The 72,089-nt window shown below is 40.0% G+C and overlaps 1 protein-coding gene across 2 annotated transcripts; it reads left to right on the plus strand.

Moving 5' to 3' along the window:
- The first annotated feature begins 397 nt into the window (after positions 1-397).
- Positions 398-55,475, plus strand: LOC121509108 (vasorin-like). 2 transcript variants are annotated; one of them, XM_041786341.1, is made up of 3 exons: positions 398-638; positions 13,937-14,199; positions 51,929-55,475. In XM_041786341.1, the coding sequence occupies exon 3, from the start codon at positions 51,950-51,952 to the stop codon at positions 54,068-54,070; it is 2,121 nt and encodes a 706-aa protein (XP_041642275.1). In that variant the 5' UTR covers positions 398-638; positions 13,937-14,199; positions 51,929-51,949; the 3' UTR covers positions 54,071-55,475. The 2 variants fall into 2 exon arrangements, with proteins under 2 accessions (XP_041642275.1, XP_041642274.1); XM_041786340.1 differs by lacking the exon at positions 13,937-14,199.
- Positions 55,476-72,089: the final 16,614 nt, after the last annotated feature.

The following is a 72,089-nucleotide window of genomic DNA, read 5'->3' on the forward strand; positions in this document are numbered from 1 at the left end:
TTAATTGCCCAGCCTTGACAAAAAGGCATAAAATTAATAAAACTACACTGATATTTTTTAGTGAGATGTGGAGAATCTGGGATAAAAGTGATGAGAAAGTACTGCTGTTATACAGTTTTGTGTCTTTGTTTAGTGAAAAAGAAACTAAATATTAAAATAGTTGCTGCTGTCAGGTAAATTAGAGAGGGGTCTCACACTGCTCCTCAGCAGGGGTCCTCCAAACTTCTACACCCGCCCCTGGAAGCATCTTTCTGTCTTGAATGCATTTTACAGGTGCATGCTGCCTCGGGGACGCGCACAGCCGCGCGCTCCGGCTCCACACAGTCCCTCCCACTTCCCTCAGCTTGTTTAACTACTCGCCTCCTTCTCTTGAATGAGCGCTATTGTTGCAGAGTCTGTGCGCTCCTGAACCTCGGCCGGAGCCCGGTGTCCACCTCTGACAGACGCAGCGGACTGACTGAGGCTGCACTGATCCACATTCAGGTCTGAACTCTGTGAGGACTGGAAACCTGCCGCTGAGGAAGACAGGACGTTTATTTCTCTCGGTTTGCATTTGGAGACACGCCGATAAAGTGGATAAAAAGTTTGGGTAAAGCTGCTCGGGCGCATTCCGGCGGACTTTGGATTACTGTACCAAGGTAAGGTTCTCCTGCGAGTTTTAGACCTGAGTTCAGCGCAGACATGCTTTTCTCCTCACTCTGCACACATCTGAGTAGACCTGTAGCCATGCACGCTCCTCTGCACACATGAGAGGGTTTTAAAGCCTTTTCCACGAACCCCTCTCCTCCTCGTGCTTGCAGACTCCAGATGCTGTGTTATCGATTCCAGCCTCACAGTTAATCGGTTACTCTGCAACAGTGACACAGTGAGAGGCTCTGATAATTGATCCAGCCTCCAGCTTCTCCGGGGGCTTTAAAAACTTACCCAGCGTGCTTCGCATGTGAAAGCCTTCCCTTGTGGAACGTCTCCTCGCATTCCTGTACCCGGCGCACGGGTCACTATCTCGGGTCAGGATCAGCCGCGAGACGCGCTCAGAGGGAGGCTCCGGACAGAGACACAGTGAGTGGAGTGTTTCCTGTGGAGAAATGTGGAAACAGGATTAAATCTTATCGGGCTCGTTGTCTCGGACCGTGTTTGTGTCCCATGTATCTGATTAGAGGTCGTTATCCGCCTCTGCGTGGGCTCTGTCACCCGTGGCTGTTTGCTTTCACCTCAGATTAGAGACTTAAATCCGTGTGTGATTGGCTGCTGATCTCTGGAGACTCATCATCATACTCCCACTGGGATGTGGAGGCTGATAGTGGATTTAAAAGTTTGACTTTAAGGTGTCTGGATGTAAGGTTTCCCTGTCAGGATGCGCCTCAGTGCGCGTAAGTGTTGCGCATTGGTGCAGTACAGGTGGTTTCATGCAGTCTTTGATGATAACATCTTTATTATCTTCATAAAAGCTCTATAATTAGCGGTTTAATTCCTCTATCAGTCATGTAAAGGAAGAGAGAACCTCTCTGAGCCAAAAATGTTCTGGTTTCAGACTAAAACTTGTGGAAATGGCATCATTCTGTCTGCAAAAGTTGTGCACAGTATAGCTGAACGATTTGCAAAAATAATCTAATTGCATTTTTTTCCCTGCAATATTGCGATTTAAAATGCGATTATTTAGGTTCCTCATTTTTCTGTTGTTCAACAAACATAAGCAGGAAATCATTCTATATTATAACAAGATCAATATTAGATAAGTTAAACTAGGGCTAAATTTAGAAAACAACAATCTTACTGTGATTTTGGCTCACATAGCGAATTGATATCAGTTGCTTTATTGAAGGGGATGATTATTTCTCAGATTATTCTAATTTTGATGAAGAAAAATAAATGCATGAGCAAGAAAAGAAAGACTTTTCTAAATAAATAAATGAATAGATACTTGAAGGTTTGAATAATGTATAAAGAAGTGATACTCAATGTTATGATTTTGACTTTTCATTTCATGCTTTGTCCTTTTCAACTCCTAATTTTAGATTTTTAATCCCATATTTTGAACTTTCAGACTCACAATTTAAAATTTTAAGTCATATTTTGACTTTTAAACTCATGATTTCAAATTTGATCTCATATTTTGACCTTTCAAACTTATGATTTAAACTTTCTCCTCATATATTTGCTCTTTAAAAACATTATTTTTCTATTTTCAATATTGTATTCTGATCCTTTAAACTAATAAATTGGAATTTTTACCTCAGATTTGAGCCTTTAAACTTATCTTTCTAATTTATTGAAATTCCAAATGATTTCTCATCAGTGCTGCTTTTTTTCCCTGTATTTCATCACTGATGAAAATGAGGTTGACAGTTTAAGGTTGTGTTGACCCTGACCCTCTCGACTGCTTTTTGCCCATTTTAGTCACTTTTCACTCATTTTTTGCCATGGTTTTGCCACTTTTGGACCATTTTATGCCAACTGTAACTTGTTGTGATGTCACTTCTCACCCATTTTTTTCTACTTTCTGACCCTTTTTACCCTTTTCCTCCCCATTTTCACCCCTTTTCACCCATTTTTTTTTGCTTTTTGACCATTTTTGCCACCTTTAACTTGTTGTTATTGCTACTTCAAACTGTTTTTGCCACTTTCAACACTTAGATTGTTGCTCTTGCAGATGTATTTTTCAATAATTTGGCTCTTTGGTTGAGCAGGGTTGAGTAACACTGGTATAAAGCATAAAAAAAGAAAAAAGATTGCATCAAACTGGTATTTTGACACGTTTCAGGTTAGAGAAATATTGCACAGTCTGCTATTTGAAAATTGCAGCATGCCATATTGCGATTTAATCTAATTTGTGATTAATTGCCCAGCTCTAGTGCATAGCAGGTATGGTTGGATAATATGTAAAGTTTCAAAAATAAATGGATCCTTTCACATTGGATGAGACAATATCATCCATACTTTTGATCTGAAATGACGTTATCTGTGTGCTCCCCATTGGTGGCTGTAGAGGCTGTTTTAGTAATCTGGAGGCCCCAGGCAAAGACTAAATGTGATCAGTGGAAGTGGAGAAATATGTCTAAGTTTCTCTTGCCTGCTGCCAAAGCCAGAGAACTACTGGACATACCCAAATATAAATTTTACTCAGCAGCACTCACTCATCAGCTTGAGCATTGTAACTTTATCTCAATACAGTTAAATGTTTTAGCATGTTTCAGTACATGGTGCACATCTCACCTCACAGTATGCATCAATTTATTATTCCAATATGCTTATATGGATCTGCTTAAGTCTAATTGCTTGATCTGAAGACATTTTTGGTCCTTTTGAGGTGCTTGCACCTTTCTGTATCTGTCCAGAGCTCCTCCCTAGAGACTTTATAGATGATGGTAATCTATTCTGATGCTTTTTGAAATTAATCCTGGCCTTTTAACAGTCATTTGAGACATGTATGTCATTATCTGATGCACATTAGGATTATATGCTGAGGACCCTAAGAGCACGAGTCTGCAGGCAACTGCCTAAAGATAAATCTGCCTGTGGTTATCACCTGTAGGGGGGTGATAATCTTAACCTCTTATTCTTTTACTCACACCTCCATAATCAGACCTCTGATCTAACAGGCACTCACATAAGTAAGAGGAAGCCTGCCTTTGTGATGCATCAAGTCATTTTCTGCAAAATTATCAAAAATGTTCTGAAAATTTGACCTTTTTTTTTTGCTTGTGTGTTTCCAAAACTTGTGCATTGACAGTGATGTTTTTGCACGGAAGAAAAAGCATGTCATCTTCTCTGGGAAACAGGCATTTTTCTGTTTTATTAGTTTTTATTTACATGAATTCAAACTAAAAACGGAATGAAATCGAATAGTCTTTGGTGCTGAAATAACTTTGATACATGATAAATAAAACACATGATTATTCACCTGCACAGTGATTTAGTAGAAACAATTTGATTCTGCATAAATAGTGAACTCGTGCCACTTTAAGGAAGACAAATGTAAGGGGGTTGCTGCCTTTTTTTGTTATTTCAAGAAAAAAATGTTTTTTTTTCCAACAAAAAAGGAATCTGCAGAAGCCATTGTGCTCTGGGAGGATTTTTTTTAACATCTCTTTGATGCACGACTCCTGGATTATTCCTGTTCATGGAAAAAACTGGAATCTGCAGCTTTAACTGAATTATTTGCATGTACACATCACCCTGCAGAAAGATGAATTTCTTAGTAGAGGGATTGATAAATTGTGCAGTAACAGAATAAAAGGGTTGTTTAGAAGTAAGAAAAGAAGCTCAAAAGTGTAGTTTGAAAATTCAACCACCAGGGGGCTCACTATCAAAACAATAACAAAAGATAAGCAGGAATTAGGGAATGATTACCTGCCTCACCCTGCCGTGGAAGTGAAACTGAACTGACACACGTAAGGCCTCGCTTTCAATCAAAGAATCAATATTATCTTACAGCCAGCATGTGCTGTCATCATATTACTGTTACTGTCAATGCTGAGACTGAGTAATGTTCACTCTTAGTGTCAGCAATCAGTGTCAGTGCATGCACATAAGTCCTGGTGTTGCAGTTTAACTCATGTTGGATTAACTGGTGACAGTCCAGGCAGGTGTGTTTTGCTATTGAGGGCTCTTGTCTTCCTTTAAAATAATGTTAAATGTGCAGCCATGTCGTTTGTTTGCCCATTATGAGTGTCTGCAGAGACAGTAACACCACAGTTAGTGTCTGCAGAGTCACAAAGTTTTGAGTGATCAGTGTTTCATAAGAATAAATTATTAGGCCAATGTCTGATATGCTTATAGGTGCAGATTCATTTAGTCACTACAGATATTTATATATGTAGATCTGACCTAAAATTTTATTTCTTAGTGCCTATGTCCATAGCTGGCGTTTTAGCTCTAGCAGCGCTTATTTTCTATTCAAAACCAGTGTAGTAAAAAAACAAAACTGGTTTTGTTGCTGCACTCAAAGCAGTCACAGTTGAAAACCTTTCAACTGATTGAGCAGCGCTGCACTCATCATAGTCTCTTCTCCCTTACTTGCCAATCAAAATCAAGAAGGGGCGGGACTTCTGACAATAGCTAAAGAGAAACTGGCTCGTCTTTTTTTAAGGGTAAGGTTTTTAGGTCTGCAGAAGGGCTGGGCAGTTAACCGTAAATTAGATTAAATTGCAATATGGCATGCTGTAATTTTCAAACCAAAAAAGGTATATTTCTTTTTATTATTATTGTATTTCTTCACCTGAAATTTATGTTAAAATACCAGTTTTAATTTTTTTTTTTTTTTTGCTGCTGAGATGTTATGCATGCCCTTTCTTTTTTAAAATAGTCCACAAAAATCCTACCTTCTTGATTTTTGTACTTTCTTCTTATTAAATATATGAATGACAAAAACCCTTCAACGTACCAATTCATATCCAGTCTGCAATACGGGTCAAAATCATCAGAATTAGATACTTTTAAAGAATTGTTCGGCCCTTGTTAAGGAATAAAAGAAAGTTGAGGAATAATTGCATATTAAATTGCAATTGCAAAATCGGGGGAAAAAAATCGAAATTAGATTATTTTCCAAAATCATTCAGGCCTAGTCTGCAGCTGCAGCCTGTGTCAAGACAGGATTCCTTTACATTGTCTGCATGCCTTCTGTGTGATATTTCCTTGGAATAAAGAAATGTGAAGCACATAGAGCCACTTTAAAACAACATTTTTCTACCGAGGAAAGCAGGAGTCATTTTTTGTAACGTAGCAACAAAGAATATTGGTGTGAAGTACGGCTATGGAACAAGGCCCTTCATATGCTCTTTAAGCCATAAGGATCAACAGGTTACAAAAATCAGCGCATAAAACAGTCTTTAAAGTTGAAGGAATGAGGAAACATAAAACTCCACAAACTTATTTGAACATATAGATGATAATCAAAGCTAACGTAGGCTGATATTTTGGCAGAAATTTTAATGTCTGCTAATATCTTTTCATACCAAGAACACATGCATTAGTATATGTGACTGTGCAGATGTGTCTTCTTGTTGCAGCCAGAAACAGACACATGTCTGACTGTTGTGCTCAAACACACGCAGGAAGTAGATTGCATGGACATGCTTGGTTTGTAAGATCTGTGTGTGCTCATGTTTGGCTAAAGGCAACACTTACACATGTCTTTCAGTCTATATGGCATCACTTTGTGGAGTTTTGATAAGTTTTGACTGCATGTTTCGTCATGGCAGCTGCCTCAATTAGACATGTTCTATTGCAACAGGCAATGGTGTGACATAGGCACATTCATTTTTTTATTGTGCAGAAATTCCACCCACTGTCCCTTTGAAAACACCTCTCATATCTCTGTACACCTTGGTACTTTATGTAAATCTGCACATGGTGTTCAGACCTCAGAGCAGTACATCGGGGAGAGTTTGTATTGCACAGCTTCAGAGAAATCTAATAACTCTGAGCAGTGATATGCAGACCATGAGCCGCTGTCTTCACCTCACATTGCACCCTGCTTCCTTCACTGTCTGTGTGCTCTGTGGGGAGTTTTCAGTACAATAAGAGCTCTCCAAATTAATATCAGTTGGTGAGCAGGGAGAAAAACAAACGCAGCATGGAGTTGGAGTTTGGGAAAAGCAAAGAGAGGTGGAGAAGGAGCGATGGGCCGAGGTGCGTACGGCCGAGCGGGAGAGCAAAGCAAACATTCCTGACTCGGTGTCTCAGCAATTTAATTAAGGTTTTTGTGAGATGCTGCAGCAAGCACCTCGAGGTGAAGGCTTAACCCCACTCCCTCCCCTCCCTTTTTTTTTTTTTTTTTTTTTTGGCTTGGACTAATCCCAAGGGTCAGCTAATAAGTGCTCAGGTCATGCCACCATGACAACTAAATAGGGGTGAGCCCAGAGGAAAGCTCTCCAATCAGGGAGTTAATAACTCCATGAAGGAAGTTAAGAGGTACAAGGTGACGAGGATGGACTGAGTCCTTGTGTCCGTGTGTGGAGAGATGAGGGTTCACTTGTTATCAGCCTCACCAGCTCAAAGCTCCTCCTATAGGGCTGGGCAATATATCACATTTTTACAGGCCTAATGCTCAGGGAAAAGACAGGAGGAAAAACTACTAGCCATCGATCATTAAAGGATCTATTGAAATGCTTAGTCTGAATTTGTAATTATCATTTTAATTTTTGAGTATTTGTATAGTAAGTACAACATTATATTGACAGGATTAGTGTTGGGTCACTTGTTGTTATTAATCGTCAAAAATGGCAAGCTTAGAACAGCCTATCACAGTTTTCTATTTATAATTAACAGAACAAAAAGCCAATCATTTTTAAGGATGTCAGGGTGGCCAATCAGATTTCAGGGGTGCCCTGGTCAGAGCAAACTACCAATGGATCCTACTAGGGCTAGTAGTTTAATTCAAGGCACAATGTGGCACATGTTTCAACTCAGTCTTCTTCAGCATTCAGAAGACTGAGTAGAAGAAGAAGTTGATGTGACTGCAAACCTGTAAACAACGGCAGCCGGTAAAAAGATTTGCATGGATTTAGCTAATGATAATTTTATCACAACTGGACATTTCTTTATTAAAATAAGAGCAATAAACCACAGTGAAAAGTGAGCATAAGATCATAGAAAAATTACCGTACAAGTCTCTCTGTGTTCTCTTCTTTGTAACTGCACCTGCACTTTAAAGTTTCATTTCTCTCCTGCTGCATTAATTTAGCTTAGCTTTAGCAGCTACAGAGTGTACAGCTGCTTCTCTGACCTCTTTTAATGCTAAAGCTTTCTTGTTTGACTCATTGCGGCCCTAAAACAAGTGGACTGAAATAATGTTTAAGTTGTTACAAGATGAATCGCTGCAGTGCTGGACTCATTCAAACTGAGTTGATCCAATGCAGCACATTGTGTGAGATGCCCTGAAAAGCAAGCGGACTAAAGCCCCAACAGATTCTGCATTTTTAGTAATCTTGTAAGTTTCACGGTGCGACATGGATCTCACATGACATCAAGTTTGATGTGTGCAGACTGTACGATGACAAGTCGTCCATTTTTGCCACCAGTGCTGTGATAAATAATGAAGCAAAGCAACAGTAAAGCTGCTTAATGGGCTTAGAAAACATCTGGGATCAAGCAGCAGTCACACTGTGAGACTGACGTCCTAAATTTCTAACACTGTCAGAAATTTGTCCCAGGCCATTTTTAGTTGGAAGACAACAATGCGGCGTAGGGCGACCTTTTTAGAGCCACAACCACCATTGGTCATCTTCTGTCTGGGACGGCTCAAAATTGCTCAGTGTCTACCAGGCTTTAGACTGACTTGCTGACTGCTTTGCTAATGTTGGCATCAGTTATGCATTATGTTTGCACCACAACACAATGCATGCATTTAAACCAGTGAAGATCGCTAAAAACTATTTTGTGTTTGTTTATTGCTCACCACTAATCACTGTCCAGATTTGGCAAATGCAGCAATGGGAGCAACATGGGGTTAAGTGTCTTGCATTGCAGGGTTGAACTTTGACCTTCCAGTTCAGAGATGACCCACTCTCCAGCTAAGTCACAGTTGCCCCAAAGACGATGTGAGCAATCTGTCTGATGAGTCAGATTAAACAAATCCACCTACTTTTCTAAATGTTGCCAATTTAATGGTGCAATTTATATAATTTTCTCTCTCTATTGGTAGAAAATGTATAAAGATGGTAAAGGTTTTTGTACTTTTTCATACTACTAATCATTAAATTAATGAAGATTCAATCATTTTGAGAAATGTGGCATTTAAGAGTTTAGAAGACTTCAATATATAAAAATGCTTTGCATGCATGTTTTTGTGCAACTAAAACAGTGTGTAGGAGATTATCTGCATTTTTTGAAAATAAAAAACTTTCCACTATTGGATGTTTGGAACTCCTATTTTCTTACCAAAGTCTCAAACTGATTTCAGTGTTGTTTGACTTTTATTAGAATCATATCATATAAGTTTGGGTACATTCTGTACTCATCTGTAACAATATTAAGATGGTATTTTTGGTTAATATTGCCCAGCCCTACCTCCTCTCAGTGGGATTTAAGTGTGCCTCGTGGTGCTCTGAAGTTACACACACTCCCTCACTCACACACCCTCCCTCTGGGTCACATTTCGGTCACTGTACCACTGCTTGGGTACACTTTATAGGGAAATAAAATCAATGACATAACCAGCTGTTTTTATTTTCCTACACTTCTAATTGCTTCCTGAAACACACTATGAACAGAGGAGATCTTTTCTCTTTGTTTCCAGGAACAAACCAAACCATCTCCCTGCTGTTGTTGCTGTTCTGTGACTCCTCTCCGTTCCTCCACATCCAGTGTGTTTGAAACGAGCAGCTGTGACATTTTTACAGCGGCAGAGAGGCTCGCTTCAGCCTCACCCCTCTGCTCTCCTGTTCGATCTGTTTTCCATCATTTACTCTGTTTTTGCTTGTCTGCTTTCTTATTAGTGCCACATTTACTCCCCCTCAAAGTACAAGACTTCAAGAATAGTGTTTTTTAAAGACAAAGGAAATATCCCACTCAGCTTTGTGTGCTCCTCTTTGCATTTTCCAGTCTCATGTTGGCCTAAGTAGTTTTCTTGTTATTTCCTTTCAGTTAAATTTGCACATAGCCACATGTGGAGGAGGTCTGGACGTGTCCCTCCTCCTGCCGGTGTACAGATGTAGCATTGGGGTTGGGCTGGGTTGCTTGTCAGCTCATTTGGGAGCGTTTAAGGAAGCGGGGACCACGCAAATGGAGCAGACGTCCAGCGTCAGGCCTCCGACTGCTGATAAATCATCCTGCTCGGTGCAGTCATTGTGCTGCCGGCTGTTCCCCCTCCTCCTAAACAGACTGACCCGCTGCTCTGCAGGCAGACTGAAACCATTTACAGTGACATGCTCCGGTGTATACGGAGAGTTTGTTTCAGTACTGTTTTTAATGAAGAACTTTCTTTCAGAATACGGTTGCCAAAAGTTTTGTTACTTTGCATCTTTTTGGTTGCATGGGATTTTTCTGTTTCGGTTACATTGATTGTTCCAAAGACCCTACTGCAGAAAAAAAACTTGCAGAATCAGGAGTAACGAGAGGATTTGATCAACTTTTGCTTCATTAAAAGCTAATCAATTGAGTCATTTGACCAGATTTGTTGTAATGGACTCTGGCAGCTAGCCTAATAAGCTGTCTGGTTACTAATATAACTCTTAAATGCCATCGTTTTTGTGCTCCTGTTACAGCCTAACACCTAAGTCTCGCCTAAAGCAACACTAACATGAACCTGCTAAACATGCTGTTATTTAAATGACAGCAGTTAGCATACTGCTAAAAGTGGTTTCAGTTTTCAGCACATAAAAGACTCCCATTACGTCTTTACAAGTCTCCCCGACACACAAGGAACTCTACACTTAAACTCCACAACAGGCTGAGACTGAACACTCACCAGAGGGAAACTTAGACTTTCCTAGAACTCACCCCCTCCTCGCCCTCCGCTTCACCCCCGGGGAGGGTTTAGGGGTTGCGACTCCTTTACTAACCTGTGAAGCGTGTCTCTAAGCACCTTCCCCCCCTCGTCCTTGCTGTGTGTTGTATAAACACAGCGGTTCAGTAGGAAGGTAAAGAGCGTGACACATATAGACTCCTCGTAACATTCCTCTGTGGTACCAGGAGGCACCGGGGCAGACAGATACCTCAAACATGTTGGATTACACAACATACAAATACCAGACTGGGATTATAATCCTCATATCAGCAGCTTCTGATACAATGTATCCCCCCCATACAGTGTGAAAGAAGCATGCATCTGTTGTTGCATAGATTTGAGGGTGTTCTCAATACCATTTAAACGTTGACATGATGCTAGTCAAAATTAAACCATACTGATACCTCAAATGCACAAAGTCATAGTGCAATTTAGACAGTGCTTTCTATTACTGGTGGAAGTTTTGGTCTGGGAAGGTTGTATAGTTGTATAGTCTGATATCCTGTGGCATAAAAAAAAGTTTTGAAAGTATAAAGTACCATGAGCAAAAAAAATCATAATTTTAGAAAAAAATTCAACCTTACGTCCAGATTTGAGAGATGTGGTGAAAAGTTAAAACCTTTCCATATCAAACTTAATGATAACAGTTTCTGTTGTTATTTTAGGCCCTGCGACATGCAGTTAAAGGCTAAAATATGGCTAAACTGTTGTATTGTTAAAATCTTGATCTGCAAGATAGTTGTGCAAATGCGACCTGCACCATACATTAATTACATACACACTGGCAGCACACACCTAGAGCTTTAACATTAATGATCAGCATGTCTGTGCTGTCAACAGACTCTTTATTTGCTGGAAAACACTCACTGACTGGCCTTGCTGAACTGAGTGTCTGCCTGGAGCATCATGCCGGTGGATCTGTGACAGCAGTGACATCATCTGTAGCCCGACCATGTTAACATGCAAGAGATACACCAAGGCATGCACTGTGCAGAGTCTGTCTGCAGACCTTAATCGTTCATCTGAAACATCATCTCTGTCAGAACAGAATAACCTTAACAACATATTTTCAGTTTTAGATGAAAAAAAAACAACTTTATTTATAAAGAAAGATTAAAAAAACAACCACATTGCAAACATAACAGACTAAGAAACATTTCATGGATAAAATAGAGAAAAAGGTCAGAGGTCTAATCAGGGATTAAATTATGCACAGGTCCATTTAAGAAGTAGTTACATGAACGGTGGCTCGCTTTTGCTTAGCTATAAAATATATTACTTAATAAGCCAATGTAGCTGAGTTAGCTGAAGCAACATGAGCTTTAGCAAATGTAGCTAACTTAGTAAAAATGTACAAAACGTAGAGTTTAAGTGGCTGCTTTTTGAGTTTAGCTTTAGCTATGTTAGCTATGTAGCTTCACTATCTACATAGCTTAAGCAGCAAACAGGTTCATACGTTTTCTGCCGTGGAATGTTTTTATGGAGGATGAGCTTTTTTTCCTGTAAGCAGACTGTTTAGTTGGCTTTATTAAATGTTTTCCAATCAGGTTTTGCAGGTCAGGTTTTTAACTTTTAACATCCTAAGGGCTACCTTAACCCTTACTCTTGCCATAAACAAAAGTTTTATTCAGTTTTATTTGGAAAGTTTTAGTGTGTATTTCTGTTCTGAAAGGTGTCTAAGATGGCTAAAGCTAGCATAGCTATTCTAGCTACGTAATTCATTTTACTTCATAAGATAATGTAGCAAAGTTAGCTGAAGCAACATGAGTATAAGCAAATGTAGCTATCTTTGCTATGTAGAAGTTGTAGAGTTTAGGTAGCTGCTTTGTGAATGCAGCTTTAGCTATGTTAGCTACGTAGCTACACTATCTACATAGCTTAAGCAGCGTTTTCTCCATTTGAATGTTTTCATGGAAGATGGGCTTTTTTCCTGTAAGCAGACTGTTTAGTTAGCTATATTAAATGTTTGTAATCAGGTTTTGCAGGTCAGGTTTTTAACTTTTAACTTTTAGCATCCTAAGGGTTACCTTGACCCTAACTCTTACTATAAACAAAAGTTTTATTCAGTTTTATTTTGAAAGTTTTAGTGTGTATTTCTGTTCTGAAAGTTGTCTAAGATGGCTAAAGCTAACATAGCTATTCTAGCTACATAATTAATATTACTTCATAAGCCAATGTAGCTAAGATAGCTTTAGCAAAATGAGCTTTTGCAAACATAGCTTAAGATAGCTGGCAAAGTAGACAACATAAAACTTAAGTAGCTGCTTTGAGAACTTAGCTTTAGCGATGTAGCTATGCTATCTACATAGCTTAAGCAGCTAACAGAGCTATGTAAGCCATGTTTTCTACATTAGAATGTTTTCATAGGGCAAGCTTTTTTCCTGTAAGCAGACTGTTTACTTTTAACTGATAACATTTGGTTTAACCCTTACCTTAACCCTTACCCTAACCATGATCAAAGTTTAATCAGATTTTATTTTGAAAGTTTTAGCATGTACTTCCCTTCAAACAGAGATGGTTTCTCAGATGAACGCTCTGTGAGAGTGGCTGCCAGAGATGTTCAGTCTGCAGCCACACCCCTCTCCAGTCGTCTGACTTCTGATTGTATTAACAGACTTTAATGTGGTTGAATCATAGAAATTAGAAAGCCCACAGTTTTGGTTCTCCTTAAACAACACAGAAGTGGCAGCATGACATGCATCAGATGACTTGGCCAACATTGCACATCTTGCTACTCACTATTGTATGTGCACACATTTTCATCGTAACTTTGATGGTAAATCTTGATCCTCTTCTGCAGAAAGAATTGTCTGCACATTAAGTTCAGCTACACAATATTTTGATATTTTAGTCTGCTTTTAGCCTGCTGCATGGTTGTGCAGGATTACCACTGTCTCCTCACAACAACAGGGTTCTGGTTCGAACCTTTCTGTGTGGAGTTCCCATGTTCTAACCATGCTTACATGGGTTTTCTCATGGCACTCTGGCTTCAAATCACTGTTCAAAAACCTGTTTATTTGGTTAAATGATGGCTAATTGTGTGTAGGTGTTTGTGTGAGCATGCCTTGTTGATTGTCTCTGTACGTCTGTCGTGTGATTGACCAGTAATCGGTCTAGGGTGGACTCTGCCTTAGGACAAATACCAGCTGGGATTGTCCAAACACAATCAGTTTTAGCATTACATACAGTCCCTGAATTTAACAGGAAGTACTCCTAATCTAACAGGATTTAAAAGATAATTTTATGTTTTATTGGGACTCTGGGAAGCAGGGACTGTTCAGGAACAATATGTAAAGCCTGATATTTTATGTCTTGATACCTTATCTGACTAAAGTCTAAAAGATGAAGCCTCCATCCTTACAGCAGCCCTAGAGGGTGAGGGAGGTGTGCATATGAGCTGGTCTGGAGGTGTGGGTGTGGTTGATGAGAGGAATCCCACCTCTATATCCCCCCTCTTTTCCTGACTCCTTCTCTTTTTGTGTCCTGAAGGCTCAAAGTCTGGCAGTAGACCCTCTTTCATCCCATTCAACGGCCCTCATTCCTCTTGAGGTAGACAGAGGCCTGAGGGGCCTCAGCCAGCTCTTCAAAGGGTGCAGGTCCAGATCCTCCAAACAGGCCAAAGTCACAACAAGTGAAGACAGGCGCCGTTTGACACACAGGAGGAAACGGGCCGTGTTGGTTACCATGGACGCGTGCTCTGCAGTCCACGCTCTTGTCGTGTGTGTCAGGACGTGTGAGATGGTTGAGCCGAGGTAGCCTCAGGTGTGAGTTTGAGCTTCTGTGTGTCTGCACTCAGGTGAACATGTGGTGTCATGTTCCTTTTGTTATGCAGACACTGCTGTTGTGCAGCAACAGAGCTGTTTGTTTGAATCATAACTACAAATCTAGTCAGCATTTTAATGCAGATAAAGGAAAAGTTAAAAACCAGGTAGGTGATGGCAATGATGGAAACAAGAAGGTCCTTGTTTCCTTCCAAGATAAAAGCAGATTTTTATCCACACAAGAAGAAAAGTCCCCCTAACTTAAGATAGCACAAACTGCAAAGAAAAAGCACAACAATGAATATTTTTTAGACATATTTTAGGGCATTTTATGCCTTCATTCAGAGTGGACAGACTTGAAAACAGGGATGAGAGAGTGGGGATCAGACGTGGGAAAGGAGCCATGGGCTGGAACAGAACCCGAGCCGACAGCATACATGGGGCGTGGCCAGTGGTGTAGTGCAACTGTTATTAAGAGTATAACACTTCTGCACACACCACTATACAACTGGCAGGCAGTCTGTGCCCCTATAAGAAGAGTGATGTTTTTTTTATGGAAAATCTCTGAGCTTGATTGCAGCTAAATGTGGACTCCTGTAAACTGCACTCTTCACATTAAAGGGCAATCATTAGGCTTAAAGGAGTCACTTTGTACATGCACTCCTACATATTTCTTAATGTATAGCAGTGTTAAACAGTATATTTTACTGCAGAGGCACTTTGAGGCTGTCTCCTAGCTCTAAGTCATGCTTTCACACCACACTGGTGTTACTTAATTATAAATCTGAAAGTCAGCATCTTATAAAATCTAAATTATTGCAGCATTGTTTTTTGTTGTGCTGAAAAATTGGAACTAAAATAAAAGAGAACATTTTATTTTATACACAAATAATACAACAGTAAGAACTGGTTTACACTGTAGACTTAAACATTTGTGTTTGGAATGCAAAAGGGGAGAGATTTTAATATTGCTGCTTCGGGCCATAACCTTCTATCTCCAGAATCACCACTTTTTTGGGAAGAGAAAAAAATACTTCATCCATTTTCTATACCCCTTATCCCACTGGGGGTCACAGGGAGGCTGGAGCCTATCTCAGCTGTCATTGGGCGAGAGGCAGGGTACACCCTGGACTGGTCACCAGTCAATCACAGGGCTGACATATAGAGACAGACAACCAGGCACACTCACATTCACAGCTACGGCCAATTTAGAGTCACCAGTTATTCTAATGAGTATGTTTTTGGTGCTGGGATGAAGCTGGAGAGAACCCACGCCATACAGGGAGAACATCCAAACTCTGCCCTGACTGGGAATCTGACCAGGGACCTTCTTGCTGTGAGGCAACAGTGCTAACCTCTGCGTCGCCATGCAGCACTCAGCAAACATACTGTATATTTTAAAACAATTCAACAGTGAGTGTTAATTGTCAGTATTATGCTTGACACTTTTATTGGTTTTAATTGTGTAAAACCCACAGAAAGATGTAAAAGGTGATCTAAAGCAGTGGTTCCCAACCTGGGGTCTGGGACCCCCTTGGGGGAGCGCCAAAGATCTCAGGGGGGGCACGAGGCTTTGTTTGCTCGGAGGTTGTCAAAATTAGATTTGCAAATATTAAGTAAAATCACGATAAAGCACTTAATAAACAGTTTATACAGTGGTCTTTTGGTAAGGAAAACTTGTGAATAGCCATTTCCTGAAGGTTTTATCAATGAAACAATTAAAGGGATGTTAATTTTTGGCAACATATGAAGCTATAAGATTTTTTGTAAAAGGTCTTGGGGGGGGGCTCAGCTTAACTTTGAAACAACTGGGGGGGCTCCAAAGAAAACAGGTTGGGAACCACTGATCTAAAGCATTGATTCATAAGAGAAAAGAGAAATGGAGATAGAAGGTTTTGGCCTGGCACAAGTGATAAGTAATTTAGAAATTGATTAAAGGAATTTAACTATTGAAATGCAGTGATTTTAAGACATAAAAGGTCTAGTTTGATTTGGATGTCAGCAGTAATTTAAAAATAAAGTTGAGACAGTGTCATGTTTGCAACTCTGTTTCACTGCCTCATCATTAAACAACATATTGCAAATATTTTAGGAAAGTGCAGAGCTTTTGTTATTGTGAGAGTAGAATGTTTGACCTTTTTTATGTAGGATATTGGTTGTTCAACAGTTAAGGTCTCCTTTGTAAAAGTATAGGACGGCTATTTCTCCGACAGTACATGCAGTTAGACGTTTCATCACACAAAGAATGTGTGCAAAGTTCAGGCTTCTAAAAGAGGTGGGGTCTTACATTTGGATAGACTTTTATTTGAAGTTTCATGCAAGAGTGTCTTATGAATCATGGCCCCATGAAAAGATACAGACCCCTATGCCATGGCCCAAGTCACCTCTGCACAACTGCATTTTAAAACACACGGTATTTATGAGGCAGAACATTTTGCCAGCCTTAATATGCATTAATGCTACCAATATTTTTGTACAAATTAGACAGTGTTTAGGAGTTTGTCTGCAAATTTTGATAGGTAATAATGATGAACTTATCAATACTGGTCTGTGGTATCAAACAGGCTTCAGCAGGATTTGATTTCTACTGATATAATGGGAACCATTTATCATTTGTATTCAGAAGAAATATCAAGTTTTATATCATGCATCACCTTTCAGCTACAAAATATCTAGATTGGTCCATTTACAACAGCCCTAGCCAGATGTGACTTTAATCGTAATAAAAACAAGAAAAGACTGTATTTATACTAGAAAAGAGTGATGAAAGTTGTCTCTATGTTGGTAGCCTTATAGTTCAATGAGAGGAAATATTACTGTTGTACTTTTAGGCCCCTGTCAGGGCCTTTTCTCCCCCGTACAGCACCCCTGGTTTGAGAATATATGAAAATAATCACATGGTTTTAATTATTAAACTCTGAGAGAAGCTTGGATAAAAGTCTTGGGAGTGGTGATAAAAACATGTAAACGTATCAGACTGAGTGTAACTATGGAAAGAATGTGGAATGAACTAACACTGACAAACATGATGTGTATGTGAGGAGTATCGGGGTGAGCTGGTTCAATAGCTTCATTTGTTTTTTCTGGAAGTGCAGATTCTGATCGCTGACCTTTTTGCATATTTGACACGTGTTGTGGAAACCTGGCAGCAGGCTGTCAGGACCTTACAGGGCCTCTTTGTTTTTGTGATCATCCTCAGTAAGACAAATGAGTGATTAAGATTTTATTCACAGTCTTGTAACTCTTTGATTAGTAGCTACAGTAGTGGGTGAGATTACAATGAAAGGCAGCAGCTGCTTTTAAAGGATTAATGACTGATAATGAGTGTAATTAGCCTTTAATTTGAAGGTTCATCTCATACACGTCAGATGATTTATTCAAACTTACATGAGAGTTTAATCTGATGAGAGAATAACTGAACCCTAATGGTCCAAAAGTCAGAGCAAACCTCTCTCAGCAGAAGTGTGTCTGATGAAGATGAATCACAGCTTTGTCTGCAGGTGTGGCACCAAACTCGTCTCACAACAAATCAAACCGCAAATGTTATCACCCACCTGACTTGTTTTAGTCCCCAGTCAGACACTTTGTGTTTGTGAACAGTGATGATAAGTGAAGCCTTTAGTCATTATGCTGCAGTATTTATTTGTCTGTATGTCAAGTCTTTCCACAGTCACCTACAGATATTTTGTAATATCCTTAAATTGGCCAGTTTGCTCACAACAGTCACAGGGAGGGACTCTGATATTGTTTGGCATAGATCACATCCGCTAACAATGAATATGTGATATTCAAACAGAGGCAGTAATGACTCATAGCTGTTGGTAAGATATGAACTACTGTGACAGAAAGGGGAGGGATGAGGGATGCAGTCAGGGTAGAGTTAGGCTTTCAAACACTGAACTCTCCTCTAGAGTTGTCATGAAACCAAAACTTGAACTTTGATACCGATACCAAAATAAGTATCACAATACTTGCAACTGAAACAATCCTGGTTTGATATTTGATACCTAATTTATGTATTTGTTCGATGTAAAACTATGAGACTCTGACTTTACAGAGTTTATTTTCAACTATATTTGAGTAGTGTCAAATATCATGAATATCAGGGCAGCTTCTCATTTGTGCTTTGGTGTTATTAGTTGATTTAATTCTATATAAACATTTGATTTGATAACATTTAATACATTAATTATTAGGTTTTAGGCCTGCCTGTTATTGCAGTCAGATTTATAATGTCATGCTGTGCAATTAGATAATAACTAGGGCTGTCAAAGGATGAAAATCTCAATTAATCTCAGGATTCCTGTAGTTAATCGCGATTAATCGGATCCATTTTATCCTATTTTTCAAAATGACTTTGCTACCAAAACGTTTCTTGTGTCGTTTTGGATTTTTCTACTGACTTAACCTACTTCCTGTTTGGAAACAGACTAGAACTTGGCAATAAATTGAAAATTAGATTCAATTGCAGTATGGCCTGCTGCAATTTTCAAATCGCAGAAGGTGCAATATTTAATTTATCTGAAATTTGTGTCAAAATACCAGTTTAAAACTTTTTTTTTGCAGAGATGTTATACATTACATATTGTGCAGTCATGTGCCATGTTTTAAGAATAGTTTACAAAAAAATCCTACTTTACTTTTTACTTTACTTTTTTGTACATTTTTCTTATTAGATATGAGAATGACATTCATACAATAATTCATATCCAATATGCAATACAGGTCAAAATGATCACAATTAGCTATTTGTTCAAAATTGTTCAGCCCTAGTTCAACCTAACATTGTGTTTGTTATAATATAAAATGATTTATTGCTTGTTGGGAAGTAAACAAGATGAGAAACTTACTAAATAATTGCATATCAAATCGCAACTGCAATATTCCCAAATTGTTCAGCCCTGATACAGACCTGCTTTTACTGGGAGACTGAGGATTTCAACACAAAATTAACCACAGAATAAAGGACTTGATATGAATCATAAAGGAAATACAAGGTGCAGCTGACCTTTGACTTAATTTGTTGCTGCAGAGAGACACTGACATGGTCTAACTACAGTGTGCTAAAAGGGCCAATCAAGCATGACATTAATCATGATAAAAAAAAAAAAATGTAGTGCACTAGTTGAGGACCTAGATCAATCGCGATTAATCTTCACCATCCTAATGATTACATAAAAGGCTGAAGTTCTTTTTGTATGAAATGGTACTTGAGAGGTTTGCAAAAATGTCTGCATAAAGGCCTGTAAGTTTGCAATAGTGCCACTACTGCAAGTTGTAGAAGTGCCTTGATTTGCAAAGAAAGAAAACTTCCATTGTTTGGAAAATATTACATTATTTTGAAAGTTTGAGTCGTATCAATTCATAACCAAAGTTCTCACAAGACACTTAACGAATACGGCGGTCTAGACCGTTCTCCCTGATATATCATCATACAGACCTAATGTTTATCAGCATGAGCTCAGCTCTAGCAGCATTTAGCATCATAACATTGGCAAGGAAAACCTTCCCTCTAATGGGCAGAAACCTGGAGCAGAACCAGACTCATGTTGACAGACTTCTGCCAAAGCCATACTGGGGTTGTAGAAGGGTAGGGGGTGGAGGAGAAGCTGGAAGAGAGAATAGGGTGATGCAGAAAGAGGGACAAGAGAAACAACAAAACAATGGAAGACACGTTTATGACTATCATGGCTACTGAGTCATCTTCCACTTTGTAGGATATGGCTATAACATCAGGAATGATGGTAGTAATATGTGAAGAACCTCAGGTTTTGTATTCTTATCAAATACTTAATATTTTGTGTGTTTCGAGTTGAGAAAAACACAATTTAAAACTATCATTATTCTCTGCATTTCTTTGATAACCAAGTAAGTGGACTCATGATTCCAGTTATTGAATTATACCATAATCTCAATCACAAATGCTGTACTGCCCATAATAATTGCTACCACATCATGCAGCACTACTGCTCATAAATGCTCTGATTATTCTATAAATAAAATATATTCTAGAAGTCTTTGAGCAGGGCATTTCCTCTAAAACACTGCTACAGTTACATATCACGTTATTTTTATAATTTATCCTGGGCTTAATGTTTACTCTGGACACTGGCTAGCCAGCTAACTTTATGCTAACTTTTTAATTCTCCCAGCTTGCTTCATACTCTACAGGTTAGCTGCACTAGATTCACATTTGTCCTACAAACTGTACCGAACAACAGGAAATTCTAGTACTGCACTGCTTTGAATAAAAAGTACAGAAACACTTCTCTCCTCCATCGATCATGAAGAAGATTTCTCTCCTATCTGTCCCACACATTCCCCCACATATCCACATTCACACATGCATGCACACACCAACACAGAGTCTTCCTTGGAGGCCTCGCTGCAGCTGGCAGAGGATTAAGAGGTCAGCAGTCAGAGGCGGGGACCAGTCAACCCACAGACCGCGACAAGAAACTGACGAAGCAGAAGAAACACAGGCAGGGAGAGGGAGACGAGCAGGGCGAGTGCTGAATCACAGTCAAACGTAGAATCCAAACAACCAAAATAAGAGGAAATCAAACCTCTCGAAGTGAGTTAGTTCTGTGGTTCACCATGATTGGAGTTGGCCTGAAGCCGGCAGTGTGATCATGTTTGGACCACCTCTGAGAAACAAACAGATAAAACTGCACGTTCAGGCTTGTGTGAGAAATTCAACTGTTAAACATTGTTTTTGTCACAATGAGTGCAGGTAAAGGTCACGACTTCAATGGTCTTCTCTGAGAGCTCATAAGGCTTTAAAAGATGGGGTGTCATGAGGTTAGCTGCAGTGATTTAGTCCCAAGTTACACATGTTTGTGGTCTCATTCTTAGAGCATCATTAGTCAGCATTAACACATGAATCAAAATGAGGTTAAGGTGTGAAGATAACAAAAAACACTTAACTGTTCCCTTAATGAGGTTACTTTCACAAGGATAAAAACTAAAACAAAGCTCATAGGAAGTATAAACGCTGTGACGTTAGAACCTGTGTCCATAGCACATTTTTACCCTTGAAGCATAAAATGTTTATTTTTTCAGAAAAATATCACCAAGAAAACAGGAAAACAGCGTCAAAGAATGTAATCCTTAAAACCCATAAAAAAATCCATCCATAAAAAACTAGAATAGCACTTGGAGAGCACAGACCTCCGCCATTAGCCCTATCTCCCAATAGTAAAGAATCCTTTAAAAAATTTCTGGATCCAGACGGTGATCCGGATCAGTCCCAAAATCTAATCAGTTCTTCCCTATGCCATTTCGTACATTTCCTGAAAATTTCCTGAAAATCAGTCCATAACTTTTTGAGTTATGGGGCTAAAAATCTAACAAAAAACAAACAAACCCTGCCGATCACGTAACCTCCTTGGCAGAGGTAATAACAGAGCTAGGGCCTAAGACAGTAGAAAAGGTGGAACAAAACAATGGAACAGGGGAAAACACGCATGTTTTATAGAGTCTCATAGACAATTTGGTGCAATTTTTTTCCCAGGCACACATCCGCGACCCACCGAAAAGGACTTCATGACCCACTTTTGGGTCCCGATCCACCAGTTGATAACCACTGCAGTATACCATCCATAGATTTTTGTGGTTGCTTCCCATTGGTGGGAATTCTCTGAGACCGTAACTTCACTCATGGCGCCAAAGTGTCTAATGCCCAAAGGCATTAGAAAACTCTGCACATTACAGGATGATTGTCAGATAATTTGAGCACATTTACACAAAATAATACTTAGAATGATTGAGTACTGTTGACTTAGAGCTAAAAATATTTTCTATTAACTCAAAAAAAATCAAGCTGAAGAGACTATTTCTAATTTAACACAGCTCAATTATTTCTAACTACCTTCTACTTTTAGATTTTACAGTGAAAGACAAAAAAGTATGTTTGATTTAAAAAAAAAACAAAAAACAGTGCACTTCAGTTCATCTTCCTTGAAATGTGTCAGTTCGTCTCCAAAGGTAGGACTTCTCTAAAGCGGGGTACACACATTAGGATTTTCTAGATCTTAAGAGATTTTTTATCTGTTAGAGACCCCATACATGAAGATAAAAAACAATCAGGCATTGAACAGTTTTGATCATACTGTGTGTGTGTGCTCCGATAATCTGAACACATCATGATTCTGTCCCACCACCAATCTAGAATCTCGTCCTCAAAGCCAGAAACCTTGTGTGATCACACGTAATCTAACAAGAACGATAAGGAAGAAACATAGCAACAACCGGAGAACACAACACGCAGCATGGAAAAGGACATACAAGAAGAGGGAATGATGGTGTTCTTGGGACTGTTTTTAACGGAAAAATAACGAACTAAAAAAAGACCATATGATACTTCAGCAGGTCAGCCATGCTTGTTTTTATTTACGCCTGCTTCCTTGTTCCTCAGTCAGCTCGCTTCTTGATTGGCTACATTCCATTCCACGTCACAATTCCAGAGTCATGACTCAACACATGAAGATTTTTGGTCCTAAATATTGAACAAATTTAATATTTACGATTGTTGGCCCTGACCGTTTTCGGAGCCAATTATCGGGACAAATTCCCGCTTAACACATCTCAGACCACAGGATAATCTTATAGGATGATCTTATAAGACCTAAGATAATCGGGTGTTTGCCGTCCTTGGTCCGGAAGGGGGAAAATCAGGACAAAAACAGCCCGATTATCTTTTTGTGTGTACCCCGCTAAACTGAGACAGTAACTCCACTAATGGTGCAAAAGTGTTTAATGGCTAAAGGCATTCTGGGAAACTCTGCAGATTAAGGGATGATTGTCAAATAATTTGAGCACAATGACAAAAAAAAAAAAAAAAAAAAAACACTTAAAATGATTGAGTACGGTTCACTTAAAATTAAAAATATATTCTATTAACTAAAATAAATAAATAAATAAAAATAGAGCTGAAATGGCTGTTTTGGATGTTACAGTTAACCCAACTAATTTTTTAAACAACCTTTTACTTTTCAGTTTTACTGTCAGTAACTTCACTCATGGTGCAAAAGTGTCTTACCCAAAGGCATTCAAAGCTGAGATCTAAAGGTGCATGCCCTTATAGATATGTTAACTATGCGTGTATTTACTAGGGGTGCAACGATACACAAAATTCACAGTTCGGTCCGGTTTGATACGTTTTTGTCTTAAACGGATTTGGATTTGAAACATTCTAACAACACAGTATCAACCAAATACATTACTGTATTATTTGGGGGTGCTACACACTCAGGAAGGCCCATCATGAGCCATGAATATTTTCAATGAAGCCCCAAACTACTAAAACGTCCACTCACCTGCTCCTCTCTCAGCTCCACCTAAGTCAGCCTCACCTTTACACAGGAAACACTTGGTGTTCTTCACAATAAAAGAAGGTGCATATATATCAGTACTGGTATCGGCAATAGTCAGTTTGGAAATATTGGCAAGTTGGATGTTACAAAACATGAAGAGATGGGACAAATCACCCATGTAATTAAGCGTATACAAATAAAACTGCTGTGAAAGTGAGTTTTTCTTTGAATATTTTATGGCTTTGTCTGACTCCGCAGTGAAGAAAAGAGCAATGAAAGGAAAGCAGTATATTTCATTGTTGTGGCCAGCGGTAAGTTGGTGTTTTGTTGGCTGTAGAATTGGAACTCATATTGCAATATGCAGAAATGTGAGAATAATTGCACCAAGCAAACAACAGAAGACTTCAAACAGCTGTGAATGTGCTGTATGGACACATTAAAGTCATTGCTTTGAGTCGCCAAGGCAGACAATATGAACATATAGCATGTTTGTGGAGTGAACGTTGTGCGTCAGTAAACTCTTGGCCTTAATGAAACAGCTTTTAGTGCTTTAATGTTGTTAGTATTCGGGTTAAAGGTCCAAAAATTGATACATTATAAAGTAAATTGGATTTAACAGGAAAAATTAATCTTTCCCACTTATCAAAATGTCTATCTGACTTTAAATCTCTCCTCTGTGAGAGGATTTATTGTCCCAGATGAAGCATATCTGTCCAAACTGTTTCACAGTTGACTCAGCTCTTTCCACTTTCTGCCCACTGAACCCAGCATAGCGAACTGTGGCTGTGGGCGAGCCTGTGGTTTTCTTTTTAATTTGGACATGTTATTCACAGATGAGAAGTGAAAAGCCACTTCAAAGAGATGGCAAGCGGATCAAAAGTTACGCTGCAGCGGCTTTTTAATCCACACTGCCAGAGGGGAGATGGGAGATTGGAGGTTTGACAGGGCATGCTACTGTAGTATCATAGCAGAGATTAAGGTTTACATAAAAGCACATTAATATCAACACAGCTAAATTAGGGGGAGGATAAAGACCAGCAGATAGAAAGAGTGGTACTTCTACTTGTGTTTTTGTGCTAAAACTTAGCATTGTTGTTGCTAGTTTGTCCAGCTAGTTAGCAGCAAGCTAGCAGCAGTTTTTCACTGTTTAGAGTTCCTTAAGTTACTCTATCCTTTATACAAGTGTCTAAGAGTTTTACATTTCTCCTTTACAGTTAAAATGTCACTTTAAAATCTACATGCTGCCATGTTAGTGCTCCTTAGCCTCTCCATGCCTCTAGTATGCTGCTCCTTTAATGCTGGTGTTGTTGTGATTAAACATGAACCAGGACCAAGTCATGACAGAGAGCATGCTAGTACGTCTGTCAGTGCTATGTGGTGATTGTGATGCAATTAAGGTCTTCAATTAATCTGCTAAATTTTAAAAATCCCATTAACTCCTTTTAGACCCACCTTAGTTCAGCAACCATCGCAAGACAGTAGCTCGTAAATGGCCCAACTTCTTGGTTAACTTTAATTGAAGTGAGAAATATTCTTTAGGTATTAACTACCGGATACAACCAGTACATTTGAACACAGTTAGGAAAAAGTCAAATTAATGTGCTAGACTGACTAAAACTGGACTTTTAAAATGCATATCAACAGGTCTTTGAAACTGCAGCTGGAATAAATTGGATTTCTTAAAGTTTGATTAACCACCTTGAAATGTAGTTAGCTATTGATCTTCTCCTGCATGCACACAGCTCAGCAGGGCCCAAACTTACAGTGGCCGAGAAGGGTCATAACACATGCAAACGCCGCAACACTTGCATATTCTGAAAACACCTGCATCGATTTTACAACACATGCACTGCAAATGCCAAAACACCTGCAAACTCAGAAAACACCTGCAAACTCAGTAAACACCTGCAAACTTAGAAAACACCTGCGAACTCAGAAAACACCTGCAAACTCAGTAAACACCTGCAAACTCAGAAAGCACATACAAAATCAGAAAACACCTGCAAACTCAGAAAACACCTGGAAACTCAGGAAACACATGCAAACTCAGAAAACACTGGCAAACTCAGAAAACACATGCAAACTCAGAAAATGGAAATGTTTCCAGGGGACCATAATCAATGACGGACCCACATCCTGTTTACGTCAGCCAAAACAGAGTTATTTCCAAAGAGGTAAGTGTTCTTTTAAAAGACTTATCGACATCTGATACCGATGGTTTTGTGTATTACCAATTCCAACATATTAAGTCATTGTTCCCATAACGTATTCGTCCATGCAGAAAATTGTTAAACATTCTTCAAATGTTGTTAGCCTGAAGCTAGCTCGCTCCCAGCCACTAAATAGATGCATTATCGGCGTTTCTTCATTGTTGTCCCTAGCTGAGTGCGCCGAGCGCACCGCACCCTCTACACAAAACCATGTGTTTCTGGAGTTTGCAAGTGTTGTGGTGTTTGCATGTGTTGTGACCCTTCTCGGCCACCGTACAATCTGGACTAGGCAGTCGGCGCATGCTCCGTAGTTACCATGACATAAACCATGATGCCAAAAATGCATAGCATTGCAAAAGTCATGCTTTTATCTGGCTTCAGGTATCACCATAAGCTAGCAGATAGTGCCTGTTACAGCTGGTTGATATGGCCTAAAATTATTATTTTTTTGCCTTTACAGTACTGGTATTATATTATCTTTGACAGTAGTGGAGCTATACCTCCTGAGCTGGAGCTCGACTTTATGCAATTGCACTAAATATTAGGGCATAACAGAGAAAGGTGCGTGCAATAATGTAAGAGACATTCTGAGTGATTAGAGAACACCAAATATTACTCTTGTAGTTTGATACCTGCTGAACTCTATTAAAGTTTGACCATCTAGACGGTGTTTATTTGTCTCTGTCTCTTTCGTGTAATCAGTAGGCGCATTAGTGATAGCTGCTAGCTAAACCAAGACTCTCCACAAACACAGACAGACCAATGCAAGTCCAAGACAAGCAGTCAGCGGGTCAAAATGCTGCAGGAACGCTGCTCTGTACCTTTAACGAGGCCAAAACACACTAGACTGTTACTCTCGCTGGAACAGATGGGACCAATTAAACAAACTGAGGCTGCAAAGATTGATGGAGCATTTTCACAGCCTCGTAGATTAAATTAAACTTAATATATCTGTGTTGGGTTTGATAAAGTTGTTGGTTATTTCAGAGACTTCTGGCCTTCCCTGAATTTCCTCTTATTAAAGTGCGAGTGCTGCCATCATTCATGGAGGCTGGAAAGGTTTGAGAGTTTGCACATGTGAGGACTTAAACAATGTTGCAACTCCTACAGCTTTGAAAAAGTGACTGATTATCAAATGCATCATTAACTAAACTTGTTGCTTGACTCAGAATTTGGTTATATAAACGTCCGTCTCATTAGAGTGACTCACAGTCTGGCTAGGAAGGAGAAAACATATTAGATGGAGTGTGCAGTCTGTCAGCCAAAGGGCAACAACACATCAGGGATGGTGTGCCGGACAGCTGGGTAAGCAAACAACAGAGGACGTGGAGAAATAACTGCGAGTCCTCTCAGTTATGTCCCTGCAGTTGATCAAACATGCAGTATTTTCATAATTAGCTGGAGGAGCAGCTGAGCCTATAGACACATTTCTTCCGTGGCTCTCTGTGCTCTTGCTCAACACGTTTGAGTAAATGTTTGTTGTCACCATCAAAGAGGCAACACTTTATGTAAAGAGTTTAAATGAAGCAGAAACTATAAAACTCCAGCTGAAGCACTGGGAAATTCACTTTTATGTGAGTTAACAGAATCCATTACATTCATTGCTCTGGTCCTAAATTGTAGGATGATGTTTAGTGAATGTTTGAAAGCAGAAACAGTGACTGACAATGTAAGTGGATTCCTGATGTCTAAAAGTAAAGAGTAAGGGTTTGACTTGTCAACATTAACAGAATTTGCAAGAATTTGTTAAACTAAAAACATGGTCTCCAAACACATTATATGGAGTACTGCTCAGAACTTTTAGGTATGTTCCAGCCTGTGGAAAAGCAAACCAGTTCTTTTACGGTTCATAGATTGAATTTGCTGTGAAGTGGCTTTAGTTCTAACCTAGCACCAGCACTGGAACTAGGCGAAAAAAGGGGTATCAGTCAGACACGCAGGCATTGCACTCCCCCTCTGGCTCCACTGATCCTGTTGTCCCCTCTATAACCTCTCTGCTACTACCTCCAGATACAGCTGAGCCCTAACTGACAAGGGCAAACATGTATGTGACTCATGACAATGTTCTATTAACATGCATTTTTGTGTCTTTTTCCATGCATACCTTCATGCATACTGTTGTTGACAAGGCCAGTATGAAGAAATTGGTTGATATCCATCCCTTAACTGAATAACACTTTTGTTTCTCGTGCATCGATGGACTGCACATGCTCAGAAACGTTCACAGTGTTTGGAGTCTATGTTTGCTAAGTCTCATAGATCTTCCCATGATACTGAACCAACAAGATTTTATCTTCAAAGAAAAATAAAACAAGCATGACAACAATTTTGCTGGACCATTTTAGCTCCTTTACAACTCTTTAAAGTTCAAAAATACTTCAAACGTTGAAATTATATCTGATTGTTTTGATAAGATTTCAGAAAGAAGTCAGGCTACTAGATTTTCTTGATCTGCTTTTGACTATTAATGAAGCTTTCCAACAAGAAACGGCACAAAAAGAGCCAGTAGTATCCATGCTATCAGTGTGAAATCAAAAGAGGTCACTTGTGTGTATGTGTGTGTGTGTGTGTGTACTCCGTCCATCCATGCAAACACAACATCATTTTTCTCCCCATTTCCTCTCTAAACTCCCCAACAAGCCTCAGGGCTTTTTCAGAGTCGTGTGTCAGCGCCCGCTCTGCAGTGGAGCATGCGGTCGCCATTCCTTCACATCTCTCGTCTTTGGTTACTCTGCTTGTGTTTGCAGTGAGGAAAGAACGGCAGCTTTAAGACAGAAAAAGACAGACATGTTTGCAAACATAAAGAAGCAATGTGTTGGACTGTGTTGGAACAAGCTGGAGGACAAAAAATGCAGCAGTAGAACTTGTTCACTGAGGCCCAAAAACTCTTCAAATGTACTGGTTAATAGCGCTCAGAGAGTTGCCATTAAGGTTAAGGGGGTGAAGTGGTGAAATGGCAAAAATTAATCATATCATGCAAAAATGTAAGACTCGTTCTTAGATTCAAATTCATCTTTATCACTCCATTTCTTTTGAATCATATATCATCTCCACTTTTATCCATTAATTTTTGGTACTTCAACCCCTCATACAAAAGAATCAACACAAGAGAAACACATAAATCCCCTAAATCCACAAAGAAACCATCACACCTCAAAGAAAACAAACAGAAGGAGCAAGACAGAGTGTTAACATGACCTTTGAACCCGTTCATCCACATCACGTGTGGGGTAACTTGAGATGTTTTTCCGTGCATGCATGCTAGCACTACTAATACAGGACATTCAACTCAGAATCACTTCACTCAGGACTGTGAATGAGTCTTCTTATTTGAGGTGAAAGTTCACAAGTTTGTCACCGCCGATAGAGAGGCAGAGCAAACAGAGAGAGGCTCTGGTTTCTGTCCTGAAGATAAGATGTGTTCATGTTAATGAGTGATGTCATCAGCTCTCTGTAGGCAAACATCAGCCAAGGTCCCTGCATAAAATGTATGCATTTATGAAAGTTACTGGTCTTCATGAAAGGTAGCACATGCTGCACAAACTTCACACAAACAAACTTCTAACACTGACAGTGTGAAAAATGATTTTCTAGCAGTAAAATGCTGCCCAAACATCACAGGATGAACTCTCTCTGAACTGCAATTAGTTCCATATTTTCCCGTTTGAGCAGGCGCGTCTTTCAGCCACTTTAACTCTCGTTGAGATCGGGTCTGGTCTTGTAAACTTGACCGAGCAGACGTCCAGACTCTCAACAGCACCACAAAGAGTTAAAAAATCAAATGTGTCTGTTCCTGCGTAAAATGCAGCCTTTGTTTCCTGGGTCGTGAACCGGCCGAGGTCGCTGGCTTTAACCGAGCCAAACAAACACACGGGCGGTTCAGTTCGCTCTAATTGATTCTCCTCTCCAGAAAGACAACGGCTGAGTGTGTGTTTACTTTGGAGGAGCTGTCAGGAGTTTAAGTAAACAGAAAAGTGACAAAGTAAACACCAGTACCACACACACAACCAGGCTGACTCTACTTCCTCCATCAGAGTACCCACATATTAACAGTTTATGCCTCAAATGATTAGATCTCCATTTTCTTAAGGTGAACTCTGTGCCAATTATAATCCAATTAGAGGCATGTGTGTGTGGCAGCTCTTCTAGAAGTCTCTCTCAGCAGTAAATTCGTCCACACTCCCTGACTTAACACTGGGTTAATGAGGTGATCCAGCAGCAGGGGGCGGTTTGCAGAGGTCTTTGATTCAGTGCGAGTGCATGCATCTGGACTAGTGGTGGGTGTTGAACCAGTATCTGACACTGTCACCAGGATTACCTGTACCATGACATTGACTTTTTTGTGAGACCATCATCTCTGGTTTAAATGCAACTTCAATCTTTTAGCCACAGTGGCAGTAGTGGTGTATTGCAGGGAGTCTAGCCTTTTATTTTCAGTTTCCATAGAGTAGCAGGAGGGTCAGGACCCAAAAAGTGGGTCGTGGAGCCCTTTTTAGAGGCTTGCAAATGTGCTCTGGAGACAGAATTGCACCAAAACGCCCACAAAACTCTTTTAAAACATGCTTTTCTTCTGACTCTGATTTGTACTGTATGAGGTACAAGCTGTACTATATTTATTAGATAGACATGATTGGTCAAAAAATATCAGTTCAGTTAGGAACACTCTCATCATATATTTTACCTACAAACCCCCAGGTGGATGGGAACATTAATGACAATGTGTACTGAGCACAATAAAGTTAGTTCAGAAGTGACTAACACATAGTAGAAGGAATCTCAATGTGAGGATGAAACAAGTTTTGTGCTATAAAGGAGGAAGCTGGGGTGGAAGAAGTTAAGCTTTGCCTGCAGTAACAGCATGGTGCATCAGCATTAATGTATGCAGAGATTAGTGAGAAGTGTGTCATATTTAATTAAACTGCTGTGCTCAGAGAAAGAGCTGTGATTGGCTGTGGGAGTTCAGAGGTGATATTTGGGAAAAGCTGGCCATTAGCTGATCATGCCTTGGCGCATGACTTCCATGTCCTGCATGAACTAATGCGGAGCTTCATAAATCTGGGTCGCAATTTCTGAATGAGGAGTTATTAGTTGGTTCTGATCCTCAACCAAAAGAGCCAAAATATTAGCATGTTGCTTTGTAGCCTATTGCCCCAAACACTGCTGGGTAGTATAGAGTAGTTAAGTCAAAATGCATAATCATGCTGTTCTCTGTGGACTAGGGTGATTGTATCTGCTCATCTTTGGCTGTTAATTTCATAATGATCCACAGCAGAAGTGAAGACAAAATGCAAAGACTAGAGGTCCATAGGTGAACTAAAGCATGCAAGATGTTATTAGATATCTTTGTTTATAACACAGGAGGGTTGGACAGGCCTCTATAAAATGTGGGGGATAAATTTAAAGACTTCTACCTACTTTTCCAGACAGGTAAATAAGTCATTTAAGTAGTTTATGATAGACAACAGCTCAGATGGAATCCTGGTCTTCTGATTTATGTTTTTTTTTTTGCTCTGATACTTAGGACGCTCTAACACTAGGCCCAGTTGCCCAGTACCATACTGAAACATGCCTGTCCCCCTTCCCCAGTCCCCCGCTGGTCTACACTGACTTTTCTCCAAGCCCAAACAGGCCTGGACATGGAAACATCATCATGTCATAATATGATACACACAGTTTACAAGACAGATAGTCTTACAGAGTCAGCACAATGGAGAAATGCACGAACTTTATAACAGTTAACCTACTCACTTTGTGGATTGAGACAGGATCTATCAGATGCTTTCACTTCAATATTAGGTGGGATCCTATTCTTAATTCTTAGGGGGTTTCTTTTGTCCCACCTGTTGCACTTTGTATGTATATGTATACTTGTCTTATTTTAATCTTATTTTTTTCTGCACCAAAAGAACTAAAAAAAAATAATCCATACTCGTTAAACAATCTTGACTCAGGGGCTCAAGTGTGCTGGGGCACAGTATGACTTGCCCAGTGCCAGTGCGTCCTCAAAGAGCAGAGCCAGGTAGACCTTGAAATTCCTCCTCCCATCAGACTGTGTGTCAGTATTAACAATAAACTGAACTGCAGTATACCAATCTATTAAACCTGTACAGGATAAGTGTCTGTAGTTATGACTTTGAATTGAGTTTTGCAGAGTGGACAGAACAGCTCTTTTATAATGGGTTTATATAGCTGTTTAAAGGTGTGTGATTATGGATGACTCACTTGTTGAAAGCCCAAGATGATTTGAGGAAGCAGGCTGTAGCTCTGATCGTGGTCAATGGCTGTAAATACTGTCACTCATACACTAGCTGCTAATCGTAGCTCACTAAAGCTCCATTTATTCAATGATAAACATATTGTTTTCAACAACTTCTTCACAAGGAAACTCCCCAGTATTATGTTGTTTATGTGCGTTTATTTTGAACAACCATATCAGGAAATATGTTGTTTTCAGTTGCAGCTTTACAAACCCAGCAGGAAAGAAGCTAAACTTTAAATCATCCAGTCACAAACAGTGTCTTTATAATAGACTAAAAAAAAGCATCTCTGTTATTTCATGCACAGACATGGGTTGGTATGCTTTCACAGGCTTGTTTTAGGGGGAGAAAGGGGCGTTGTAGTCCTTGAACATGTCTGCTCCCCTTTAATTTTGTAACACTGCAGTAATACCATAAAAATACAGTGACATGGTCCAGACCCTCCTCTAATCTTGACAGGGATTCAAGCGTGTGCTGCAGAGGAAGCCTTCATGGTGTGAAGGTATGTTTGCATGAGACAAATACGATCTGGAGTCTGAAGATTGTAAATAACAGCTCTGATTGTAAGTAATTTTCCAGAGTGAATCTGCCCTGGCTGTAAATTTTCAGCACTAATTACCTAGTAAGTTTTGGTGATGACAGAAGTCCCATGATAACAGTGGGCTGTGAGAGTGCTCCAGCGTGTACATTGTAATGAGCTGCAGAGGCTGTGGTGGAGTCTGAAGTTTGCTTTCAGCAGCTTATTTTACATATTTAAAAACAAACGCACCACTTTTCAACACATATGTTTCATCTAAGTCATCTGTAATTGATACAATTTAATGATTTAAACAGACAAAGTTGCTTGCACATGAAGCCTGTATTCTGCACAAAAGCATGTCATAAAAGCATAAATTCAAGAAATAATCAATGCATTAGCAGTGAAATTAACCTAAAATTAAATGGCAATACAAAAAGGTAGCAGCTATTTATATGCAAGCTTCATTTCCAGATGGGGTAAAGTTAACTCTCCCTTGTCCAGACTGTGTGCAAAACTTCTGCTGCTCGCTGTGGAATAGTGCCAAGATCCCAATTGGATGAGCTCTGTCTGCATCCAACAAACTTAAAACTGGCAATAATAAGATGCATTTCTGATGTGTTACCATTAAATTTAAGCCAGCCTGGAAAAAATTACATTTTAATGCAGAAAATAGTACGCCCTGTATGCTGATGTGGAAGTAAAGGGCCTTCAGAGAGATGGAGAAGCATGTAATGCATCATGCAGAAAAGCTGAGTTTGTTTCCTGTTAAGAATCTACCTTAACCATATTATATCTGCCAGAAGCTTTAACAAGCAGCTCAGTGTGGAGAGTTCACAGAGAGCGTGCAGAGAGACGGACTAGGTGTTACTGCAGCTACAGCAGTGAGATGCTGGTGAGTTAAGCAGTATGTGATAAGAAGTAGCAGTGAATTTAGCAAAACTTGAGTCAGATAAGGATTGATTATCTAACTGGCAACTACTGATCAAAGTTAAAGATTTACTTGTTTGGAATATTTTCAAATCAGCAGAGTCTCCTATTCTGTACAATCTGGGGCCTGAAATGAGAACAAATTAATGGGTATTTGCCACATGTAGAAATTCAAAGAGTGACTAAACCCTAAGACCACTTTAGTCAGACAAAAAGCTGTGGATATTAAGCGCTGTTGTTCATCAGTTCAGGTCAAAATCTCGACACTTAATATAGGGATGAAGCTCTTTTTCCCCAAACAAATGCAAATTAGGTCCTTTTCACACCTGATAGTCCAGGGACTCGGTCCATTTTGGAACAGAAATGGCAACATTGTTGCACTTTCCTTTGGTTTGGTTTGCATTCACACTGCTCTTTTGGTCAAGGGGACCAAACCTTCTGAACACCTACAACCTCTGCCATCTACTGGCCTGGTGTGTATACTACATCGTTTTTGGTGTTTCCCACAGTCTCGTGTGAACGGAGACCATTCTGAAAACGTTGCCGTCTGAACGTGGAACTTTTTGGAAATGAAAACGGAAAACGAAGCAAAACGTTGTTGTGTAAACGAGGCCATAGTCAGCGGGAGGATTATGTGGGGGTCCTTGGAAAATTTTCTCCCCTGTAGGGGGCCCCTAGCCCCTAAAATTTGAGAACCCCTGTTTTAAAGAACCATATACAATTGTTTTACACTCAGGTAGCTTATAATAGTCCTACATTGGATAGATGGGCTAGAATGGCTAATAATTAACTCTGCAGTTTGCAGCACATAGACCGTGTGATGTAGTGGCTGATGGGGACTGTAAGGAGTGACATGAGTCCTAACTGGATGCAAAGCGAGCATTGGTTACACAGATTTCCATCCTGACAACATGTGAGAAATGCAGGCGATGCAGCCCAACATTGTTCCTTTGTTGCTCATGTTGCAACTGGCAAGGAACAAGGAAAGATGAAGATGACAGGGAACCAGGAGTATTTCCTTGATTTTCTTTCTCTTTGCTCTCTTGCAGAGATTGCTAGTTTGCTTTACAATCTGGAGGTAGGTATATATTATTAATAGCCACATCTGTGACTGAAAGTTGTGCTCTGACTTGTGCCAACATGGAGGCAAAACTATTTAACACACAGCCGCAACATTGTACAGGTACAACATTGGCAGTTTTAGGATAGGAACACCTCAGCTGAAACTCTGGGGTTAAGTTACACTTTAAGTAACTAAAAATACATGAACATCCTAGTAAAATAGTCAACTAAAGCAACAGGTCAGCAATGATACTCAAATGTATTTATTTGTCAATTATGCAAACAGACATAATTGTGTTGTAAGAGTGGTGCATTTGGTATAAAAGTAAGAGAAAACCCTCAGAACCAGAACCAGGTTTACTCTTCATAAATCACACATAAGCAGTAATGGTACAGTATCTGTCTAGACCTGCAGAAGCTGGAAGGGAATCATCCAGCACCCCCTCTCACCCCCACAGTCCAGCCCAACCTGCACCCTGCTAGAGGCCACACTTTGGTAACTGACAGCTGGGCTTAACAAGCGTGAAGGGGCCCCTTTATGGGTACGAGTCCCACAGGTGATCATCAGTCAGTAATCAGGCCTGGAGGAAGGAGGAGGAAAGAGATAAAGGAGCGATGACAAGTGGAGTTTTTACTTTAAAGCTGCAGTGTGCAACGATTAAATGATGATGGAGAGAGAGAGAGATCAGCACGGAAAACAAGGCCAATAGAAACCGTAGAGAGCCTCTGCTGAAAATATTTACTGCCTCTGTGGCTTCTGTCGGCATCTCAGCTTCAGGCTAGATGCCGTTTCCAGATGTAAACAGCTCATTAAGATGAGCGACAAGTGTTGGCAGGGCAGGAACTGGCGGATCAGAGAGGGAGGAGGACTAATAATACAGCTGAGAGCTGAAAGCATGGCATCTTTCAGGGTGTTTTCAAACCTGTGACTTATTTGCTTCGTTTCCCTTCAGATCATTAATGAAATATTGTTGCAATTTCCCCTTGGGTTGTGTTCATGTTGTTGTTAAATAGGTCAAAGCACTCACTGTCTTTCTGCCATTACAATCGTTTCAGTCTGAAGTTTTGTGGGATGGATCTGCCTGATGACAGACATGGAATCTGGACCGTCTATCCGCTTTGCAAGCTTATCTTTTTCTGGTTACCCAGATGCTTATTGGTTACACCAGAGTGCCCAAAATATCAGCTTAAGGGTCATCATGAGGTCGCCAACAGCTCAGGGATCGCTGAAAACTCTCACTGACCCGCTGGCTTTGGGAAAGAACGATGCTCCCATTGAAAATGTAATCTCACCTCCTGTTAGAGTGAAGCACGTCCAGAAGAAAACACCTGAAAGGAAAATGTGCCACCATCAGTCATCCTACAAGATTAGAATGATTTGGATAATAAAAAAGACAAAAACCATCTGTGCATGGTTCATTTTACCCTGGTTACCCATGATGCCCTCACTGCCGTTGGTGAAATGATTGTATTATTAAAATGGTTACACCAAACAGGTGGATTTCTGGCTGACAGTGACTTTGGCAGTCTTGGTGAGGCCAGAGATTTCTGCTGTGTGACTGAGGAATGGCAGAGATGTCAGCTATGCTGCTGCTATGATAGACAAGTGAAGTGGCATTAAAGTGTGCTCTCCTGCTAGTCGGACCTTATTGCTTATTAGGTTCTTATGTTGGAAATATTTATTCATGCATTTTTGACAGTTTTTGCCCGCTTTGCCTGTTTTAACCTATTTTAACAGTTTTTGTGCATTCTTACCACATTTAAAAACATTTTTGACTGATTTTCACCACATTTCCTTGCTCCCTTTTCCTCTTTCAACCTACTTTATTGCCTTTTATGATCAATTTCTGAAAATGTCAACAATTTTTTCCAAATTTAAACAACTTTTGACACTTTCTGACCCCTTTTCACCAGTTTTTTCTTCCACTTTTTGCCCCTTTTTGCTCTTCCTGACTCTCTTAACCCCCTTTTTTGCTATGTTTAACCAGTTTCTACAAATCTTTGACAATATTTACCTCTTTTAATCCATTTTTCTTCCACTTTTAACCAATTTTCTTTCTTTTGTCCCATTAGCCACATTCAAAACAATTTCTGGCTCATTTTCTCACCTTTTCCCTGCCTCATTTTTAGGGCTGGGTATTTTTAAGAACCTCCCGATTCAATTCGATTTCGATTCTTTAGGTTGCGATTTGATTCAATTTGATGTCGATTTAAATGCTTCAATGTCGATTCAGTAAGAAGTAGAAATACACAAATAACCTGTTGACAATTTTTTAATAATTATTTTCATGCCTATGTGAACATATTTGGTAAGTCACCTCACATTTTTGAGCAATAAAACATCTGAAATTAAAAAAATTGTACAATAATAACTTATTTGTGCATATGGAGTACAAAAGTAAAGACACATGACAGTTCTGTATAAACAATGAAAAAGTAAAGTGCATGGAAACTTAAATAATATTTCTGTCCTTTTGGAAACTGTGATAAACCTCACATAACATGGTTATGGCTGGTTGTTGTTGTTTGGTCGAGTGCAGCTTCCGTCCATACAACACGAATCAGATGCACAGCGACCCCCACTGGCCAGGAGGTGAATCAATTCAGAGGATTTGCTGAATCGATATTGAATTGGGGGAGGAAATATTGCGATGCATCGATTAATCGATATTTTTTCCCACCCCTACTCATTTTACCTATTTTGCATTTTAAACCACGTTTTAATCTTTTTTTTTTTTTCACTCATCTTTTGCATGCTCAGAAATTTAATTTCTATCATGTCTACCTGAACTTGCATGAATTTAGAATAAATGAAAGCCATGCAGAGTTAGAAGGAAGCAGACTGAGTCAGTCTGGCGTTTACTCGTGGCACAGTCGGGCACACGCCCTGCCTCAGGACAACTTTTTGTGACACCGGTTTTTCCACTGAGGTGATGAAAGTTTGAACGGCAGCAATGAGGCGCCACAAGCACGCTAAGTCTTCCTGCAGCAGCCTCTCAAAAACAGCCACACAAAGACAGATTGTGTATTTGTGTCTGCACACTCCAGCGGCTCCAAGCCCGTCCCGTCTGTCAGCAGCTGAAAATCAGCGCGTCACCTGTACTCGCCTTCGCACAGGTGTGCCAGCAGGCAACAACACTCTCAAACACGTCAACTCTTTTCTTTCCTTCCAGTTCTTTTGACTTTACTAATCATCTTAATCCTCCTGGGGAAATAACAGATCTCCAGGTTACTTAAACATCTATGCATTTAAAAAGTCTTCAGGAGAATCAACTGTGCGTAAACTTTCTACAGGTCTGGAGAAGTTAGGGCTCATTGCTCTGATTTGAAAAGAAAGCTAAATCTAAAGATGCACTATACCCAAAGCTGGAGTTGCTCCAGATGAAGATTTTCTTTATGGCTACTCTTACAGGTCTCTCAAGCTGATGTTTTCAATAACAGGCTGCATCCCAAATCCCTTAAATAACAGATATTCATCCCTATTTTCCTTGTATCTTAGCTCAAGTCCACACATAGGGAAGTACTTTTGAAAACAAAGGGTTTTCTCTGCGTTTTGGCCTTCTGTATAAATGCAAATGGCATTTTAGGTCACTTGTAATGCACCTTTTGGAAATCTCCTACCAGGGCAGAGTCCGTGTTAGATGGGGGGCATTAAGGCAACTGTAATAGGGCAGTAACTGACATTATTAACTCTATAATATCCACCATCTGTTTGCCATTGGCATGGTGCAAAGTTTATGTTTCATGCACACAAGACACTGTACCACAGCCTATACAAAAGCCACATCGCCACTTTTTCACGTTTCCTCGCATACTTTTCATCTGCGTGTCACATGTGCACACTGCTATGTGCTAAAGCGGATCATTATCATCATAAAAAGCATCACTAAACTTTTTCAATTATCATGAATCCCAAGAAATCAAGTTATTTAAACATATTTTCACCTTTAAAATCGCTGGAGGCAGCGGGTGTTGGTGCTGAAAATCCTCAGAACAGTGTTCTACTCTACTGGCATTTTCAGGTCAGGTCTCTATAAAACGGAGCTGTAGCAGCTTGGACTCTCGTTTGTGGAGCACTGCATGGGTGGCTCCACATGTCAAACACATCATTAATGTCTCTGAGTGAGACTCTTGAACCCCACTGTGAAGGACAGACTACTGCTGACATAGTGTGATCTTCTGTGTTTTTTTGTTTTCATCTGGACAAAGATGTATTCAAGAGTGTAACATGGAGAAGGGAAACCTAGTTAAAAAACACCTGCCTACATGTGGACAAGGTCTTAGTCCAGGGGTGTCTAAAGTTTTTCCATTTAGGGCCACGTACAGAAAATTATAAGGATGGTGGGGTCACTTTCATATACCTCACCATTATGATACTGAAGTCTGTAAAACCAGGCTAGTTCAGGTAAAGATGTGCTTTGTGATTTGACATGCTTAAATGGCTAGTTAATAACTGACAAGGCAAATTGTCCATCATTTCAAGGATTTTAAGGAGGCCAGTCAGATTTCAGAATAGCCCTGATTGGCCCTGGCTATCACTGTCCTCTCCATGTACCAGAGAATTTAGTGTTGTCTCAGTTTAATTCAGGAAAAAGCACACCAATAAATTGTCTTGTCAAAAAGTTTGTTTACAGAATTAGCACAATAATATGCTAAACTATACACTGATCCAAATAAATTCATACCGTCTTGACAAACTTAAATTTTTTCTGTGTTTTCTTATTAAGTATAGTTTTGTGTTACCTTCCCGGATGAGCCCCCAAGATAACACAAAACTATACTCATCTGTCACAGACAGACATTAGTCAAGCACAAGCTTCGTGTTTTAATGTGAGTCATTTTTACCTCCGCCAAGGAGGTTATGTAATCAGCAGGGTTTGTTACTTTGTTTGATACCATAACTCTGTTTGAGTTATGGGCGGAGTTAAATCCACCCATAACTCAAAAAGTTATGGACGGATTTTGATGAAATTTTCAGGAAATGTCAGAAATGGCATAAGGAAGAACTGATTAGATTTTGGGAGTGATCACCATCTGGATCCAGGAATTTTTTAAAGGATACTGTACTATTGGGAGATAGGGCTAATGGCAGAGGTCTGTGCTCTCTGAGTGCTTTTCTAGTTCATTTATGTTTTAGAATTTGCCGCAGGCCTATTGAAAATGGGCCAAGGACCACATCTGGCCCCCTTGACCATAGTTTGAACATCTCTGCCTTAGTCCAACCCAGGAATACATGTAGATGTGTGAGGAAACATAGGACTAGGTCTATATAGTATAGTATAGACTGGGGAGGGTTTTGCCTCCATTGTTCTCCAACTCTGCTGATTTGATGAAGTTTCACTAAAATATAAAACACTGCATTGTCCAGTCAGTAAGAAATATCAAATAAGAGAGTGTTTGTCAGCCCTTTCTCCTCCATTTTTTGGGACAGCCACTATCATGGTGGGTGAGGAACTGCTTCCAGTTTGACCAAGGATGAAACAGGCAGCATTGAAGAGATCTGAGATGCAGGGGGTCTGATAGCTAAGGATGTTTTCACATGGGTGGGGCGTTTTCTGCTAGGTCCAGTTTTTTTTTTTTTTTTTTTAAGATTTGTTTTTGGGCCTTTTCATCCCTTTATTAGATAGAGGAGGACAGTGGATAGACTCAGAAATGGGGAAGAGAGTAGAGGAGAGACATACGGCAAAGGGCCTCAGGCTGGATTTGAACCCGGGCTGCCCATGTACATGGTGCGTGCCTTAACCACTCGACTACCAGCGTGCCCCCTAGGCCCAGTTTACATGCCAGTCATATATGAACACAGAACTCTAATGCTTTATTAAACAATAAAGCAAAGCTCACTGGGCAGCCATGGTCTCGGTTTGCTTGCATGTGACACCTGGGGCGGTTACTTTGCAGGTGAGAGTCGACCAAGCAACTCGATGAAAGTAGTCATAGAGTAAAAGGGAGAGTTCTCTGAAATGCAAAACTGCATTGAGCGCATTTTGATAGTAAAATATTAAATTGTGCGATTTGGACAGTGTGTTTGTTTTCCTACAATTTTTGGCAACTTATAACAAGAAATGACCAGATGTTAGGACTTCTGTTTCTGTGTTGTATGTTGAAACAAATATTGACAGTGTTTGAATTTGACCAGAATTTTCTAGAAGTCTAAAAATTCTGTTTTGACAAGAAAACATCAAGTTGAGAGTGGACAAGTGTTGAGATTTTCTAACCTCCCTCTACCACAGTTTGAACAAGCAAACATCATATCTGTCTTTTGTCATTTACTTTGCATTTAGAGGAATCAGACGTTGTTTACTGCAGATTTAGGATGAATGGAGTCTCTATTTATGCCGCTACCGGCTCTTAAGACTCAACATTTCTCTTCTGTCCCTCTCAGTTTACCTCTCACTCCGTCTTTTAGTCCCCCCTCCTCTCTCTTTTCTCTCTACCTTCCTCTTATCACAGGGGAGGACAAAGGTTTATGTGGGCCTTTCATTCTGTCTCGCAGTGAGAGATGGCTGCAGTGGATTGTGGGTAACAGGATCCAGCTGTGTTGTAGGCTCAGTGTTTGTGTGTCTGTGTCTGCTGGTGTGAACATGTGCAGGAATGTGTGGATGTGAGTTCGTGGCAGCGTGCTGTGCAGCTCTGCAGGTCTTGGGTGCGTGTTGACCTGCTTCGTGTCATTCTGACAGCTCTGTTTCTCTTTCATCATGCGCCCTTATCTGCACTCGTACAAATAGCAGAGGATCTACTGTGTGCCGTGAAGTCTTAGCAGCAGAAGATGCTGTCATGTTTAATTACAGATCTATGAAAGAGCAAAGAGGACCTGTTGTGCAACTCCGAGCTTTGTGATTGTAGTTTAATATGACAAGAAACTGCTCTCCATACTTTTACAGCTCTGTTTCATACGCTACATGGCAGATTCTTGGCTCCTGGGCGGCGGCACCCGGTCAATATCAAACATCAGGCGAGGGTTTAAGAAAGAGAGAAATACTTGAAGTAGGCACAAACATCCCTTCTGTGTCCTCTCTCCACCACTTCACCTGTCAGTCATATTGAGCCTATTTTAAAAAATCAAAGAGTTGGATGAGAAGCAGCTGTGATCAAGGTTAAAATATGAATATTTTCCTGCATGATTCTGACCCTCAAATTCCACATACTCTGTCTCTGCAGCGAGCCATACTCAAAGTGCACCCCAGAGCAAATTGCTCCCTTCTAGTAAGCTTTTGCAATTCAACAGCATGCACTCTGGTTCATCTCCACTGTGTGCGAGAAGCCCTGGAGATGGATGAGATACATGCCGGGTATGAATCCATGTAGAGCAGACTGACAAAAATAAAAAGCATCCCATCAATGCATTTCATGGACTGCCTACAGTAATTTGCATCACCATATTAACCGTACATCTCATCCTGTGCCACAAGACACAGGTCACCAGTCAGTCAGAGGGTCACAGAGGTAACATGGCACCATGGGGAAAGAAAGTTAACTTTTGAGAGGGAAAACAACAGAATTTTCTCTGAAACCACACATCCTTTCTAGAAAACCTAAACCTTTTAACTGCCTGATACACTAACCCATGGAAGAAGTGGAACAAATCCTAGAATAATATCGAAATTAACAGCAAATCATTGGACTTGTTATGGCTGGATTTGCTATTCCAGAGATCTCCTGTGATATTGTGATCTCTCATCTCCAGCTGCTCAGGGCTGCACTCTGCTGCATGTAGCATCAGATAGGCATCAAATGGGAGAGGGTGCATGCCACTGGATGGAGCAAATCGTAGCACTCACACAGCACAGCAGACACAGATGGTGTGAAATTTGCAGCTTACAGCCTACAGTTTAAACTTCTCACATTCTGATGAAAGTCTGTTGAAGTTTAAGATCAAATGTGCTTTTTTTGCGTGAAAAAATAAGCAATTTAGACAATAACACAATAATAATAAACAATACAGTGTACAAAATAATGAATACAATTATAAAACTGGCTCTACCCCAAACCCCGCAACATGCACATCAACATACAAAAATATGTGAATGCACAACAAACACACACTCGGTCTTGATATCTGTGAACAAACTCTATTTCAGTCCTACAGCATGAAACCAGAAATTTTTATAGCAATAACAACAATCAACCCCTGATCAGATTTTTAAAGATCTGACTCTCTGAAAACAAACAATTCCCTAAGAATAAACACTAAATGAACATTTTAAAGATTTATACTCCCAGTTGCAGCTGCAACTCTCAACTGCTTTGACTTTTTTTTTTTTTTTTTTTTTTTTGGTCTTGATTTGGTTGTTTTTCTCTGTATGTCAGCCCTGATATTGACTGGCCACCAGTCCAGGGTGCACCCTGCTTCACGCCCAATGACAGTTGGGATAGACTCCTGAGACCCCAAATGGGATTAACAATGTCAAAAATGGTTGGACAGATCTGCAAGTTTTGCGTTATTCCCCAGTTGCTGCACACGTGCAGCTTGATAGCGGCTTTGTCCCGTGTTTTGTTGCTCTGATTGGCCCATAGAAATGTAACAGACAGAATGTTCATCCAATCACACTCTGAGTTTTTTTCAAAGCCTCTGCCTTTTCCCAAACGTTTCCTATTGAAACTTTCCCAGATGGATGTGTGAAACAACCGTCCACCATCTCTTAACCTCAGCTGTTTTATAAAACAGTACCAAGACCGAGGCTAACTGGCTTCTTTTTTTAGCTGAAGGCTGGTGTGTGAACCAACACTAAACTAGTTGAATGCTCTTGCCGGAGACCCACAGCCTGCTGCTCAAGTTGGGCTGTGCTGAAAGCAGGTAACCAGGCACTCTGTGGGAGTCAGACTAATGTTACTTTCCCATTTGAAAGCTATTGATTGACTTTTGAATTACTATCATAGGGCAAGAAAGTTGCGCATTGTTGCTTTAAACAGTGCTAAATTGACGTAATTAGAGGGAGATTTCACAGGTTATCAGCCTCTTTTGATAACATTACTACTGTTAAAAGAGAGACCGGTTTCACTGCAGCCCTGCTTGGCTGTGCAGGACTGTAGTCTTTAATTAAGGACGTACGTTTGCTGTCAATAAGGTTCAAACCCTTCTCACTGTGGTTTTGACGTGTTTCTACCGTACCTCTAAGCTATGTGTTGTACATGCTGTCGTTTTCACTAGATTAAACCTGCAGAGACGCTGAGGCAGACACATGCTGTCAGATGGATTTTACCTGCAGTACAAGTCCTGACACAGGCCTGTTGGAGCAGCAAAGCCACAAGACCACATACACAGTGTTTACTGAGGATCTGAAACTGCAGACACTTGGTTCACAGGAGAGTCTAACCACACTCAGAGGCAAAGCCTTCATATTTGCAGGATTAGTTTGTCTTTCCTCCTTCTTCTCTGGCTCTGAACTACAGTAATTCTCTCATTCATATTCCATTCATTCCTCTTCTTCTCTGTCATCTAATTATTCTCTGAGCCGGCAGCAGCACCCTTAAAGGAATGACAAGCTCTCATTATGGGTCTGTTACTGTTCTATAAACAGTAAGTGACTGCACACAAAGACAGATCCGGATTCTTAAAGCTCTCTTAGACAAAGGCAGATTTGTGCCATGGTGTCATTGCAGGAAAGCTTTGTCATCAGTGGGGCATGCTGGGAGATGGTGGCTTCATCATGTGCAATGAACTGTGCATTGTTGGTTTTGTTGGCTGTATGTGGCAGTGAATATGAAAGCTGATGAAAGCAGCTCGTTATCTTCAGCTGGATGTGACAGAAAGGTTTGGTGAGTTGAGGGCGTGGTGCTGAACATTTTTTATGTTGGCTGCTCTTCATTTAAACTTCAAACCATTGATCGAATACTTCCCATGCAAAAATATACAAAACGCATAATATCCAATTCTGTACATGAACTATTTCAAGTCACACTCATTATCATTTTCTTAGATTTCATGTTGAATATCATGTCTAAGGCCAGCCACACACTACAGTATTTTAAGTCTGATTTGGGGCAAGATTTTCCTCCCCCGATGATCGTGGGGGACTGTTTGTCTGAGTAGTCTGCATATGTGTGATGTCAACACGATTGTTTTACTGCTCCATATTGCGTTGTAGCCTCCAAAATCCTGAATCGTAAATATCAAACACATTTGATATTTACGATTCTAGTTTGTAGTGTCGCTGACAGAGTACCCACAACAACCAATGAGAGTGAGCAGACCAGGTAGCGTCACAGCCGGATCATACGTACTTTCACCACACACAACCATGAACACAACTTTAACTTAATTTCAGCCATGATTTCATCCTGAGTCTTTCCCTTGTATTATGATTTTTGCTTCACCTCTAACGCATGCCAGGACAGCCTGTTGTGGAGAGACATCAAGACGGTATCAACAGACATCTGTATTTTTTTTTTTTTTTCTTTTTTTTCTGAAGTCGTGATCATGCGAGGTGTGGGCCAGTGATCTGATAGTCTGGCTGAGTCGTCTAGTGTGTGTGTTCGGAGGATTAAAGATGAAAAATCTTCGGAAATTGTCCTGAAGTCTGTGGTCACCCACAGTTTAAAAATCGTTCCAGATTTAAAAAATCATCTAGTGTGTGGCTGGCCTTAGGGAAGATTTTTTGTGGTGTTTTGAGTCCAGAATGTCCAACATTCATACAATGAATACAAATTCCACACTCTGAGTCTACATCATTTGTGGTTTTGCATCTATTGACCGTGTGCACCCTCACCCCTTGGATCTGTTTACAAATGCAGCATGACAGAGTGTTGCTCAGAGCAGATCACAGGAGATCTTTGAATTCAATCAGTAATTGCAAGATCATGTTATAACAACCTAGAATTGTATGTTTACCTTGCTTATCTAAAGTTGGCATTCTGTATTATTCTGTGATGTGCACATTGGTCTTTCTGTTGCTGACTGAGTGACTACTCTCAGAGCCATACATACGAGGGCAGCACTATGGGCTGGGTTTAGTTGTACTGAAAGCCCTCGATAATGGCTACCTCCACTGTGGTGATTACCTCACATAAAGCTTTAGCTCTGCATCCATTTTACTAGAACTGGACCAGGTTTCTGTATGAAACAAAGAATAAAGACAGCCATAAAAGATTTTCATGTTGTGAAAGGTGTTTTCGCTCTACTGCCAACCTGCTTTGCCATGAGTCTTACAGGGAAAGGGTCACTTCTTGCGGGAACACTTGTATACAATGGCTACTAGTGGAGTGATTAGCTCGATTAGCCACAGCCACACTTTGGTCGGAACTGGACAGCGTTTATTTCTAAAACAAGCGCTGCAGAAAAAATGCAGAGGCAAACTTAGTGAGATATTTACTGAGGATTGTTCTCATTGAAGCTGTTAAACTATGCAGTCTTTTCATGTTACATTTTATAGTAAATATTTTATAATAAATATTTACAATAAATATTCTGTTTTTTAAAAAATCTGTTTTGAGTTGGCCTGCTTTATGATTGTACATTAATTTGCAAGTGTTTTAGGGTTTTTTAGCTTTCAAGTTTAACATGTAGGGCTGCAGTAATCGATTCTTTTTGTGATCGAGTACTCTATCAATTCTTCTGCTGATCAATCAAGTAGATATAGAGTAGATACTAGATAGAGACTACTGCATAAGACTAGCATGTTGCAGAAAACAAAAGAAAATGGGAAATGAATTTAGAACTAGTTCAATTTAAGCTATATAAACTGATCTTTGAACTAGTTCATTCTAATTGTGAATTTGCACATCACTGGCCATATACTAGGTTTTAACCTAGTCTTCTTTTGCCTCAACCATGACTGAGTACATTAAGAAATTCAAAGGTTTTTGATCTGTTCTAGGTGGATTGGTGTATTTTGGTGGCAACTTCCACTGTAAAATGGTGTCGGCATGCATCTCAACTGGACCAATTGCAGAAGCAATTTGAGCCATATTTGCGCTTCACCTGCAGATCGCTGCACAGACATAACATGAGGAATTTGAGGATAACTGGATGCATGTATGAGCTCTGACACATGGATGATGATGGAGTTTTGTAGTAAAGTTTCCTCCACTGTTGGCTCTTCTTGCATCATCCATTGATAAATATAAAGTTGTATAATCGTTTTATACAGGGATGCTGGAAGTCAGATTTGGTGAAGAGAATGATAATTTTGAAGTTGTTTGTGCTGCAGAAACTCACATTTTATTAGTTAATTTGAATGTGCCAAAATGTGGCATGCAAGCACTGATTTCCTATTGAACGTATTTCTTTTAAGGACTATTTTTGGACTTTTTCCTTTCTTCTGATTGGACAGCTGAAGAGAAACAGGAAATATGGGGACAGAAAGTGGGGGAACGCATGCACCAAACACTGCCAGGACTGCAAGCAGTGCATCAAGGGCTTTAGCCTCTGGATAGGGTGCCTGCTCCACCACCTGAGCTAAACCAGCACCCTGGATTTGATAGAAAATACAACTATTAATGACTACAGGTGAGCAGCACTCTGTTGGCTGGAAAGCTCAGTGGTTTACATGGTTGACTGTATGGGAGATTGGTGGTTCAAATCCCAGTCAGAGCACTAGTGTCCAGTGTGGGCCCTTGGGCAAGGTCCTTAACGCCAGATGCCAAGGCAGAAACATTTATTTTTCCATCACTTTTTTGGTGTAAGATTCCCCCTTCACCAACATTTTCTCTCAGAATCATAAAAACAAGTCAGAGTCTGTCCAATTAGCCACTTCCTCTGCCCAGTTAAAGTTTTTTTAATTCAATTTAGCAGCCAGATATACTGGATTCCAGTACAAAATTGATCCGACACAACAAATAAACACTGGTAACTGATATCTCCTCATCCCACTCTGTTGGCTGATGCTGTAAACGGGGCTGGTGCCAATGTTAAACTGAAGTGTTGGTGCATCCCTGGTAATGTTTGCAACATGTTGCTGCAGGACGTAAAAGTCATCACACCTGCTGCGGTGTTTTTGCATCAGCAGATTTATGTCTCCTTGAGATATTTTTTATTATGGAGTCAGTTGGAGCAGTATCAGTAAAGCCAGGAGGAAATTTAGCCCATTTGGTGTCAAACGTTCAGCCAAAACTTCAGAGCATTGTCATGAGATTTGTGCATGTTTGAGAACACAGCATTGGTTTCAGACAAGCATTCTTTCACCTAAAAGATTTTCACACAGTTATCTAGTTTTGGCCCTGATATTTCACTGACAAGTTGAAACACAGACATGTTTTGATTTGGAAGTTTAGTTCGATTAGAGCAGACATCGCTGTGGTTCATCACAAGATAGAGCAGGAAACTCATATCCACTGTTTTGTCTTCTTACAGGTCGTTTGTTTTTGCCTTTATGTTGTAGATAACGTCTATAAATGAGTTATTAGAAAGAGGTTTTGACTTGTTTGTACAGGGAAGTCATTTACACGTCTTGATTTTGGCTTAATGATGCAAGTGCTGTCAGTTTTGACAAGTCTTTATTTCACTTCTCAGCATAAACAGACTTCCAGTAATCACTTCCCCCTTTTTAAAGCTGTTTATTCCACCTCTGTTATTCCTTCTCTCTTCCCCCACCTTGTTTAGGTGTTTCCCTCTCTCTTCCCTGTGGCCTTTGTGCTTGATTTAGGTCAATTTTGAGGAAATATTACACATTCCTGTGTGCTGACAGGTACCAACCCTGCGTGCTATGAACAGAGGAGGCTAAATGGAGGAGACAGAGGGCAAAGAGGGAGCGGAGGCATGGGGCCTGACTTTAATAAACATCTTGGGTTTCCTCTCAACTTCAGCCTCAGGAGTCTGGAAAGGTCTGGAAAGGTTGACTATAAAAGCAGGTCAGAGAGGAGAGGAAAGGAGGGATGAGAATACAGATGGAGATTGGGATAAATGTAGAGCACTGGCACCAGGTAATGGATGAAAAAGCTGCAGAATGTCAACCAGAGGAGATGACAACGATGTATTAGGGTCACTCTAAATAAAGAATAATAAACTCAAACTAGCACCTGGCAGATGCAGTGTATCCAGGAGGTGTAGAGTTGCTGAACAGAGAAAGTATAGTGGTGGATCTGGAAGAAGGGCCAGGGTTTCTGTGGTGTTGTGATTTGAAGAAATCTGGACATGAGGCCTAATAACCTTGAGCTTTGACCCCAACATCTAATCTGTTCACTTCATCATTAGAAATGAAGAATTATAGTATTCAAGATGTAGTCTGTTAAGGGGAAAGCTCCACCTATTTTTAAAAAAATACCAGCATGCACTCTGTCTTGTTCATATTATTTTTAGACTGGTTTCAATTTCCATTCAAATTTCACTGCAGTTAAGCCTCAACTGAGAAGCAAGATAATCAGTTTGTCATTATGAACTCATATTGAAGAGCAATCATGGTCATGCTGGAAAGCGTGTTAATTTTTTGAGACAGTGTTTTTGACTAGTTTGTCCTCTACCTGACCATGCAAATGATTGCTGTGAGACATTATGGAGGCACTGGAATTACTAAATATTTTGTGCACAATCTCACGCTAGAATTCGGGCCTTTTTTAACTATCTTGGACTAGCAAATTATTGGTTTAAAGATCTTTTACAGGTAGACCAGTTGCAGCACTACTCATGTGATAGTGAGTCATCCCACGTGGACAAGGAGGAGCGCTTCTTTGGTATAACAGTGGTTAGATCCACTCAGTTCTGATTGTAAAGTCAGGAAAAACAACCAGAAAGATGGGACTACATTTATGCAGTTTACCACTGTAAAATCAATCTTGTGCTGCTTTTATTTACCTGCTGTAGTGGCCAGTAGGTTGAGCAAATTCACCAGACACTGCTCAAAAATACCAGCATTTGGCTGGTGGCTGGTACTGATTTCCTACCCTGTTGTATTCATGAGCAAGGAAAGAACATGAGACCCAATGACCCTCACCTTTGACCCCCACAATCAGACCACACTCACAGAAATATTTCTGCCTTATTTTTAAGATTTATGTATTTCAATTGCATATAAAATTTCCATCCATGTGAATTACTTAGATTTAACAAAAACAGGCCAGTAAACTTTATGTGCTGCATATTTGTCGCTCAAATGTAAATGAAACAATTAAGAATGAGATTTTTGCAATAATACCAATAAACCCAATGTGGTTTGACTAAACAGTGACAGATTTATGTAAACCTAATGTAAACCAATCTCATAAATTGTAACTAAATGAATCTTGGTTGATCCACAGCTCGTCATTAAAACTTTATTCATACATTTTAACTGATTAAATTTAACTGTTTTCGCAATTAACAGATTTATGCTGATTTTAAGGAATTTGAATAAATAAATTCTAAAAATTTAATCATTTAAATAAAATCAAATAGATGTAAATACTTAAAAATAAACTATTCATTTTTCTGAGTGCATCTTTGAGTCAAAGTAGATATCTTTGAAAAATTAAAGCAAATCTCTATAAGTGTTCTTGAGGCATTGTGTTTACTGGAATAAAGGAGAATGAAGAAGGAGCATACTCCCAACAAAAAAGCTTCTTAAGGTGCAAGACAAAATGACTTAAACTCAGACGTCAGCACTCTAAAATGTCCTGTTAAGCATTTTAGGCAAGGCGCAACGGACGGGTTTTAACTGGTGGTCTTCTTCAGCGTCGTGAACAATGAGCAGAAGAGCACCTTAAAATACAGGAAGTATGTCAAGCAGCGCAGGTACAACCTTCAAAATAAGACTTTGAAGGTTGACTGGAAGACAAAACTGACTCAGTAATACCTTGTATAAATACCTATATATTCGAGATGAGAATCACTAGTGGCCCCAGGATACGATATTATCACGATACTTGGGTCACGAGTCGATATTATTGTGATTTGAAACATTTTGCAATACAGTGAGTATTGCGATATATACCATTCTTCTATACCATTTTTTCCACTGTTCAGCTGATTTTGCATTAGTCTTGCCCTCATGTTAGTCGTATTTCTGCAGTATTTTATTTTCATGTAGCATTTCTTGCTAGTCTCATGTGTCATGTCCATCTCATTTGTGCCCTGCTTCCATTCCTAATGTCCTTCCCCTGGTGCTGCCATGTTTGTTGTACTAACTCTCTCCTGCTCTATAACTGTCACCTCTACTGACCTCACTGGACAAACAATTATCCAATTTGTTTTATTTTTCCATTATCATAGACTTCACTTCATATTAGCAATTAATTTAATCGATACTTGGTGGACGAGATGAGACGATACGATATATCACCAAAGACAATATCGTGATACCATGCTGTGCCGATTTTTTCTCCCACCCCTACTATGTATATAAACACAGTAAAAATATACAAGGAATAACATATGTACATCAAATACATATCAAAGGAACCCAGGCATGACTCTCCAGACAAAGATACATCATTTTAAAATGCAAAATTGCATATCAGCGATTAAGGCAATGAAAAAATGTACACTAGAATAACCCACATGGTTGTTCAGATGGACAACCCTTATGCCTCCAGTGTGGCTGTCAAAATTTATCACATTAATCATGATTATCTGAGGTCCACAGTTTGTGCCTTATTTTTTTTAATCGCAATAAACTGCATGCTTTTTTGTACCTTTCAGTAAGCTTAAACTCACAAACAGCTCAGTAGATGAATCAGAAGTCATCCACACTCACATTCACACTCTTTCATTGCAGTGACGTGATTTTCAAGTTGATGGATTGTTTGTTTCTGCAAGTCATCATGCCAGTTCCCCCTCTTTCCTTCTAACATAAAAGAACTCGAACACTTTCAAACAGTCGCTCCCACCCCCCAGTTTCCTGTAGTGGAGTTTGTGGCGCCCGTGTTTCTTGTAATTGAGTAAATCAGTGTCAAAAGACATGATGGAGTGTAAGTGTGTGTTTCAACACTCCGAATATTCTGGTATGTTTGTATGCAGTAGTCGTCTGGTGGGGCAAGTGTCCCGCTGCATTACAGCAGACTGGGTTTCATGGGCGCAGGACTGTGACATAAACACAGGGAAGAGGCTGAATGGGTTTCTCACTTACCGCAGGACGGGGTCACCCTGGGTGGGCTGCATACAGCTATAGCCTGTAGCTGACCTGTCCTTTGGGCATTATTAAACCTCATCAAGGATATAAAAACATCAAAATTCACAATGAGGAAGCACTGTAAAAGCATTTGTTTATTGGGTTGAGGTGCAACATTAATTGTTGTGCTCCGTTGTGTTGTGTAAATGTGCATTTGTTCAGTAACAGGCTTGAATATGAGTCCTGGAAAGGAAAAAGAAGAATTCCTTTGGCACTGATTTGTAAGCTAATAGTATTATGGAATTAGATCGAGACAAACACATCTTACATAACTTCAACAAATACTCAGCTATGTCATTACTCACAGTCTCTCTGTTACAAATCTGTTCTACAGCCTTACATTTATTTGGACACTTGTATGAAGCCACTGATAATTGGAACTAATCATCTCCCCTCTCTCTGTTATGTCTTTCAGAGTTTAAGGCCTGACGTCACCATGCTGCTGTCTTTGCTGGTCTTGTTCCTCTCATCTGGTCTGGTTTTATCCTTCGACTGCCCAGCCGACTGTGCCTGCCATGCCCAGCACTCAATTTTCTGCATTAACCGTCGATCCAACACGGTTCCCCATGTTCCCACCACCACCCAGAATCTCTACATCTTCCAAAATGGCATCAGAACTTTGTCCCAGGATGACTTCAAAGACCTCGGGGAGTTGGAGCTTCTAGATCTGAGTCAGAATGAACTGGCAGAGATACCAGATGATGTGTTTGAGATGCTGGCAAAGCTGAAGAACTTAGACCTGTCTTCGAACCAGATTACCCACATCTCCAAAGGAACCTTTTCTGGGTTAGTCCAGCTGGAGCGGTTGTATCTTCATTCAAACCGCATTCAGAGCATTCACTTGGAAGCTTTTGAGGGTTTAGAGAACCTACTGGAACTCAAGCTCCAAGGGAACCAGCTCACTTCGCTGCCATCCCTCAATTTCCCAAAGCTTCTTCTTCTAGACCTCGGCTCCAACAACATCCCAACCCTTGGGCCCTATGATCTCAAGACCCCTCATTTGGAGGCCCTTAGGATTTCCTCTCTTGGTCTTACTTCCTTAGATGATGATCTTATAGCCTCCCTGGGGAACCTCCATGAGCTTGACATATCCACAAACCAGCTGACTGAGGTGCCCCAAGCCTTAAAGCAGGACTCCCTCAAGGGGTTGATCAAGCTCAGCTTGGCTGCAAATCCACTAGGTGAGCTTAGGGTGGAGGACTTCCAGAAACTGACTGGACTTCAAGATCTTGATCTCAGTGGGCTTAACCTCCAGGGATTTCCTCAGAGTTTCTTTCAGACCTTTCCAAGGTTGAATCACCTCACAGCAGCTGAGAACCCATTTAACTGCCTGTGTCCACTTGCTTGGTTCCCTGTCTGGCTGAGAGAGAAGGATGTGAATCTTGGTAGGCCCGAAGAAACCAGGTGCCACTTCCCTCTGGTAAATGCAGGGAAGAAGCTTTCAGCTTTGGAGCACAAAGATTTTGGGTGTCCTCCCTCCACAACAGTGCTGATTGGCTCCCCTATTGGAAGTACTCCTGTTCCCCTGATTCCCACCACATCTCCAGAAACCACCCATACCAATGCTATACCTCCCCCTCCACCACCCAGTGAGGAGACTGTCTCCTCAAAAACAGACAGCTACCCCCTTCCACCTCATCCTCCTGTGTCTCCAAGTTCCACCAGTGGAGGGTACGAGCCACACATATGCCCACCAAACATCTGCCTCAATGGAGGAACTTGTAATTTTGACCCTGAAGGCCAGCTCAGCTGTCTCTGTCCCTCTGGAACCTCTGGCCTCTACTGTGAAAATGTGGATGAGGTCCCTGAGCCACCAAAACGTTCAGCAACAGAAATCCCTGAACCTGTGGTTCCAACAGAACTCGATGCTATCAGCTCAAGGCATGTGACCTCCACATCTATCCTTCTTGACCTGCATCGCTTCATTGAAAACCGGCCACACATCCGTGGCATCAGGTTGACCTACCGGAACCTCTCAGGACCTGACCGTCGACCCATCATCCTGAGTGTGCCAGCGTCCTACCCTGAGTACACCTTGCGTGGTTTGAGACCCAACTGCACCTACTCTGTGTGTGCCAGTCCCCTGGGGGAGAGAATAAACTCCAGGTCCAACAGCTCTGTAGAAACAGGGTGGTGCACAGAGGCTCGCACAGAAGGGGTTCTACTGACACCAGTAGAACCAAGCATGGAGACGCAGAGCCAGCTGACATACACTCTAGTCCCTGCCTTTGCTGCCCTGGCACTTGTGCTTGGGTTGGCCGTGCTGGCTGGGACAATCATCTGTTTGCGGAAGAGGAGGAAGGCCAAGTCGGGAATAGAGCTGGAGCTGGGTCCAGCTGATTCTGAGCCCATGGAACTAGAAGGGATAAAGTCTGGCTTGGAGAATGGGGGAAATGGCACACTACCCCACAAACAGCCTGAGATTGACCGCTGTCACAATCCTCAGGCACCTCCACCCTTGCTACAAAACGGGGCTTTTGACTTTGAGGTACCCCTAATGCAAGGACACTGCCCATCAAATAACAATCTAGCATCCATAAAGCCATCATATTTCTGAGATGCCTGCAGATCTCTCTTGGGAATTATTTCATAGAGACTGGGCTTGTCCATTTGGCCTTGTGAGGTCCTGATTCAGCTCACAAAGTGTTAATGAATCTAATTTTCATTCCAATTTCAGATTTCCGAAAGTGGCACTTACTCTCCCTTGTTGTCCTGAATGATAACACTACAGACTGGAGATACTGAATGATGAATATGAGATTACAGCATGTTGGAAATGTGCTAAACCACTCTTGGACAAGGTTCAGATCGTGGTTCTGAGCGTTCTTGCTAATGGAAAAGCCTTAAACAAGTGATTAAAAGAAGTGCAATTGACTACAAGGGTCTAATAGCAGACTGAAAACGGAAGTGCCTTTTTGCATAGACACCATTGTAACTGATGGCTCATTTTTATTTAAACTCTTTGTAGAATTTAAAAAATGAATGAGCTGTAATCCTTTTGCTGGATCTGTGAGATACAGGATGGAGAAAAGTGCCCTGGATACAGAACCTGGGGAAGTGACAGTCCTTATAAAAATGTTTTTTTGACCAACTGCTCTATGGGAATTATAGAACTGCACTGAAAAGTGGTATATCATATCCCTTCCCATGTCCCAGTCACAACAATCCACAGCATTGATGGATGCAAATGGAAATGCAACAACACAAAAAACAATTGGATAAACACTTGTCAAAGTGGGCAACACATTGATGACCATTAAAGCTGTCTAAACTTCATAGTTTTTGCTGCTGACATTAGCTAATCTGAAAGAAAATTTCAAAATTTTCCATGTGGATTTGGATCTTTCAGTGTCAACAGTCCAACGTGAGTCTTTCTACACATCTGAAACCTTTTTGGCTGTGTGGAAGACGAATTTGCTGTGAAAGAAAAATGGACTGAATGGAAAGCCATTGAGAATGAACTTTGCCTGCATTGTTCTGTGCCGTGTTGGGAAGGCTGTTTTGTCTAGTTTACTTCATGATATTCTGTTTTTGTCATGTTTTTGTACTTTTATTGTGCTGTTTTTATTGCTGTTGATGTCCATTCAGTATTGATATTGTGTTTTGAAACATTAGTAATTGTTCTTCCTTGGAAAAAGCCTGCTTAATTCATCAGCAATTCTCCACTTTCTTAGAAATCGCATAGAATAAACTTTCCAGAGCTAAATACTACATTTTTAGTTCGGAGTTGGAAAGAGTAAATACTAATGTAGGTTCTCAAAGGGATTGTTTGGTGTTTTTAAATTACAGATTTATAAAATGCTTGCCAATTGTAAGTATTTTAGCCATATGAGATGTCAGTGTGGCCCCTCTGTTAATTTCGTCAACTAAAACTATGACTAAAAATGTTCATCAGCAGCCTTTTTCCATGACAAAAAGTAGACTAAGACTAATAAAAATAGATCTGTGATAACTAAAACTGACAAAAAGTAAGTTTAGTTTTCATCAAGATGACTAAAACTAGACTAAAATGTTATTTAGTTTTTGCCAGACATTTAAAATCTGTGATATTTCTCCACTGTGGGTAAATCTGTCAAAAATACAATGCATCTGTAGCTATTCTGCCTCTCAGCTGTAGAAAGCAGGGACCCCAGGTTTGGCAGGGTGCAGAGAACACACTACCATGATTTGGTACCAGATCTAGGGAAGAGAATGAATGCTTGGACTAAAAGTACACTAAAACATGAGGACTTTTTATGGACTAAAACTAGACTAAAATGTTTTGAATTTTCATCATCTATTCTACTGAGAAACCAGCAGGGCTGCAGGCTAGGGAGCTAGCTGGGATATACATTGTAGAAGAGTGGTTCATTTTTTCTTAGTAATTTTGCCAATATTAAGAAAAACACAAGCTAAAAAGCAACATCAGGGCAAACCTATACTGAAAGTTTCATCACACTTTACTTTTCCAGTAGTGAGCCCTTTTGTTTTAGCACACCGATGCATTGATGGTGATTAATAAAGGTTCACAATTCAATTGTCCCTTAAGCACACTTTGGTTCTGCAAAGTCTCCCTGCAGCCACTGTTGTGTAAAATAAGTCTCCCACTGCTCCTTAATTTCTCGTTTTAGAATTCACAGACAGCTCAGTGGAAAAGAATAAAGTCATCTGTATGTTGTGATATCAATCATTGACCTTTCTTATGCCCCCTTGAGGCAGGTCTGCATTCAAATAGGAACTCAATTACCCTCCATTTAAGACAGTACAAAAAGTTTAAAATGACTCACAGTTTAAAATACAAAGTAGAATTTCAAAATGCACAAAAAGGGAGATTAACTGCAGTTAACTACAGAAATTCTGAGATGATTGTGGTTGTGAATTTGAATCATTTGACAGCCTGTTTTATTTAAGTGCAAAGGATTTACAGTGAAGTAGGGATGCACAGTATTATCAGTTTTATATCGGTATCTGTCAGTATTTACAACAGAAATTTAGGCCACATAAATGTCTCTTTATTAGCTGTAATACTGACTGTAGGAACAAATAAGTTGGTGGAGTTTTAGGCTGGACCACCAAACTTCTTAACCTTGCAAAGCAAATGGATTCACCCATTTCCGTGTTTCTGACGGGCGAATCCAAATTGCAAAGTTCACATCTGAACAATTTGGTCCCGGTTAGAAAGCAATTGGACCAATCAGCGCCAAGGGCCGTAGTTTTGGGCGCGGCAGAGTCGTGACGTAAGCAAGCAGCAACGAGAGACCGGTGCAATTATGGCGGAAGACATTAACGTGGGTGCTGCTAAAACATCAGTATTATCAGAACTTGTTTTTTTTAAATCAGAGGCCAATCAGGCCATTGGTCTTTCCCAAACACTGGCTATGGGAGGTTTACCAGATAGATATGTGAAACACATCCATCTTGTGTGTCAGGCTACAAACTTATGACAGGCAAAGTCATTTTCTTTATTCATCATCATTCCTTACACTTTAAAATGTGTTTTAAGGACTGGAATTTGTAAATGTGTTCACCCCGAAGCCTTAAATTGTCTATTTTAAGGACTGAAGATTTAGGTTAAAATAGCATTTAAATACCAGTATCAATATCGGTATTGGCTCAGATTATTTTGTAAATATTGGCATATCAGATATCTGCAAAAATCCAATACCATGCATCCCTACAATGCAGTAATTTTTCCTTTGATTTCAGACATGAAACCCTCATATGTGTGCAAAACTACTGATATGGGTGCTGGTTTAGCTTAGTTGGTAGGGTAGGTGCCATAAACAGACGCACTGGTCGCCTGATCAATTCCTGCTCTCTGTGCTGTTTGGTGCATGCTCTCTAACATTTCCCGAGTCTCTTTTGCCGTCCTATTCAAGTAGAGGCCAAAGCCAAAAAATAATATTTAAAAGAAAAAAGATAAACAAATGATATATTACAAAAATATGCATCATTTTTTGCTAACAACTCATACAACTTTATAGTTTCCTTTTTTAAACGTTATGCTTTTGGACTATTATGCCTTTATTTAGAGAACAGGACAGAGTGGGACACTGGGATGAGAGTGTGGGGAAAAACATGTGGGATAGGCCTGACTTGAACCCAGGCTGCCCACATCCACAGGGCGCCAGCTAACCGCTTGGCCATTTTTGCCCCTTTAATTATCATTTTTATGAATATTCATTGAGCATAGTAGAAGTTTTCTGTGAAATTTTAACATTCATTTGGATCCACAGACATTGTTAAAGTATGTTTTAACTGTGCAAATGCAATAATGGCATTGTCTGAAGTCAAAAATGTTTTTCCTGTTGTGCCGATGAGTGCACAATATCATAAACTATAGATACCACCATATTCCATGCCAATATTCCTGAGTCTGTTTCTCATTAGAAGGGCTGAGCTGACATCTTTTATATGGCTAATGTACTTGCTATTGACAAGTGTGCCTACAACTCCAAAAATACTGAACTATCCCTTTAAGACCAGCACTAAAAGCAAACATATTAAATAAAACACAGTCATTGTAAAATCATTAACAGATCCAGTTGTTTGAGATTTGTCAGTGTATGTGTTAGGAACTCACCCAGTGAATGTAACCGTCAAGTGTCACACACTTTATTCTCTGTGCCAGCGCTGCGTAAGGAAAGCCACAGACTGTTTTTGACCTCATAAGCTCCCAAATCTGTGTTCAAAGGCCTTTCACCACAGAATCCACCCCTATAAAGCAGCACACGCGTGCCCAGAGAAGAAAGCAACTTCAAAGCATCTGAAGGCAATTTGCTGTGAGTGTCAGAGAGTTTTAGCCACAGGTTTCCTCTCACTGCTGCTGACCGTATCAAGTCTGAGATATGGTCTAGACGGTGTCCCCCTGCAGCTTTTTAAACTTCTTTTTCCCAGCTCGGTGTGCCTCCTCTAACCATCCAGTATGTTTTGGTCAACAGGGATTATTGGCGTGTGTGTGTGGGGACTGTTTTCTTGTTTACGGCCAACCAGACTGTGAATTATACAGGCTAAATGCACCATTCTGTGTATTTGTTGTCTTGTACTCACTAGGTCTGGGCATGCCACAGGTTTTTTTTCTGTCATGAGAAAGAATCTGAAATTGGAAAGTATAATAGGTTTACAGAGACGTGCTTTAGCTACATTAGAAAGCCTTCCTGACATCCAGTAGTGTCATATTACATGCTGATGCTCATTTCAAGAACAAAAGGGCCTTTATTTTGCCTCACAAGACACTGCATTGTGTTACATAACAAACCAAGGATGAAGAATATGAAATGTAATGTAATCAATTTAGTCTGGTTTTTAAAAAAGAGCTGCCTCAGCTTCTAACAGCCTTAGGCTTGGATGAATGGCTACTATTGGCTCATTTGTTCAGGTGTGTTTGTGTCTGTTTTTAATGTATTTCTTATCTTTTGGCTTCCCCTCCTACAGTACATTGTCTGCCTTATAATTGAGTCCATGCACTCCACTCCAGCTCTGTCCAAAATCAGCTCACTTTAGCCATTCCTTGGCTTCACTACAGACTTCGTTTTGTCAGTTTTCCAGTGTAAACACAGACACAGATGCTCATACATCAGCTCCAGCTCACTATATCAACTGGAAGACTCTGAAATGCTTCAAACATCGAGAGGGGCAGGAAATGTTTGAAATATTTTCAACATGCTTGTTAAAGAAACCCTGTTTTTTAGGGGAACTTGTCTGTTTTTTTTCTTGTTTTATGTTTGTCCGTGATGTTTTTTTGTGTATGTTTGCAGAAAAGCAATGCTGAAAAAGAACAGTATTAAAAGATTTTTAAATCATTTGTGATGTCTCTGGGACTCATTAATCATTGTGTTGGCTTTAATATTAAAGCTCCTGCAAGGAATGTACAGTCTGAGACAATTTTGGCACCCCCTGCAGGCAGAGCTTTGTGTCTTAAGCCCAGTTTAGACCAAAGATTTGCGACACAGCAAGGCCACTGTAGAACATACAGCTGTGTAAACTGAGTTGTTGCAGCCCAAATCTGGCCAGCTAACTGTGTTGCTTTTGATTCAGTATGCTACCAGCTGTTTTTTTAATTTGAGGAACTTCATGCGTTTCAGCAGCACCTCAGAGCACTGACTTGGTGTCAGCTGTTGGCAAACCAGTTTCAGAGTTGCATTATCATCACATATTTCCTGATGAAATGTAGTCTCATTAATTTGTGTTTGCTCTGCTTCTATGAGGCAACACCAGTTCCTTTAAACAACAAAGCTGCTGCAGGAATGGTTAGTAGAAAGTGAAAAAAAAAAAACATGAGATATCTTTGGTCGAAAGCTCGCCTCCTGTATGGTGTACATTTAAGGACATCCTAAGGTCTCAGAGTGAGGTGTCAGGTGTGATATGAAAAAGCATCAGGTCTCAGGAAAAAAGGTGTCAAGATAAAAGGTGTCAGGTCTCATGAATAAAAAGGCATCAGGTCTCAGGTAAAAAGGCATCAGGTCTCAGGAAAAAAAGGCATCAGGTCTGAAGAAAATGGCTTCAGGAAAAAAAGGTCTCAGGAAAAAGGTGTCAGGAAAACAGGCATCAGGTCTCAAGAAAAAAAAGGCATGAAAAATGGTGTTAGGTCTTAGGAAAAAAAGCATCAGGTCTCGGGTAAAAAGGCATCAGGTCTCAGGAAAAAAGGCATCAGGTCTCAGGGAAAAAAGCATCAGGTCTCAGGAAAATGGCTTCAGGAAAAAAGGCCTCAGGAAAAAAGGTGTCAGGTCGGGAAAAAAGGTATCAGGAAGAAAGGCATCATGAAAAATGGTGTTGGATTTCAGGAGAAAAGGGGTCAGGTCTCAGGAAAAAGGCGTCAGGAAAAAAAGGCATCAGGTCTCAGGAAAAAAGGTGTCAGAAATAAGACATTAGTAAAGCTGTTGTAAAGAGCAGTGCAGACTGTAGCCATCTGTAAAGAGATGTAAAGCTCTGGGTGTTCAGTGCACAGTGATGTCTGCTCTTTACCCTCACTGCTCTTTATAAACAATTATAAGCCATGTCTGTGCACGCTTCTGTGTTCAATCATAAAGATCCCATCTGAACTGTTACTATTTTATAAACACAGCCCCTCAAAACTTTAATTATTAGAGCAACTTATTTTAGAATTGTTGGATTCAAATCAGGCTCAGGCCCAAATACACTCACTGGCCACTTTATTAGGTACACCTTACTAGTACCAGGCTGGACCCTCTTTTATCTTTAGAACTGCTCTGATTCCTCGTGGCATAGTTTCAACAAGGTGTTGCAAACATTCCTCAGAGATTTTGGTCCATATTGACATGATAGCATACAGCAGTTGCTGCAGATTTGTCAGGTGCACATCCATGATGTGTATCTCCTGTTCCACCACATCCCAAAAGTGTTCTGTTGCAGTGGTTTTTAATGGGTTTTTTGCCCAAGGCACACCTAAGATCAAGCCAAAATTTCAAGGCACACAAAAACCATATCTATACAAAATAGCCTCTTACATGTTACAGTAAATCAAGTGTATCGCGTTAGTTCAGGTAGGCTCTCTTCATACACAGATGTGATGATAAGAGTGCAGTAGAAAACCTGGGATACGTATAGAGGTGCGTTACAAATAATTGTTTTCCCTGTTATTTAATTTAAGAAATGAAACTTCCATATATTCTAGATTCATCTCATACAAAGTGGAATATATCAAGCCTTTTTTAAGTTTTAATGTTGTTGATTACAGCTTACAAACACAAAAAAAATCTGAAATCATGGAAATTGTCCATCATGGAATATGGAAAGATAAAGCTGTTTGGCAGCATCAAAGTAATACACTTTGCCTGACACCAACCTAATAACAATAGTCTAAAACATTGATGAAATGAGGAGTAATAGATATTGTCCCTTTTTCCTCTTGTGCATCACAAACAGACATGAAAATACCCCAAAGAAGCTTTTACGGTGTTGAGATGGTAAATTAAAGCACATTTCTATTGGCTCAATTCTGGTGGATTTGTAGAATTTGGATTTATTTGACACCATGAGTCAGTTTTAATGTACATGAATGTTGTCAAAAAGCCGAAATACATTTAAAAAAATGTTTCTGAAGCATTTCCAGAGTCATCAGGAGGCAGATACACACACATCCTGCATCTCTCAGTACTTCATTACACCCATAAACACACACAGGCAGCAACCTCAACCACAACATGATGGTTCTGTGACGTTGTGTTGGTTTGTGAAGGATGGAGGTCATTTTCTGTGTTTTCCTCTAATATCCAGGAACAGATGTCAGTGGAAAATGTTACGAATCACCAAGTAATAGACGCCATATGGCTCTGGTGTGCTTCACTTTGAGATGTTTTTGTGTTGATTCAGCATTTTGATGAGTTTCTGTTCTCTATAAGTTCCAAAGAAAATAGAGCATCAGAATAAAAGCTCACTGTGACAAATGTGACTAGCCAGGGTACAAATTTATTTTAAGTTATCTCCCTTCAGCATCCAGTGAGTGTTCAGACTGTTAGTTCAGTCCTGGATCGGTGTTGTGTCATAGATTCGTGTCCATGGCGATCAAATAAAACACGGCTGACCTCACTGATCAGGTATGTGGCTCTGACATAAAATAACAGAACTGCTGCACAAACTGAGCGTGCCTGGTAGCTTTCCAACTTAAATAAATCCCTCATATAAAAGACACAAACACAAAGAACAGTTAAGTTAATGGGCCTTTTGAATAGTCAGGAGGAAAAGCATAGGTGTTAATGATATTAATCATGGTTAAATGTCATTTAAGTGTCAAACTGAGTGATTCAGACACACTTTGACTAATGCAGCTATATTCCACTATCACGCATGCTCTTCCTGCTATTTCGGAGTTGCTCTGTGCAAGCTTTATTACATAGAGTCTTGCCTGCAAAGTATAATCACTTCCAAATAAACTATAGTGCATCCACATTCCTCTTCAGTGGTCTAGTTCCCAAATTTAGGGAATTTCTTCAAGTTATGTGGGGGGTATTGTGGGAATATGGGGTCCCACGGTCTCTGTAGGGAGCCATCGGGTCCCTGTATAAGCAAAGTGAGAGCTGTTTTCGCATCCTAAGCACATAGTTGGACATGTTCCCGGTGCATGTTGGCCTCTGACAGGGCTGCCCATTGTCTCCAATATTGTTTGCGATTTTCATGGACAGGATCTCCAAGGTGCAGCCAGGGATAGGAAGTATTTCGGTTGGGTGACCTCAGAATTTAATCTCTGCTTTTTGCAGATGATGTGGTTCTGATGTCCTCTTCAGCCAGGGTCCTCCAGTACGCACTGGGGCGGTTTGGGCTGAGGGTCAGCACCTCCAAGTCTGAGGCTGTGGTTCTCTGCTGGACAACGGTGGAGAGCAACCCATCGAAAGGAGCCTGTTGATGTGGTTTGGGCATCTGATTAGGATGCCTCCTGGTCGCTGACCTGTGAAGGTTTTCTGGGCATGTCCAACAGGAAGGAGACCCTGGAGTAGATCCAGAATTTACTGGAGGGATTATATATTTTACATGGTCTGGGAATGCCTTGGAATCCCCAAGGAGAAGCTGGAAAATCTTGCTGAGGAGAGGGATGTCTAGGTGCTTGGCCTACTGCCACCACGACCCAAGGTTGCTCCTTGTAAATAATTTTTCTTTCTTCAGTTTTTAGGAGGCTTTTCATTCCTTTAAGGAGAGACAGGACAGTGGTGGGAGTTAGAAACAGATATGAGAGAGTGAGGGCTGATACAGAGACACTGAACTGACAGCTCCAGCCTCTGAATACAGGGAAGAAAGACAATTTAACCCTTAAGATACTTGTGCCACATTTTTAACTTTTTAAAGGTGTTACATCAAACTCTTTTTAACCTTTTTAATGCCTTTTCATGTGGTCTAAATGAGGCACGTGTTGTGCTTTGGTCAAAATACTATAATACTGGTCAAGCCCCAGTGGAGGTTATAAACAACCTGTTAATTAAGCTGACACATCAGATAGACTGTTTTGTATACTAATTGCATGGGATATATGTCACATTCATCTGGGAAACTCCCCATAAATGGTGTTCGAGTAGGTTAGAAACTTGGACGAAAAGTTTTGTCACATTCATCACGGGCCAATAAGAGTGGGAAAACAAAATGACATCTGTTGCTGAAGTCACTCCCTATTCTCTATATAGTACACTATACAGTGAATACACCATTTTGTAGCGGTGTCCAAATTCTGAGTGAGCATTTTTATTCACTATAAAGTGTGCTCATTAAATCCACAATGCATTGTGAAAAGTAGTGAGCAACCGATGCCCACTAGCCCAACAATATTTACCATAATGCATCACGGTTGCTGCTGTCAAACATGACGGACAAACAAGAGGAGCACAGGAACATATAGAAACTTTTTAAATGTTTTTGTTGTTTTTTGGATTTACCAAAACTGTAAGAATATATAAAGGATTTAAATCGGAGTAACTTTTTTCCTCCTATGAGGATTACACGACATGTGACCATCATCTTTTTGCAAAAATAAGAGCTAAAACACAGGAAAATGTATATTATTTTGTCACTAAAGAAATAAAACTTTTTTTATCTATTAGTGTTTTTATTTTTCGTGAAAATACGTTACGTTCAGTATCAGTTTTCAGTGAAATTCTCCCGTTAATTTCGATCCTCAGCCGTTGTCAAGGAAATTTACGAGACATCATTGCTAAACGTTTAAATGTGATACTGCGTGTCCAAAATTATTTTTGTGTTTTTCAGTTGAGTCCACTATATAGTCCACTATATGCTGCCCACTAGTGGATAGGGAGTAGGCAACGAGTTTGTGGTTTCGAACACAGCCATAGTAGGCCAGTGCTGTCATTTACTAACAGTAGAGCCAGCTGGTGAATCAAGCCAATTGAGAGAGGAAAATAAAATCATTTACACCAAGAAAAGCTTTAAGTGGGGTTCTTTGCTCCTTTTAAAACTAAGAAATGTTGTCCAGTTCTGCTTAAACTGCCACTATAGCTACATCAGTGCCAGTCCCTTCACCAGCAGCAGCCGTTGTGTACTGGTTTGCAGTATGACTAAACCACACCTGTTTTTACAGTGAGCTCATTCTGTCCAGAAAACCTTTCAGTGCTGTTATTCTCACTTCTTTAATAAGAATTGCTGTCTAGTTCTGGTAACTTCATCTGAGCTGATCGCTTCAGGAGCTGCAACCATTCTTTACCAGCTTGCAGTACAACTAAACCACGCCCATATCTACCACCTGGTTCTCCTCAATGCTGATTGGCCCGACAGTTATTCAGACTGGGCACAAACATTGATGCAGTAATTCATGCAAGGAGGCCCAACCAAGTATTGAGTGCACAGAAATGAACATACTTTTCAGAAGCCTGACATTTCTGTTTAAAATATCCTTTTTTAAAATTGATCTTATGTAATATTCTAATTTTATTAGAAGACACTGAATTTTGGGTTTTCGTTATCTGTAAGCCACAATCATCAACATTTCAAGAAATAAAGGCTTGAAATATTTCACCCTATGTGTAATGAGTCTATATAATATATGGGTTTCACTTTCTGAAATGAGTGACAAAAAATATTGAACTTTTTATGATATTCTACATTTTTGAGATGTACCTGTATTTTTACTAAGTGTCCCAACTTTTGTGGATTGTTGTTTTCAAGAACATTGTGTTTTGTTGTGTTTCTCTTTAACCGTGTTTTAAGGATGTCCTGTAAACTGGCAGTGCAGCGTCGTGTACATATGGTGTTTGTAAGATAATGGTATTCAGACGCTGCCTAAAGAGTGATGCTTTCCCTAGATAGAACAAGATTTGAATAGCAGGATGCCTTGCTGTGTTCAAAATGTCAGACACTAAAAAATGTAGAGGGAATATTTTAAACCCACATTATGCCTGATCTAATTTAGATCCACCAACCCAAACTTTACATAAAGCTGTAGAAAGTTAAAAGAGAATCAGAAACACTTAATTATATATTGAAGGATGAGATTATAGCCTTTCAGATTCTAATGAAAAACACATTAACATGAGAGGGATTCTTTAGGAGCAGCAGCAGACACTGTGGCTCAGAGGTCAAATTTTATAGATCATCATAGTGAATTCCTCAGAAAATGACTGCTGCTGAATACTTTTGTTTGGTTGTTTTGTTTGCTAAAAGCAGAAACTCTTTTCTCAGGGTGTGACCCTGGATTGTGTTCTATAACTGTGGCACTGAGCAAAGATAGACTTCTTTTTAAAGATTCGGCAAAACATGGTAAAGAAAGTCAAAATGGGCCTCATAAAACATCAAAATAGCACAAAGGGATAGAAATGTAGAAATAGAAACTTAGATCCAGCTTTTAAAAGCGTGTTTGTGATTGCCATAAGTAGGAGAATCACGCGATTGGCATTTTGGTGAATGTAATAGATTTCTTTAAATGTATCTGCTGATGACCATGGGTTGGAATTTCCTGGTGGTTAGCCTGTCCGTCTATCCAGGTCATTCTTGTGAATGCATTATCTCAATACCACCTATAAGGATTCTTCTTTGCACAAATTTCCACGTTGACTCAAAGATGAACATTTGGGGGACCAATAAAGGTTTATCTTAACCTGACACGCCAGATGGGTTTGTTTCACACATCCATCTGGAAAACCTTCAAAATTAAGCGTTTGGGAAAGGGCAGAGGCCTTGAATAAAACTCAGAGTGTGACTGGATGAACGTTCTGTCTGTCGCATCTTTGCGGGCCAATCAGAGCAATGGAACATGTGAGGAAGCCGCGACCGAGGAATAACACAAACCACGACGACTGTAGACGTGCCAGTACAAGACTTTTGTCGTTTGAAAAAAAGAAAAAACCTCACTGCTGTTCTTTGTTCTTCCTTAAACAAAGACATGTCAAGTTCTGATAAAACTGGCGCTTTAGCAGCATCCATGCAGATGTCTTCCGCCATAATTGCACCGGCCTCTTGATACTGCTTGCATGCATCAGAACTCCGTTGCGCCTGAAAGTACTGCCTGCTTGACGCTGATTGGTCCTGTCACTTTCTAACCAGGCCCAAACGGTTCAGACAGGAGCTTTGCATATCACCAGTAAGAAACAAGGGAACGGGCGTATCCATCTGCTTTGCAAGGTTAGGTTCATCTTATCTTATCCAGAGAAGTATTCGCTGGAAAACTCAAGCAAGAAACCTTAGCTAGTTCAGGCTCAGAGTTGATGACAATAGAACAGACTCCATCAAGGATCCAGGCTGGCAGATATTTTTCTATACAGTAATGCAAATAATTGCCAGAAAAAAAGACATTATTACAGCAAATTCAGTGGACTATTGAGAACAACGGTGAATTTGACATTATACCGAACCAGTCCTTGGATCTTTGTGGAACACAAAAAACTAGCAATCTAAAAATGCATAGTAATAAGAAAAAAGACAAATAACCAACAGCAAAAACAAACAAATGCACGAAAAAAAAAAAAAAGCAAGAGCAAACCCAACTCTCCCCAAACTGCCTTGTCCAGACTGTGTGCGCCCTCTTCCTGCTCTCCCTGCTCCATAATAAACCCCTCCTCCACTCTGATTACAGATCACACTCAGATGTGTTGCAGCTGTGGGAAATTTTAGACCCTTTATGGGTGCTGTAGCATCCGTGAATGTCATCTCAGCGGCCCCTGTGACTGTGGAAACTTAAAACAACATCGTCAAGCACCTTGGATTCTGCTCCTCTCAGATCTCTGGAACCTTGATTTACAATTAAAATGCTAAATTTACTTTCATCTTTCAACAGTCTAATCCTTTTTCTTAGGTCAGATTAGACACTGATAGGGTCTGTGGTTTAGAAATGTCAGGACACTTGGGGTTCGTCGTATAGTCCTTTTTGCCAAGAAAGGTTCCTAACTGAGTGAAACAACCTAGGAGTATTTTAGCATCTGCCAAGATAAAGGCTGTTTGAATTCTTGAATTGATAAGGAAAGGAGCTTCACAGCTTTTTTTATTATCTCCTTTAGCCAAGGAAACACTGGACCATCCTTTACCAAAGGAGAGATGACAAGATGGGCCACAAGTCCTCGCTTCAACTTCATTTAAAGTGGCACACCTGTTGACCGCTCATCAAAACAAGCGATCAATATGACTGTAACGTTACTAGTACCAATTTGAACAAATTCTTTGTCAAAGTTCTCATTTCCATTTTTATCCAAACAGTAAATCAATCAGTCAGTATTTCAATTAAGTGTGATAAGTTTCAGAATCACAACCATTTCAAGTGATAAAGTCGGCATATTGCCATATTGTGATGGTTATATTTGTCCTCACAATTACTAAAGCAAGACGCGGTTTATAGTGATTTTCACGTAACGAGCTGAGAGAACGACTGAACCAGAGTAGACTTAACCTTGCAAAGCAGATGGATACGCCCATTTCAGTGTTTCTCACTGGTGAATCCATTTTGCAAAGCTCCCATCTGAACCGTTTGGGCCAGTTAGAAAGTGACAGGACCAAACAGCGACGAGGGGCAGTGCTTTCGGGCGCACAGAGCGGTGACGTAAGCAAGCAACAACAAGAGGCCAGTGCACTTATGGTGGAAGACATTAGCGTGGATGCTGCTAAAGCGCCAGCTTTATCGAGACTTGATGACATTTCTTCATTAAAAGAAGAACAAAGAACAGCAGTGAGAGTTCTTTTCTTTTTAAAAAACGGCAAAAGTTGTGTACTGACATGCCTACAGTCGCCATGGCTCGCGTTATGCTGTTCTATATGGAGTTTATTCCTTGGTAGCGGCTACGTCACATGTTTTGTTGCTCTGATTGGATTGTAAAGATATGACAGATAGAATGTTCAATACTGCTGCAAAATAAAAGGACTTTATCATTCATCTCATTGTACTGACTTTGCTGAGAGTTCAAATTAAGAGAAACTACTCTGCTGTTCTACTGAAGACATTCACAATCACAGTGCCTATTCCTGAAGCGATATTAGGCTTTAAAAATCTTAATGAGCTTAAATTTATCACTAAGGTTTTCACATTTCATTCGCTGCACATAACAACACAGAGAACACAGCAAGTGGTGGATGCAAATTTTGTAGTTCATCAACGTAAAATTGTAGTTTTTACACAAATAACACACGCCACGTCTGTAGCATCCACCTAGGGAAAGTGCAATTGGAATCCCTAATCACCGCTGTTCTCCTTTCCTATCCTCTTACTCCCACTTTTTCTTGACCCTGTGACATTTTTCACCTGGGTTAAGGGAAAGTGGATAGGAAAAGACTTAGAAGTCATTTTTTGGACTTTGTGGATGAACCCTTGTAGTCCATGTCCTGGACCTGTCTGTGTGGTGGCTCTTGATCTACTCCTTGTGAAGCTCCCTTAAGTTCTTGAATCTGCTTTGTTTGATAATCCTCTGAAGGCTGAGCTCATCCCTGTCGCTTGTTCTCCTTTTCTTACCACTCTTTTCTCTTCCAGTCAACCTTCCATGACTATGCTTGATACAGACTCCGAGAAGTGCCTGTTCTTTCAGCAGTGACCTTCTGTGGCTTCCACTCCTTGTGGAGGATGCCAGTGATTGTCTTATGAGCATTTGTCAAGTCAGCAGTCTTCCTCATGATGGTGGTTGTGTGAACTGAACCAGAGTGAGAGAACAAAGGTTAAAGAAACTTTTGCATGGGTTTGGGGTTAATTAGCTGATTATTGCTATTTCCAGGACTGAAATAAGAGAAAAGATACTTGACTTTTCTATGATATTCTTATAAACTGAGATAGTAGATTTTTGATTTTCATAATATTCTAATCTTTTAAAATACACGTGCACAACTCAAATGCACCTCATGCTATTTTTATTTGCAGACACAGTGGCTTTATCCTGCTGGTTCTATTTCGCAGTCATGGTTTTACTGCTTCACTAACTCCCATTATTGTATAACTTTTTATTCTCTTTGCTAATTTTCTGCTCTGGATAACATCTTAATACAACTTGTGTAACAATTTTGACAAAGCTGCACCACATTCCCCCAAAGAGACGATATATCTTGCAAAGTTCTAGCCAACAACTGTTTGTTTTTTCCCTTTTATAGAAACTATTTGTCACTGTGTATTTTCAGCTATGTAGTGTACAATACTCATGCAATCAAAACATAGAAAGGACCCTCACCATCCAAGATATCCAGCTAACAGCTTGTCTAACTGACTTTTTCTGATGTTTTGCCCACACCAACATTCTCGGTGTCAGTACATACTCAGTCCTGAAATTAAAAACAATCCTAAACTTCACAGCCCATCACTCTCATTAGCCCCAGAATGTGCTTCTCATTAAACGACCTGGCTCGAGTGAATGCTGCGGGGCACTAAAAGAAAAGAAAGAGACAGAAAAGAGAGAGAAAGAAGGCAGGAGAGCGGGAGAGGCTTGATTTATTTAAACAATCTGGTTGTAATGAAAGCAGTCAGGACTCGCTGGGGGCGGGGAGGTGGAGCGAGCGGAGAAAAGAGTGGGGAGGAAGGAGTGAATGGGGTGAAATCCAACATGCAGACAGATTGTTGGACCTGATAATGGTTTAAACGGGCCCTACAAGCCTCTCAACCCCCCTGCCTTTACATCTGTGTGTCTACTGAGCCTAACACCATATTATAAGCATGAATTCCATATGCAACCCATTTGTGCTTCAGTATATCTTCCTATCAATGCTGACATACCTGTGTGATACATAAGGGCCAAAAAGACATAGTGAGGGAGTGTTTACTGCAGCTGCTGCAGCATGCTTTATGTCTTTTGGATGTGAAGAGTTTGCACGTCTCAGCTGACAGACTCCACGGTCTTTAAAGTCATTTGTGGATCCACTAAACCTTTTGGCACTTACTCAGAACACAGATCTATGATGCTGAACTGGAATGCATTTCTGATCTTTAAAGGAGAATCTCAACTTGAGTTTTATGACCTGGTTCCATCTTAGACCCAGTCCCAGAGAGTCCTCCAACAAGTCCTCCTGATCAAATAGCTCAATCAGTCATGATGACGAAGATTAAAAAAAAAAAAAAAAAAAATTATGACTGGAGGATCAAACTGGCTGGTAATCTTTGTCTGAAGTGACCATTTCTGTTGTAAAATAAACCAGTGTTATGGTGCAGCAGAGCCAAGTGTAAAAGAATTGACTAGGTTTAGAGGATGGTAAGAGTTAGTACTTTATGGTAAAGGAAGAACTGTTATGGACTTGAGCTGTCTTTATAGCAGAAGAAGAGGATGAAGAAGTTATCTTTTATTAATCCCTCAATTTAACAGTATTGTTAAACTTACTGAACACTCACAGAGGATGAAATACGTGCACATGCAAAAATGGGATGCACTGATGGAGAGTAGGTGTGTAATGGTCCATTAATGTGTGTCTATATACCCACTGGTTGACCAGTTATCCAATCAGATTGATGGAAAGTTAAAGCATCGATCTACACTGTCACCTTTCAGCTACACTTTAATTTTGAAATTCCTCCCACATGCGCGTCGTTGGCTCGCCCAACTTTGCTTTGGCCTAAACTCTCAAGCAAGTAAGTGGTAATGGCATGAGGATGACGAGGGCATCCTTTCCCCCTCAGCTGCCTAGACTACACCTGGACGGCCTCTTACCCATTTTGCTGACTACGACTGCATTTTTGTGGGAATATGAATGCCAAATGAGATTGTTTACAGATAAAACTGCTAGGGATGCACCGAAATAAAAATTCTTGGCCGAAACCGAAAACCGAAAATGAGGAAACCAAGGCCGAAAACCAAAAACTGAAATATGGAAAGAAATTATTATGCCAATTATTAGTACCATTGCATTTATGGCTATGACTGTGTACTAACCTCACTAAAATCAATTGCAATTGCAAAAATTAATATTTATGCTTCAAAGAATAAATCAGTTACAAAATAATGTAAATATCTATTTAGCACTTCATTCCAACAATACACAATATAAAATAAAATAAAATAAAAATAAAATGTTTAACTTGACCCCACTCATGTATACATTAAATCAGTGGTTCTCAACCTTTTATCGATCATGTACCCCCTGTGAAGTATTTTTTCAGCCAAGTACCCCCTAAACAGAGCAAAGCTTTTTTGGCCAAAAAGAAAGACATTAAAGAGTGCTGTGACAGCCGTCTGATTTATTAAACTTTGTAACTGATAAACACTTTCAAATTACAAATATTAGATTTTTTTCATACATTTTAAATGTTAAAAATGCATGACTGAAGTCATGGCACATCTTCTCATCTCTGAATGTGGGAATTCAAATTAATGTAGCTATTGAAAACAGTGACTGGAAAGGCTTTAAACCCAGAAGTGTGCAAAACTCTAATCAGCTGCAGTGGTCTCTCTGGAACAATTTGGAAATAAAAAACATAGAGCTATAAAGAAATAAAAACCTGTAAATAATAAACAAATTATAAAAACTTCTCAAACTGAAATCATAAACTTAGTTATAGATCAGCATTTCTTCACAAAAAAATAAAAATAAATCATAAACCTTTTTATGAACGGAGAGGTTGTGAATACAGTGATTGACGGGCATGTGCCAGTGTGGGTCAAACCATTCTGCCATGGGGGGGTTTTAGGGTGATTACATTTAAGAGCCTACAAAATATTAACTCCAGTTTATAAACTTAAGGTCCTTACACTCTA

This window comes from Cheilinus undulatus, linkage group 4, assembly GCF_018320785.1.
Source record: "Cheilinus undulatus linkage group 4, ASM1832078v1, whole genome shotgun sequence".
NCBI lineage: Eukaryota > Metazoa > Chordata > Actinopteri > Labriformes > Labridae > Cheilinus > Cheilinus undulatus.

Bases quoted from the DNA above. Each gene is read 5' to 3' on its own strand.
- LOC121509108 (XM_041786341.1), top strand. From the start codon at position 51,950: ATGCTGCTGTCTTTGCTGGTCTTGTTCCTCTCATCTGGTCTGGTTTTA.